The sequence below is a fragment of the Hevea brasiliensis genome, chromosome 2 (assembly GCF_030052815.1).
Source record: "Hevea brasiliensis isolate MT/VB/25A 57/8 chromosome 2, ASM3005281v1, whole genome shotgun sequence".
Lineage (NCBI taxonomy): Eukaryota > Viridiplantae > Streptophyta > Magnoliopsida > Malpighiales > Euphorbiaceae > Hevea > Hevea brasiliensis.
Window position 1 is genome coordinate 72,815,385 of NC_079494.1, and position 72,089 is coordinate 72,887,473.

Consider the following 72,089-nt stretch of genomic DNA (forward strand, 5'->3'; position numbering starts at 1 on the left):
AAACTTAAATTCTGAATATAACCTAATCAAATTGCTAACCAAATTTAGCCCATCAAAACTGCCAGAACCAAAAATTTGCGCAGAAATTCTAGACATGGACCAATCCAGCAAGTTTTGGTAAAAATACCATAACTTGAGCTAAAAAACTCCAAATGAAGTGATTCAAAAAGAGAATTAAAGTAGAGACATTAAGGAACAACTTTGATGAAGAAAGTTTAGCCAAATTCCCACTGTAAATTGGTCCAATGGAACAATAAACGTAGGTGACAAAAACTGAAATTTTGAAATTACTTCTAGGAAGAGTTGAGTTGTAATTGGCAACTAATGCCAGCAAGTTTATAACTCAAAATGTGGTATTATCATGAAATTAGAATTTGTATACCTATTAATTATGAAATAATCAAAATTTTGCATGAATAGTAATGTGAATAGTAAACACAATAACATTAAATGCAAAGAACTAAAACCTAACTTTGCTAATATGCTCTAGTATACTTAGTATGATTGGTTTGGACAGGTTTGCATGCCAATAGGGTTTTGACTGCAGTACTGCTTATGGCTTTGTGCCGTTTCGTGATTTATGACTCTTTTTGCCATTTTGTGATATTATGGCCTTTGGCCATTTTGCTATTCTTTAACATATACAGCTCTAAACCTGACTGATTTTATAGCTTGTTAGCCATTCTGTTGCACACCTAGCAGACACTATATGACCGATGGTGTGACAGCCCGAGGTACTTGGTACCTAGTGCTAGGCCATTTTTGCTATTCTTTAACATATACAGCTCTAAACCTGACTGATTTTATAGCTTGTTAGCCATTCTGTTGCACAGCTAGCAGACACTATGTGACCGATGGTGTGACAGCCCGAGGTACTTGGTACCTAGTGCTAGTTTACCCGTTTATCCAGTCCAGTCAACTGGTATAGGTTACTTAGGCAATTTAAAATAAGTCTTAAAAATTTACAGCTAAATAATAGACATAAAAACTACTAAATTATGGATATTATAAAAAGTTACTAAAAAATTAGTCTGTGTGAATCAATAGCATAATTTCTACATATTTAATTATTTAGTTTATTTTTATATTATATTGGCACCACTAAGCTTTATGCTTAGCGCATCGCTTTTTGCCATGCATAGGTATTGGAAATCAGGACAGAGAGCCCAATAAACCTTAGACTGGGAGATAGAGTTTTGATCTGCATTGGGTCTCGAGTGTCACCTCATCCAGCAATGTATATTTTGGGTAGACTCTACTAGTTTTGTATTTTATTTTTGGACTTTGTAATTAAATTTTGGACATGTAGTGTAAATTATATATTTGTACATTAATTTTGTACATGATGTAACTTAATAATATTTGAAAATTTTTCTTCTTGAATTGTTCATGAATGAATGTGAATGGATGATATTATTTGTTCGGAATGAGAATGGAGATGAAATAATTGATTGAAAATTTTGAGATCATGTTTAATTTATGAAAAATTTATATGTTTGGAATTATATTACTGAGACTTTTAACAGGTGGGAAAACATCAAAATATTAATAAATCAGGGGAAACTCCATCAGTTTCTCCAGTTGATAAATTGACCTTAAATCAATAAAATAAAATGTGGATACTGGGGAAAGATAGTAAGATAAGTTAAGGCGTTCTAGCACCAGTGTGATATGCCTTGCTTGGCTATACTGTAGATGGGTAAGGGGTGTCACACTTTCCTTGAATAAATATGTGTATAGTTCAGCTATGAGCAAGCCCCACCTTATAGCTCCACCATGTGAGATAGAATTCAAACTCTCTCTCCTTCCACATTTCCATTGTCTTCATGATACATTGAGTCTCTTTAGTATTTTATCCTGCCAAACTCTTAGGAGAATAAGGTTAAGATTGACAATGGTCAAAATACTTCTTCCACAAATATTACATTTTCATTGAAGTGCTTTTATTCCATGAATATTATGTTTATTCCATAAATATCACATCGTTGGTTGAAACATTTTATTTTATTTAAATATTATCTTTTTGTATTATATTGTGAGTATCTCATTGTCATTCTTTTGAAAGAGTTCAGAGACAATGTTTATGGCATGGCATTAGTTTATAGAGTTTTACAAAAATTAGCATTATTCGACGGAATTGTTGATTCGATATTCTAATATGTTTAGTGATTCTGGATATATTTGAGTAATAATAAATGGTCATGTTATTTTCTCCGAATGATAGTGTTATCATTCCTCTCATCTCTTAAAATGACCTTACGATAAAATAATATCTTAAAATAAAATCTTTTTATGGTATGGGGTTCGAGGGGAGAGTCTTTTCCTTAAAACCTCCCTAAATGTTTATTCACAAAATATGCGGCTTTCTTTTTTCACATCCTTAGGTCCAAGGGGAAGTTTTCCTTGGGTCTATGTTTAATGTTTTGCTAAATGTAATATTCTTTCATTTTTGCATCAAGGAAGAGTTCTTCCTTGGATTTTCTCTAATTTTATCTTTTTAAAATTAAGCAATCGTAGCATGTCCTTAGGTTAAGGGAAAGTCTTTCCTTGGACCTACACCAATTTTTACAATATTCCTCTATTTTTGGTTCATGGGAGAATCCTTCCTTGAAATTTTAAAATTTTTTTTCATACTTTTTATGCTTTTGGATTCAAATGAGAGTCCTCCTTAGAATCCTTAAAATCCTCTTTTATTTTAAACACTCTTTCATATGTACAAGGGAGAGTGCTTCCTTAAGTTGTCCCTAGTATTATATTTTTGCACTCTAATTAAAAGGGGAGTCCTTCCTTGAATTTGTTAACCTAAAGTATCCCTTTATTGTTTCGTTCATCTTTTTATAGTTAACTAAAATTTTTATATAAACATTTATTTCAACCTCAAATACAATATAAAATGTCTTTAATCAAATATATGAATAGAATAATAACCGGTTTAGTGGAACACAAAGTGCTTATAAGGAAGCTAGCTATAATCCTTTTACGTTAACAGGATGAAATATATAGCTTTGCAGGCTAGAACGGTACTTTATGTTTAACACCGTCACTGTAGTAATTCCGTATATTCTACTATTTCGATGACCGGTGTTGGTCCAGACAGCTAGAACATCTAGAAAAATATTAGACTATAGTAAGGAATCATAAATAACTCAAATAATAGTAAGAAAAATTAAGGAAAAATTTTAGAAATAAAATACAACTAAGTTAAATGAGCCGGTGCCCTAGCGATGGGTAACCCAGTAGGAAGTTGTGGTCCTCGCAGCTAGGATCCCTAAATCCTGGAGAAAATTCATAAAATAATTTTTAGGACTCCAGAGAAGAGTCATTGAGGTTTCGATGGCATTAGAATGCCAAGAAAATGCTTAGAAAAATTTTTAGATCGGTACAGACAATTTTAGTCTGTTAAGCAAAACGAAGGGCATTTTGGTCATTTCATCTTCAGAGATGATTTTTGGCCAACTTGTCCAATTAAATAAATAATTATTATGACATAAAATATGAATAAATATTGCTAAAAATTTAATTGAAAATGAGTAGAAAAGAAAAGGAAAGAAAATGAAGGAAATTGGGATTTATGACATCACATGATGTCATTAAAAATGCTCCCACCCAATCACATTGTGACACATGTCTTTAAACCACTTAAAATGAGTAAATGGACAGAAATGAAAGAAGAAAAATTCAGACTTCATCTTCCTTCTTTCGCGGTGAAACCCACTACACACTCTCCTTTCCACCATTAAAGCTCCAAATGAGCTTGATTTCCTAGCCAATCTTACCCCATAACCCTAGGACCCCTTCACTAAAAATATTCCCTACACCTTGAGGAAGCTTTGGGTAGCAATTTAAAGAGGAAAGAGTGAAGTTAGAGGTTAGAAAAAATTCTGCACTCAAGAGGTTAGTGCTACTTTTGTTTATTTTCCTCTTATATTCCTTGTTACAACATCAATTTAAGCTAGAAAATGTGAAATTAGAAGAAAAATAGGCATGTTAAAGTCCCTTTAAAATTTCGGTAGCCCTAAGGTTCTATAAGGTTTCCATGATCCAAGTGAATTATAATTGTGTATTGATGCCATAGAATATGGTTTGATGATTAGAACACTTGCATATAAATTGTTTGAACAAATTGAAGTTGTGGAGTTAGGGTTTGGGAAAAACCTAGGGTTTTGCTCATGTGTTAATGAATGGAAGTTTTAATGGTCAATTAGTGACCATTTGGCTAAGTATAATGAGGAATTGAAGTGAATTGTAGCTTTGGATTGGAGGTTGAGTGTGCTGCCTTGAGTGCCCTGTAGGTTTGGGTGTGAGTTCAGCAAGGTTGGACAACTTTAACTTGAGTTATGTAGGTTCAATTGGTGCAAGGCCAATTGGACATGAAATTAGACACATAATGGCACAACTTTGATGGAGGAAACTTGTCCAGAAAACAAACTTAGGATACCCTAAAAATTAACCAAATCCGAGTAGCATCAATTCTGCTTGGGCAAAATGACCAAATAAACAGTGTTTATTCATTTGGTCATAACTCAGTGTAAAAAGGTGCAATGGATTTGAAATTTATATCAATGGAAAGTTTAGACAATTTAGGACAACCTTCATGAAGGACACAACTCCAAAGTTTGACCAGAACTTAATAAAATTGCCCACCAAACTCAGGACACCAAAATTGCCAGAATGGATTCTACCCAGAAATTATGGGTATTGCCCTTTCCGGCCAGTTATGGTATTTAGGCCATAACTTGAGCTAAAAAACTCCAAATGGAGTGAGTCAAAAAGGGAATTAAAGAAGACACAATAAGGAACAACTTTGATGAAGAAACGTTAGCCCAGTTTCCACTGTAGAATTGTCCAATGGAACAGTAAACTTAGATAATCAAAACTGAAAATTTAAAAATGCATCTAGGGGACTTTAAATTGCAATTGGCAATTAATACTAACAAATGTAAAACTCAAAATGTGGGATCTTAGTGTAATTAGAATTAACATATCCATTAAGTATGAAAAAATCAATATTTTGGTTGACTAGTAAGGTGAATAATAATCAAAATGATTAGCAAATTAAGATGAAGATCTAGAACCAATTCTAAGCTTAAATGCTTAGAATTGTATGACAAATGTGGAATATGCATCTTAGTCAAAGTTGTTAAAGGAAAATTAAGGCCATAAATTTGAAATCCATGAAATGTTCATGGGTTGCTTGAAACATGAAAAGTAAGTCACCTAATTGATGTGAATAGGTAGTTAGGGCTTATATGCCCATCACAAATAGAATTCATAAAATATTAATAATTCAACTTGAAATATAAAATTTGTAATTACATAAGTATATTTTTGAATGTATAAATGAGAAAGGAAAAATGTTTTGAATATAATGGTACATGAGAATCGTTGTTTTGAATTATGATCATTATGGATAACATAATGAATATATAAATTACGATGAATGCATAAATTATGTAAATATTAAACTTAGATATTTATGTTTCTATTATGAAAAAGATTAAAATGCTAGAAATTATAATTAGAACCTATAATGAAATAATGAAACTTATGAACATTTAATGGTACTATGTGCCCATGTATTGCCTAGACACGTGTGTTAAATTGGATAGATTGGCATGCCAATAGGGTATTTTTTTAGTAGTACTACGAAAGGCTTTATGCTTGTATTCATGGCTTTATGCCCGCACTCATGGCTTGTAACACCCTCCCGGTAGCAACTCCGTACATTCTACTGCTTAGGTGACGATTCGATCGGACGATTAGAACGTCCGGAAAAATATTTAAACTAAAGTCAGGAACCATAATTAACTCAAATATTAATAACAAAAATTTACTAAAAATTTTAGAAATAAAATACAACTAAGTTAAACGAGCCGGTGCCCAAGCGATGGGTAACTCAGAGGGAAGTTGCGGTTCTCGTAACTAGGAGCCCTAGACAGGGGGAAAAATTCATAAAATAATTTTTGAGACTCCAGAGAAGGGTCATTGAGGTTCCTATGGCATTAAAATGCCAAGAAAATATTTAGAAAAATTTTTCAATCGGTACAGACAATTTTGACCCGTTAAGCCAAACGGAGGGCATTTTGGTCATTTCGCCTTCAGAGACGATTTTTGGCCGACTTGTCCAGTTGAGTAAATAATTATTATAACATAAAATATGAATTAAGGGTGATGAAAAATTAATGTAAAGCTAGTAGAAAAGAAAAATCAATAAAATGCCAAATATGACATCATTATGATGTCACTTAAAAGCTTCCACCAATTATAACTAAACAATCAATTAATTAACCAATAAAAGAGATAAAATTAGACCAAAGGAATTAAAAATGCCATCAGCCATCTTCCTCCCCAAACCAGCCGAACCTATGCCTTGCCCTAAACCTCCATTAACACCCCATTCAAGCTTAAAAATCTCTCACACCTCACCCTAAAACCCTAAGTCACCTTCACTAAAACTTATCCACACACCCTAAGGAAGCTCTAGGCAGCCACAAAGAGGAGAAATTCTAGAGTTTTCACAAGTTCAATAAGTTGAGCAAAGAGGTTAGTGCCTATTTATACACCTATCTTTCTTATTCCATGTTAATGACTCAAAATAAGTGTGAATTTGTGAACCAAATGAATAAAAGTTAAGTGTATGTAGCCAATGGATTTCGGCTGCCCCTAAGGAAGGAACAATATTGAGTGTTTTTGATGGACTTGGAGTGCACTAGAGATTATATTTAAAGTATGTAAATATAAGTATAATGGATTAGTTAGTTAATTAAAGTATGTTGTGAAAACTCATAATGGGAATTAGGGTTTTGGGAGTGAAAAATTGGACTTGGATTATGAAATGATTAATGGAGATTCTAATAGTCAATTAGTGACCATTTGAGGCAAGTTAATCATAATTTGAAGTGAACTAAAGTGTTACAAACCCAATTGGTAGGCTGCCTAGTGACAGCAGCAATGAGGCTGTGAGTCTAGCCTGTTTGGACTGCCATATCTTTGGCTGTGTAGGTCCAATTGGTGTTTGGCCAATTGGACATGAAACTAGACTTATAATGGCACAATTTTTCTGAAGAAACCATGTCCAAAAGACCAAAGTAAGTGGACTAAAAATTAGCCCCAATCCGGATACCCTGCAAACAGGTTCTGCAGAATGACCAAATGAACAGTAACTGTTTATTTGGCCATAACTCACTGTAGATATGGTCAATTGACCTGAAATTTTTACAGCAACAAGTTAAGACATAGAAAAAAAAACTTTCACGAAGAAACCTACCCCAAATTATGACCAGAACCTATCCAACAAGGCAGTGGCAGTCACTGTTCATTGTACTGTAGATTTGGTAAATTCTGCAGTTTTGCAATCCGGCCAACTGTGGTTTTTGGACCATATCTGGAGCTACAAAACTCCAAATGGAGTGATTCAAAAAAAGAAATTCAACTAGACAAAATAAGAAACAACTTTCATGTTTACCATTTCCTCAAATTTTCACTGTAACAGTCACCAATGGAACAGTAAAGTTGGGTTACAAAAACTGAAAATTCTGCTTCCTTTGGTTTAAACTTAGAAATGGTATTAATGCTTAATGCCAACAAGTTTTGAATGCAAAATGTGGTATGTTGGAAGTGTCAAAACCAATGTACCTATTTTCTATCAAAAAGTCAACATTTTTGTTGACCAATGAGGTGAATAGTGACACCAAAACTTGAAATTCAAAATTTGAAGAATTCAAAAGTATCAAATGCCCTAGTATACCTAACAAGATTGGTTTCGATAGTTTGGCATGCCAATAGGGTTCAGTTAGCAGTACTGCACATGGCATTATGCCATTCTGTGATTTTATGGCTTTTAGCCATTTTGATGTTGTGTTGAGACTTGGCCTCGTGCCTAATATTATTCTGACTTGTTAGTTACATTTACCTGCCGGGAGATACATATGTGACCGATGGTGTGACGGCCCGAGGTACTTGATACCCAGTGCCAGTTTACCCGTTTATCCAGTCCAGTCATTCAGTATAGGTTACTTGGGCAACCAAATGAATGAAAATGGACAAAGTTAAAGAAATAAAGGAATATAACAAATACAAAACGAATAAGACATATACATTAAATACATATTTATTTTCTATTTTCTTTTATTTTATTATTGCACCACTAAGCATCATTGCTTAGCGCGTTGCTTTTGCCACGCGTAGGTTCTGGAGATACTGATCGTGAGCCCAGTAGACCGCAAACTAGGTGAGTCCATCCTGCAGCTCTGCACAGTGTCCGTGTCACCTCACTTTCCACAGTGCATTGGTAGGACACTAGGCTTCATTTTGGTATTTTGTAGCCAACTTTTATTTTCCTTTGTGTAAATGAAACTTATGTAATGTATTTTGATGTTCATGTAAATAATAAAGATTTGTGGTTATGTATGGAAAAATTTGAGTATTTATTCATTGCTTATATATGAGTACCCTGAGAAATGATTGATTGAGAAATGTTGTTGAAAAATATTGAGTTTGTGATGACATTGGAGTTTGAGAATGATTGAATACGATTATTGGAAGTGTTTTTCACAGGTTCCGAAGAACTGTTTTCTCCATTTTTAGCCGGTACTCTGCCGGATTTTCTATAAAATTTTCGGAACCTCAAATAAATAATAATTTCGATAAATGGCTTAAATAAATTATATTTCATAAACTATATTCAAACTATGACAAAAATTGATTAAGGTAAAATAGAGTGTGCCGATACACCGTGTGACATTGCTTACTCGAATATTCTGTACACGGGTAAGGGGTGTCACATTTAGTGGTATCAGAGCACGGTTTAGGCGTTTCTGGGCCTAGATTGAGTCCATACCATGCATTGCATTTGTAAGAGTCGAGGTGACGCTAATGCAGATTTGTTTGTCTTTCTTATTTTGAATAGGATATGGACCCTACATCACAGAGAGCAGTTGAGGAGGAAGTGGAGAGTCATGCTCCACCTGCAGCAGCTGAGACTGGGGGTATGGGAGAACCTGCTCCGCCAGCTCAAGCAGAGCCTGCTCAGCCTCCACAGGCCATGTTTCAGCAAATGGCTGAATTCTTCAGACAAATGGCTGGGGTAATGCCACTACCACCACCACCTCCACAACCAAAATCACACCTGGAAAAATTGAGAAAGTTTGGAGCAGTGGACTTCTTTGGCAAGAGAAAAGATGATTCACATTGCGTAGAAAATTGGTTGAATGCAGTGCAGAGTTTTAAAACAACTCCACTGCACCCAGAGCAAAACTTGAAGTCGCCATATCTCTGTTACAAGATGATGCTTATGAATGGTGGGATCTGTGTCCATGAAGTACAAATGAAATAGTAACTTGGGACTTCTTCCTCTCCGAATTTAAGAAGAAATATGTGGGTACTGTATACCTAGAAGAGAGAAGAAGGGAATTCATTAACCTGAGGCAGAGACAGCTGTCAGTGGCCGAGTAAGAGAAGGAATTCGTCCGATTGAGCCACTATGGAAGGGAGATAGTCCCTAATGAGGCTAAAAGGTGTAAGAGATTTGAAGAGGGATTAAATGACAACATAAAGATCCAGATCACCGCCTTGGGAATCACTGACTTCACCAAGTTAGTGGAAGCTGCATTAAAAGTGGAGAAAGTAAGAATCAGTGAGCGACTAGAAGGGAAAGACAAAAGAGGGGCCCAGTCGGTCTAGTTCAGCTCCCGCATCCGGGAAGAGGTTCAAGGGTCCACCGCACGAGTTCAGTCAGCCACACTGGCCGTGGTCGTCTCGAGGCCTGCACCACAATTTACCCCTAGGAGAGGTCACCCACACCATCGGTGGCGCCTTTCAGGATGGGGTTCAGGGGACCAGCCCCAGCATCTTCTGCATGTCCACACTGTCTGAAGTGGCACAAGGGGGAGTGTTGGAGAGTAACTGGTGCCTGCTTAAGGTGTGGTCGACAGAGCATCAGTTGAAGAACTGTCCATGCAGAACTACTACAGCTGCTCCAACACAAGCAGACAGACCTACTCCTGCACCACAAAGGGGTAGGAAATCTGGCAAATCTGATGCAGTGGGACCATCACAGAGGCCTGCATCTGAGCCAGCAGAGAGGCCAGATAACAGACCACCTGCCAGAGCCTATGCCATTAGAGCTCAGGAGGAGCAAGATGCCCCGGACGTCATCAGGGGTACGTTCTCCCTCTACAATACATCTGTGCATGCATTGGTGGATCCAGGATCCACTCATTCATACATCTGCATCAACTTAACCGTAAAAAGGGGGATACTAGTAGGGGAGAGTGACCAAGACATTCTGGTCACTAATCCATTGGGCCACAGTGTAGTGGTGAACAAAGTATACAAGGGTTGCCCGTTAAGGATTCAGGGGTATGAATTCTTGGCAGACCTGATTGAGTTACCCTTCCACGAGTTTAACGTGATTTTGGGAATGGACTGGTTGTCACGTCATCAGGCAATAGTTGATTGCAAACTGAAGAGGATTCTTTGAAAACTTCTAAGGGTAATGAGATCACAGTTGTGGGGGAGAGGATAGATTTCTTGTCCAATGTCATCTCAGCCACAGTTGCAAGACGAATGATGAAAAAAGGCTGTGAAGCCTACCTAGCACATGTGGTGGATACTAGGCAGGCTAAGCCAAACCTGAGTGACATATCCACAGTAAAAGACTTCCCAGATGTGTTTCCTGAAGAATTACCTGGTTTGCCACCAGAAAGGGAAGTTGAATTTGCTATTGAGACACTGCCGGGTACAGCACCCATTTCCATTGCTCCTTATAAGATAGCACCCACGGAATTAAGGGAGTTGAAAACTCAGTTGCAAGAGTTGCTTGATAAGGGGTTCATACGCCCCAGTGTGTCACCTTGGGGAGCTCCAGTGCTGTTTGTGAAAAAGAAGGATGGGACTTTGAGGCTATGCATTGATTACCGGCAGTTGAATAAAGTGACTGTGAAGAACAAATATCCATTGCCTAGAATTGATGATCTGTTTGATCAGTTGAAGGGAGCAGTAGTATTTTCCAAAATTGATCTCAGATCAGGATATCATCAGTTGAGGGTGAAGGATGCAGATGTGCCAAAGACTGCATTCAGGACCCGATATGGGCATTATGAGTTTCTAGTGATGCCCTTTGGCTTAACAAATGCACCAGTGGCATTCATGGACCTTATGAACCGTATCTTCCATCCACACCTAGATCGGTTCGTAGTGGTCTTTATTGATGATATTTTGGTGTATTCCAAGACCAGGGAAGAACAGGATGAACATTTGAGGATTGTTCTACAAACCCTGAGAGAAAAGAAGCTGTATGCTAAGTTGTCCAAGTGTGATTTTTGGTTGAATGAGATTGCATTCCTTGGACACATAGTGTCAGCTGATGAGATTAGGGTGGATCCCAAGAAAATAAAAGCAGTGATGGAATGGAAGCCTCCCAGAAATACAACTGAAGTCAGAAGCTTCTTGGGGCTAGCTGGGTATTACAGGAGATTTGTGAAGGGATTTTCCTTAATAGCTGCTCCAATGACCAAGTTATTACACAAGAATGTCAGATTTGACTGGAATGACAAGTGTCAGACCAGTTTTGAGAAGTTGAAGGCTATGTTGACAGAGGCACCAGCAGCACACACCAAAGGTCGAGAAAGGACTTTGTGATCTACAGTGATGCCTCTCATAACGGGTTAGGGTGTGTACTAATGCAAGAGGGGAAGGTGGTCGCTTATGCTTCCAGGCAGCTAAGGCCACATGAACAGAATTACCCTACCCATGATCTAGAGCTTGCAGCAATTACTTTCGCACTGAAGATATGGAGGCATTACTTGTATGGTGAAAAGTGCTACATTTACACAGACCACAAAAGCCAAAAATACTTACCAACCCAGAAGGAGCTCAACCTTAGACAGAGACAATGGATTGAGTTCCTGAAGGACTATGATTGTGTAATTGATTACCATCCTAGGAAAGCAAATGTAGTTGCTGATGCTTTGAGCAGAAAGTCCATCACAGCTTTGACATTATTGAATGCTCGTCTAACTTTGATTCGAGATGGAGCTATTTTGGCTGAGTTGCAAGTGAGGCCAAACCTGCTACAGCAGATTTTAGATGGGCAAAAGGCAGATGAAAAGTTAATGGCCATTATGAGTAAAATCTCAGAGGGAAAAGCAACTGACTATGGGGTGAAAGCAGATGGGTGTCTGTATTACAAAGGAAGACTGTGTGTCCCAGATAATGGGGAATTGAAGGCCAGTATTCTGAAAGAGGCACACACCAGTGCATATGCTATGCACCCAGGAAGTACAAAGATGTATCATGATCTGAAGCTTCAGTATTGGTGGCCTGGTATGAAGAAGGACATAGCTGACTATGTGACTAAATGCTTGACATGTCAACAAGTCAAGGCAGAACATCAAGTTCCATCAGGATTGCTGCAGCCTATACGCATACCTGAATGGAAATGGGATCGGGTCACCATGGATTTTGTAAGTGGTCTACCTCTCACCCAGAAGAAATATGATGCAGTATGGATGATAGTGGATAGATTGACAAAGTCAGCACACTTTCTGCCAGTTAGGACTGACTACTCACTAGAGAAGTTAGCAGAATTATATATCAGTGAGATAGTTAGACTGCATGGAATTCCACTTTCCATCATATCTGATCGAGACCCAAGGTTTACATCGAGATTTTGGAAGAAGTTGCATGAGTCCTTGGGTACACAACTCCACTTCAGCACAGCATTCCATCCTTAGACGGATGGGCAATCCGAAAGAGTAATCCAGGTAAACAATTGAACCAATTGAATTAATACAACTATTGAATTAAAATGATAATGATAACATGAAATATATGTCAGGTCCTTGAGGATATGCTGAGGGGTTGTGTCATTGAGTTTGAGGGAAGTTGGGATAGATACCTCCCACTGGCAGAATTTGCATACAACAATAGCTACCAATCTAGTATCCAAATGGCCCCGTATGAAGCACTGTATGGGAGGAAATAGAACTCCAGTGTGCTGGACTGAATTGGGCGAAGACAAACTGGTGGGGCCAGACTTGGTGAAACAGACTGAGGAGAAAGTGAAACTAATCAAAGCCAACTTGAAGGTTGCCTCAGACAAACAGAAATCTTATGCCGACCTGAAGAGAAAAGAAATAGAATATGTGGTTAGCGACAAAGTGTTCCTCAAGGTGTCACCGTGAAAAAAGAAATTGAGGTTTGGAAGAAAAGGTAAGTTGAGCCCTAGGTTCATTGGCCCATATGAAGTCATTGAACGTGTGGGACCAGTGGCCTATAGGCTAGCTTTACCACCAGAGCTGGACAAGATCCACAATGTGTTCCACGTGTCCATGCTAAGAAGATACCGCTCAGATCCTTCACATGTCATCTCCAGGGAAGAAATAGAAATACAACCGGATTTGACATATGAAGAAGAACCTCTACGGATCCTAGCTCGGGAAGTAAAAGAATTAAGGAACAAGCAGATTCCACTGGTGAAAGTGCTTTGGAGGCACCACAACACCGAGGAGGCAACTTGGGAAAGTGAAGAGATGATGAGGCAACAGTTCCCTCAACTGTTTGCATCAGGTAAATTTCGAGGACAAAATTTAAATTAGAGGGGAAGAGTTGTAACACCCTCCAGGTAGCAACTCTGTACATTCTACTGTTCCGGTGACCAGTGTCTGTCCGGACAGTTAGAACGTCCGGAAAAATATTTAAACTAAAGTCATTAACCATAATTAACTCAAATATTAATAAGAAAAATTTACTAAAAATTTTAGAAATAAAATACAACTAAGTTAAATGAGCCGGTGCCCAAACGATGGGTAACCCAGAGGGAAGTTGCGGTTCTCGCAACTAGGAGCCCTAGACCCGGGGAAAAATTCATAAAATAATTTTTGGGACTCCGGAGAAGGGCCATTGAGGTTCCTATGGCATAAGAATGCCAAAAAAATATTTAGAAAAATTTTTCAATCGGTACAGACAATTTTGACCCGTTAAGCCAAACGGAGGGCATTTTGGTCATTTCGCCTTCATAGACGATTTTTGGCCGACTTGTCCAGTTGAGTAAATAATTATTATAACATAAAATATGAATTAAGGGTGATGAAAAATTAATGTAAAGCTAGTAGAAAAGAAAAATCAATAAAATACCAAATATGACATCATTATGATGTCACTTAAAAGCTTTCACCAATTATAACTAAACAACCAATTAATTAACCAATAAAAGAGATAAAATTAGACCAAAGGAATTAAAAATGCCATCAGCCATCTTCCTCCCCAAACCAGCCGAACCTATGCCTTGCCCTAAACCTCCATTAACACCCCATTCAAACTTAAAAATCTCTCACACCTCACCCTAAAACCCTAAGTCACCTTCACTAAAACTTATCCACACACCCTAAGGAAGCTCTAGGCAGCCACAAAGAGGAGAAATTCTAGAGTTTTCACAAGTTCAATAAGTTGAGCAAAGAGGTTAGTGCCTATTTATACACCTATCTTTCTTATTCCATGTTAATGACTCAAAATAAGTGTGAATTTGTGAACCAAATGAATAAAAGTTAAGTGTATGTAGCCCATGGATTTCGGCTAACCCTAAGGAAGGAACAAGATTGAGTGTTTTTGATGGACTTGGAGTGCACTAGAGATTATGTTTAAAGTATGTAAATATAAGTATAATGGATTAGTTAGTTAATTAAAGTATGTTGTGAAAACTCATAATGGGAATTAGGGTTTTGGGAGTGAAAATTTGGACTTAGCTTATGAAATGATTAATGGACATTCTAATGGTCAATTAGTGACCATTTGAGGCAAGTTAATCATAATTTGAAGTGAACTAAAGTGTTACAAACCCAATTGGTAGGTTTTAGTGACAAGAAAGAATGAGGCTGTGAGTCCAGCCTGTTTGGACTGCCATATCTTTGGCCGTGTAGGTCCAATTGGTGTTTGGCCAATTGAACATGAAACTAGACTTATAATGGCACAATTTTGCTGAAGAAACCATGTCCAAAAGACCAAAGTAAGTGGACCAAAAATTAGCCCCAATCTGGATACCCTGCAAACAGGTTCTACAGAATGACTAAATGAACAGTGTAACTGTTCATTTAGCCATAGCTCACTGTAGATATGGTCAATTGACCTGAAATTTTTACAACAACAAGTTAAGACGTAGACAAAAAACTTTTATGAAGAAACTACCCCAAATTATGACCAGAACCTATCCAACAAGGCAGTGGCGATCCTTGCTCATTGTATCAGATTTGGTAAATTCTGCAGTTTTGCAATCCGGCCAGCTGTGGTTTTTGGACCATATCTGGAGTTACAAAACTCCAAATGGAGTGATTCAAAAAAAGAAATTCAACTAGACAAAATAAGGAATAACTTTCATGTTTACCATTTCCTCAAATTTTCACTGTAACAGTCACCAATGGAACAGTAAAGTTGGGTTACAAAAACTGAAAATTCTGCTTCCCTTGGTTTAAACTTAGAAATAGTATTAATGCTTAATGCCAACAAGTTTTGAATGCAAAATGTGGTATGTTGGAAGTGTCAAAACCAATGTACCTATTTTCTATCAAAAAGTCAACATTTTTGTTGACCAATGAGGTGAATAGTGACACCAAAACTTGAAATTCAAAATTTGAAGTATTCAAAAGTATCAAATGCCCTAGTATACCTAACAAGATTGGTTTCGATAGTTTGGCATGCCAATAGGGTTCAGTTAGCAGTACTGCACATGGCATTATGCCATTCTGTGATTTTATGGCTTTTAGCCATTTTGATATATGACAGCCCAAGGCACCACGGTGTCCAGTGATAATGACCCGTTATCCAGTTTAGTCAGCCTGTCATAGGTTACATGGGCAGTGAAATTTGTTAAGAATAATGTGAATTAAATGAATGAATAAGAAAAAAATTAGAATTAGTTTTAAAATTTTATTTACTATGAAATGATCCAAACATCTAGGAAATGTTGAGTAAAAGGATAAAAAGATTAGCAAAATAGATATCATTTAAATAAATAATTACAACTACATCTTCCGAAATAACATGAATAGAAATGTAATATACTAATATATTTCGTATTTTGTATATCACTACAGTAAATTTAGGAAACAAGCGATTCCAAAGAACAATATAATATGACAAAAGATAATTAATATTAGGAATTCCATATGAAATGAAAATAATTCCTAATTATGCAAATTAGGTTTTATTTCCATCTGTATTTTGTATATATTATTTTCATGTTATATTATTGCACCACTAAGTAGCAATGCTTAGCGCGATGGATTTATTTCCTCACGCAATGGATTTATTTGCTCGCGCAGGTACTGAAGGTAAAGCCCAGCGAATACTAAACAGAGATTTTGGAGTTCTGATCTGCAGAGTGTTCGAGGTTGTCACCTCCTTAGCAATGCATGTAGATAGGGCCTATATAGATCATCTTTTATACTTTGTATAAAATGCTTAGTTATTGTATTGTAATGTAGCTTATGAAAATGTAATTAATACGAATGTGTGTAATTTATGAATTGCATGTTGAAACATAGAATATGGAATTGTAATTAATTTGTAGATCATGCAAATTATGAGTTTATATAATCAATTTTGAAGACAGAATTGAAATATATAGATGATGCATGAAATGATGAGATGATTATGAGAATTATTAATGAGATTTCTATTGTAAAATATTATTGAAAATTTCAAGAAGGTGAATAGTGAATCGCGTCAAAAGTAAATAAAATAGGGGAAACTCCGTTAGTTTCTCCATAGAATATGAATTATTTTAAAATATAACGAGTTCAAAATTTTTAAAGAAATAAAGTAAGATAAAATAGGGTGCTCCGGCACTGAGTGTGACATGTCTTGCTCGGCTACACTGTAGTCAGGTAAGGGGTGTTACATTCATTGGTATCAGAGCACGATTTAGGTGTTCCTAGGCATAGATAGATGAAAAGGAATAGTGTGCATAACATGCATTGCATTCATATGAGTCAAGGTGACACTAATGCAAATCCGTTTTCTCTGGTAAGGTGAAGAAATAAGGAAATAGCAGCTCCTCGACTATTTACACCGGGTAAATTTCGAGAATGAAATTTTTGTTAAAGGGGAAGAATTGTGACACTCTCACTGTAGCAATTACGTACATTCTACTATTTCGGTGACCAATGTCGGTCCGGACAGCTAGAACGTCTGGAAAAATATTTAGACTAGAGTGAGGAATCATAAATAACTCAAATAATAGTAATAAAAATTAAAGAAAAATTTTAGAAATAAAATGCAACAAAGTTAAATGAGCCAGTGCCCTAGCGATGGGTAACCCAGTGGGAAGTTGCGGTCCTTGCAGCTAGGAGCCCTAAACCCGGGAGAAAATGTTAGTAGTATGCCCTAGAGCATATCATTTAGTATGTATCTTGTACATATTTTTATTAATAAAAGGCATTTCCACTTTTCTGTTTACATAATATATCTATGCGTAATAGAAAAGGTCCATTGATATTTTGTTAGAAATATTATTCTTAAGTTGTTAAGAATATGAGTGACAATATTTCTAGCACAAAGTATCATAAATAGGTTCACAATCGAGGATACTTCATAATAAAGACATGACTTATCCAGAAAGATTGTATTCATATTTATTCCCAAGTTATTTATATGAGATATAAATAAGATGGAATGGTGAGTCTCATGACATATAACAAACATGATAGGCACTTATAAATGATAAGTAGGCCGAACCAGTGACACTTATGACAAGCACATGGAGTTTACTCTTGTCAATGTTTTTTCATAAATCATATCATTGCATATAATCTTTAGACCTGAGATAGCACAGTTATCTTGTATATAGGTGGTTTGAGTTTGATACTGCTTTCATACTTGTACTATGTATGGGTATATGGGCATGTGTTGGCTCCTACTAGTTATATATGGAGGTAGGTGTTGATCAAGATGGAATCTGTTCCTCTAAGTAAATAGAGATAAAATCCTATGTTCATTTAATTGTTCTTGATGTTTCAAGTTCCTGCCCAGGACAGATAGATTTATTCAGAAAAGAGTTTCTGATGAGAAAATCTTTTTAATCAAGAACTGGAATTAAAAGAGAACATAATATTCATAGCAAATGAAGTTTGACATAAACCATGACTCGGCTTGAGTTGGGATTCTCAGAATGAGAGATTCTAGTGCATGGTAACATATGATTATAGGTTCATTTAAGGTAAACCTTATTACTAATTGGGTGGCCATGGCATGCTATGCTAGGTGTTAACCATGGTCTATGAGGTTCATAAAATGATTTAGAGAAATCATTTATGGTAAGAAAGAGTTCTGATGATATTAAGAGTTGATATCATGTCTCATTGCCAATTAGTGATGAGCCTAGTAAGTCACACACATACACAAGTTATCACCTATTTAAATATGATTTAATTAATTAATTAAAGAGTTTAATTGATTAATTAAATAGGTTTGGTTTGCAATTAAATTGCAAAGTCCCTAGCATGACTTGAAACCAAATCTAGATTATTGGATGTATAGTATAAGTTAAATTTATCTTTAACGTGTTTAAATATGAATTTAATTAATGAGAAATTAATTAATAGAGATTAATTAATTAATTTATATTTGATATAAATTAGAAGAAGAAAAATAATTATTTTGGGTTAAGAACTCAAAATTAAGACACAGGGGCATTTTGGTCATTTCATAGTATGACACGTGGCACCATGAGATGGTGACACATGGGATTACACATAAGCTTGCCAAATATTTTTTAATCATGTAAGATGATTAAAATCAAGATTAAATATAGGTTTGACACTTGGCACAATGTGATTGGGTCACTTAAACCTAGAGCTAATCAAAGGGTGACATGTGGCAAGGGTTTAATGTGTTAACCTAGCTATATAAGTATTGTTATGAAAAAGAAAAACAACTAGCAGCCACTCCTCTCTTTTGTCACGCCATTTTCAGGCTCTCCATCTATTCTTCTTCATCTCTCATCAATTCAAAGATATTAGCCATCAATCTCTTGAATTAAGAGCACTAGAAATTGTTTCCAGTGTCCTGTTTACATCTCTAATCTCTTAAAAGGCAGAACTTGAATTTCTAATTAATAGAAAAAACTTTAGAAGCTGTTCAAGGGCTGCCATAGGTGTTCTTGGTGTGGACAAACTAGAGGGACAACATCTGGTGTCCTGAAGACAAATCTCAAAGGCGCAGACACGCTGCAGTGCATCAAGAGGTTAGTGTAATCGTTCTTGATTTAATCTAGGGTTCTAAAATTAATCTGATTAATTTTAAAATCTTAAATGGAAAATACAGATCCAAAAACATATTAAAAGAGTTTTAATATGTTATTTATCATTGAAATCAAATAGATAAAAATAAATCTTGCATGATGCATGTGACCCTAGGTGAAAATTTTTGAATTCAATGGTATAAACTTGTGTTTTTCACGCTTCCGTTCTTTCAATTGGTATCAGAGCCACTATATTTGCCATTTAGATTGATGTTTATATGATTTAATTGTGTGTTTGATCATGAGATCAAAAGTTCATTGCTGGTTGCAAAGCCAAGGTGGCTGCACAAATGATGAACACCATGGTGCGCATGGTTGATGCACCACAATGGTGTGCAAAGGTAAATGGATGGTGAATGTGCAATTCTTGTATGATCTAAGATCCATTTTATGTTTAATTAAATTGTTTAATTAGAATTTTTATCACAAAATTAAATTATGATTCAAATCAGAATTTTAAAAATTGTTTGAATGTGATTCAAATCTGAATTTTAAAAGTTGTTTGAATGTGATTCAAATCTGAATTTTTAAAGTTGTTTGAATCATATTTAAATCTGATTTTTTAAAATTGATTGAATAAAATTCAGATCTGATTTTTTAAAAAATGTTTGAATGTGATTCAAATCTGAATTTTTAAAGTTGTTTGAATGTGATTCAAATCTGAATTTTTAAATTTGTTTGAATGAGATTCAAATCTGAATTTTTAAATTTATTTGAATCATATTCAAATCTGGATTTTTAAGTTGAATATGAGATATTCAATTTAATTTAAGTATGTATGTTTTATTTAATTGTTAAATAGTGATATGCATGATCAATGATCATGGACTATAAAAGACCAATGTGATTGGATTTATTTCTTTTATGTCTCTTTGGGATTGTAAATTAATTAATTTATTTTAATTTATTTTGGGTATGTATTATTAAGTTTGTAATAATTTTTAGGTTGTAATTTCATTTATTTAAGTTCTTGTAAATTCGCCTTGGTATGCCAAGGATTACTATGTAATATTGGATTGCAAGAAGTTCAAGGAGGTCAAGAGCATTGGTGGGACCAATGGGAGGAATTCAAGATCAAGTGTTGATTATGTACTCCTTCAGCAACTCTTGTAAAATGAATGAATGAAATGTACCTAGGAATGCCCTGATTCAATTCTTGGTGGCTCAGAATTGAATCCCTTAGAAGGTCTATGATCATACCATATTTACTGCTTATCCATGAATGCATGAGATGTATGGGAATGTATGCTATTATATGATATATGCATGCTAATTGGATAATGTGCAAAGTGAGACCTTAATAGTAATTAGAATGACCATAAAATCTTCCAAACAAATGATTAAGTTGGAAATGCTATAATAAAAGTAATTATAACATAGGCCCTCCATTGGGGCAATTATTTTAAGAAATTTTAAATAGTTACATAAGATGCAATTAATTTAAGAGATTTTCTTAAGAATAATTGTTAAGCATGAGATGTTGTAAATATGTAAATAGTTTGGTGGCCAATATTGGATGTACCTGAGGACATTAAAATTATTTGGATAATTACTGGCTCAATGGGATCAACTTAACTAATGCAAGATAAGTCAATAATGGATGTACCTGAGATTTTGAGCATTAGGGGCTAGGTAAAGGATTGAACCTCACATAAGATGTGATGGGCAAGGAGTTGCTCACTTATAGTTTATTGTAATTCCAATAATGGATGTACCTGAGGATGATCAATAGAATTATAAGAATTCAATCACCCACTAGATATCCATCCAACTAGGATTTTCGTTTTCTACTTTGGAAGTGTAGGATTTGCTAAGTTAGTGGGAGGACCAATTTGATTAAAAAACCATAATCATTTTGGTTAATTACATGATACATTTACTAATTAATCCGGTTATTTTCTGCAGTTAATTTTCTGATAAAAATGAGCACAGAACAACCACCACCATCCAATATCCTTGCAAGCATACTTGATCGCAATAGGTTGACAGGACCTAATCTGTCTGATTGGCTAAGAAATTTGAAACTTGTCCTGAACCTTGAACATATAGGATATGTTCTAGATTCAAATGTTCCTGGTCCCTTACCTCCAGAGGCTGTACAAGAAGAACATGAAACTTTGGATAAGTGGAAGGAGCATGATATGAGAGCTAAGTGTTACATGCTTGCTTCCATGAGTAATGAGTTACAAAAGCAGCATGAGAACATGTTGAGTGCGAGTGAGATCCTCCTTCACCTACAAGAGTTGTATGGTGAGCACAGCAGGAATGCTAGGTATGAGATATCTAGACAGCTATTCCGTATGAGGATGTCTGATGGACAGAATGTTAGGGATCATGTCCACAAGATGATTCGGCTGATTGAGCAGTTGGAACATCTTGACTTCAACATGGATTTCCAACTACAGACGGATTTGATCCTTCAGTCTCTTCCTGAGTCTTTTGGGAATTTTGTGACAAATTTCCATATGACTAAACAGGAATGCACCTTAGCTGGTTTACTCAACATGTTGGTTATTGCCCAAAAGAATATGCTGGCCAATAAAGGAAAAGAAGTAGCTTTGATTGCATATTCTTCTGCTGGAAAGTCCAACAAGAAAAAGGGCAATAAGAAAAAGAAACCTCAGATTCCTGGTCCTTCCAAGAAAATAGCTAAACAGAAAAGTAAGACTAAAGCTGATGGAGGCAAAGGAAAGTGTTTCCACTGTCAAAATGATGGGCACTGGAAAAGGAACTGCCCAGAGTATCTTGCTTCTCTAAAGAACAAGAAGGATACACCTTCGAAAGGTATGTCCATATCTTGTTATTTAGATTCTGATGATACTCATAGTTCATCAACAGCTTGGGTTTTAGATACTGGTGCCAGTTCTCACATTTTTAATGATATGTAGGAACTAGCAAATAGTAGCAGTTCTCTAGATATTAGAGTCCGGATTGGCAATGGCTCAACTGTTGAAGCTTTAGCCATAGGATCTAAATCTTTTTACATGTTTGGACATGTTTTGTGTTTGGATAATATTTTATATGTACCTAATGCTTTTAAGAACATCATTTCTATATCTAGTTTGACTAGAAATGGCTATGAATTTCAGTTCACAGATGATGTTTGCAATATTTATTTTGGAAATAAATATATTGGTTCGGATTATATGAATGATGGTCTTTATTATTTGGATAATAATGACAAACACAAATTAAATGCAAGTGATCTAAAAGAATGCAATGCCATGGTGAAAACCAACTCAAGTTCAAAATATATTTGACACTCAAGGTTATGTCATGTTGCAGAAGTTAGGATTGCAAAACTGGAGAAAATGGGGATTTTATCCTCATTGGGCTCTAAGCCTACTCCAACTTGTGAATCTTGCCTTCAGGGCAAAATGACTAGATCACCCTTTGTTGGACAAGGGCTAAGAGCTAAAAATATTTTGGAGCTAATACATAGTGATGTAGGTGGTCCATTTAAGGAAATGGCTATAGGTGGTTTTCATTATTTTGTTACCTTTATTTATGATAAATCAAGGTTTGGGTATTTGTATTTGATGAAATATAAACATGAATCCTTTGAAAAGTTTAAAGAATTTAAATCTGAAGTAGAAAATCAAACAGGAAAGAGTATTAAAGCTCTTCGATCAGATCGTGGAGGTGAATATTTGAGTACTGAATTTGATGAATACTTGAGAGAGCATGGCATTGTTTCTTAGCTGACTCCTCCAGGAACGCCACAGCTGAATGGTGTATCTGAAAGGAGAAATCGTACCCTATTATATATGGTACGTAGTATGATGAGCTATACTGATATGCCAATCTTCTTTTGGGGATTTGCATTAGAATCAGCTTTGTATATTCTGAATAGGATTCCATCAAAATCAGTTTCTTCCACACCTTATGAGATATGGCATAGAAGAAAACCAAGTCTTAAGCATGTTAAGATTTGGGGTTGTCCAGCTTATATCAAAAAGCTGAACACTGATAAATTGGAGACCAGATCAGAAAAAGATCGATTTGTTGGATATCCAAAAGATAGTTTTGGATATTATTTTTATTTGCCTACTTCACAAAAGGTTGTGATAAGTAGAGATGCCACATTTCTTGTACAACAGTTTGTTCAAGAAGGAGGCAAAGGAAGGAAAATAGAGTTAGAATTGGAGAATTCTGACCAACCAACAAATCAGATGGATATAGATCCATCTAGTCAACCTATACCCGTTGATGAAACATCTACAGTTGTTCCTCGTAGAACAACCAGGGTATCTCACCCACCAGTGAAATATGATTTTCTTCATGAAGAAGAACAAGAATTGTCTACTCATGAAGAAGTAGATCATGGAGATGATCCACTTACCTATGAAGAAGCTATATCAGATATAGACTCTTCAAAATGGATTGATGCTATGAAATCCGAGATTGATTCCATGTATAAGAATCAAGTTTGGGATCTTGTTGACCCACCTGAAGGTATTGTACCTATAGGGAACAAATGGGTTTTCAAGAAGAAAATTGGTTCTGATGGAAAGGTAAAGACCTATAAGGCAAGGCTAGTAGCGAAAGGGTTTCGCCAAAGGCAAGGAGTCGACTATGAGGAGACTTTCTCGCCTGTTGCCATGCTTAAATCAATTAGGATTTTATTAGCAATAGCTATAAACTATGATTATGAGATTTGGTAGATGGATGTCAAAATAGCTTTTCTCAATAGATACATTGTAAAACATTTTCATGGAACAACCTAGGGGTTTTGAATCCCAAGATGGCTCCAAGGTATGCAAGCTAAAGTGATCCATTTATGGGTTGAAACAAGCTTCGAGGAGTTGGAACATCCGTTTTGATGAAGCCATTAAATCCTTTGGTTTTATCAAAAATGAGGATGAGCCATGTGTATATAAGAAGGTTAGTGACAGTGCTATTACTTTTCTTGTCTTATATGTAGATGACATACTGTTGATGGGTAATGATATAGGTATGTTGACAACTATATAGGTATAGTTGTCAAATACATTCTCCATGAAAGACTTAGGGGAGGCAACCTATATTCTTGGGATTCGCATCTATAAAGATAGAGCGAAAAGAATAATTAGTTTATCCTAAAGTCTATACTTGGAAAAGGTGTTAAAGAGGTTTAACATGCTTGATTCCAAGAGAGGATTGTTACCAGTGAGACATGGTATCCACCTTTCTAAAGAGATGTCTCCAAAGACACCTGAAGAAAGAGATAAGATGGCCAGGATTCCATATGCTTTGGCTATTGGAAGTTTAATGTATGCAATGTTGTGTACTAGGCCGGATATCGCATATGCTGTTAGTTTGACTAGTAGGTATCAATCCAATCCAGGTTTGGAACACTGGATAGCTGTCAAGAATATCCTTAAGTACTTGAGAAGAACTAAGGATTTATTCTTGATTTATGGAGGTAGAGACTTGCAATTGGATGGTTATACTGATTCTGATTTCCAATCAGATATCGATGATAGAAAGTCCACCTCTGGATATGTGTTCATTTGTAATGGAGGTGCAGTCAGTTGGAAGAGTTCCAAACAGAGCACGACTGCAGATTCCACTACAGAGGATGAGTATATTCGCATCGAATCTTTGCAAAGGAAGCTGTTTGGATAAAGAAGTTCGTGACAGAACTTACAGCAATTCCTTCCATTGAGTCAACAGTTCCACTATACTGTGACAACAATGGAGCAGTCATACAGGCTAAGGAACCAAGGTCTCACCAGAAATCGAAACACATAGAAAGGCGCTACCACATTATCAGAGAAATAGTTGAGCGAAGCGATGTAGCCATGCAGAAAATAGCATCAGCTGAAAATCCAGTTGATCCATTCACTAAGCCTATGTCACAAACTCAGTTAGACCGACATCTTGAGAAGATAGGCCTAAGATATTGTAATGAATAGCTCTAGTACTAGTGAGAGATTGTTAGTAGTATGCCTTAGAGCATATCATTTAGTATGTATCTTGTACATATTTTTATTAATAAAAGGCATTTCCACTTTTCCGTTTACATAATATATTTATGTGTAATAGAAAAGGTCCATTGATATTTTGTTAGAAATATTATTCTTAAGTTGTTAAGAATATGAGTGACAATATTTCTAGCACAAAGTATCATAAATAGGTTCACAATCGAGGATACTTCATAATAAGCACATGACTTATCCAGAAAGATTGTGTTCATATTTGTTCCCAAGTTATTTATATGAGATATAAATAAGATGGAATGGTGAGTCTCATGCCATATAACAAACATGATAGGCACTTATAAATGATAAGTAGGCCGAACCAGTGACACTTATGACAAGCACATGAAGTTTACTCCTGTCAATGTTTTGTCATAAATCATATCAGTGCATATAATTTTTAGACCTGAGATAGCACAGTTATCTTGTATATAGGTGGTTTGAGTTTGATACTGCTTTCATACTTGTACTATGTATGGGTATATGGGCATCTGTTGGCTCCTACTAGTTATATATGGAGGTAGGTGTTGATCAAGATGGAATCTGTTCCTCTAAGTAAATAGAGATAAAATCCTATGTTCATTTAATTGTTCTTGATGTTTCAAGTTCCTGCCCAGGATAGATAGATTTATTCAGAAAAGAGTTTCTGATGAGAAAATCTTTTTAATCAAGAACTGGAATTAAAAGAGAACATAATATTCATAGCAAATGGAGTTTGACATAAACCATGACTCCAACTTGAGTTGGGATTTTGTAACAGAGAGATTCTAGTGCATGGTAACATATGATTATAGGTTCATTTAAGGTAAACCTTATTACTAATTGGGTGGCCATGGCATGCTATGCTAGGTGTTAACCATGGTCTATGAGGTTCATAAAATGATTTAGAGAAATCATTTATGGTAAGAAAGAGTTCTGATGATATTAAGAGTTGATATCATGTCTCATTGCCAATTAGTGATGAGCCTAGTAAGTCACACACATACACAAGTTATCACCTATTTAAATATGATTTAATTAATTAATTAAAGAGTTTAATTGATTAATTAAATAGGTTTGGTTTGCAATTAAATTGCAAAGTCCCTAGCATGACTTGAAACCAAATCTAGATTATTGGATGTATAGTATAAGTTAAATTTATATTTAAAGTGTTTAAATATGAATTTAATTAATGAGAAATTAATTAATAGAGATTAATTAATTAATTTATATTTGATATAAATTAGAAGAAGAAAAATAATTATTTTGGGTTAAGAACTCAAAATTAAGACACAGGGGCATTTTGGTCATTTCACAGTGTGACACGTGGCACCATGAGATGGTGACACATGGGATTACACATAAGCTTGCCAAATGTTTTTTAATCATGTAAGATGATTAAAATCAAGATTAAATATAGGTTTGACACTTGGCACAATGTGATTGGGTCACTTAAACCTAGAGCTAATCAAAGGATGACATGTGGCAAGGGTTTAATGTGTTAACCTAGCTATATAAGTGTTGTTATGAAAAAGAAAAACAACTAGCAGCCACTCCTCTCCTTTGTCACGCCATTTTCAGGCTCTCCATCTATTCTTTTCATCTCTCATCAATTCAAAGAGATTAGCCATCAATCTCTTGAATTAAGAACACTAGAAATTGTTTCCAGTGTCCTGTTTACATCTCTAATATCTTAAAAGGCAGAAATTGAATTTCTAATTAATAGAAAAAGCTTTAGAACTGTTCAAGGACTGCCATAGGTGTTCTTGGTGTGGACAAACTAGAGGGACAACATCTGGTGTCCTGAAGACAAATCTCAAAGGCGCAGACACGCTGCAGTGCATCAAGAGGTTAGTATAATCGTTCTTGATTTAATCTAGGGTTCTAAAATTAATCTGATTAATTTTAAAATCTTAAATGGCAAATACAGATCCAAAAACATATTAAAAGAGTTTTAATATGTTGTTTATCATTGAAATCAAATAGATAAAAATAAATCTTGCATGATGCATGTGACCCTAGGTGAAAATTTTTGAATTCAATGGTATAAACTTGTGTTTTTCACACTTCCGTTCTTTCAGAAAATTCATGAAATAATTTTTGGGACTCCAGAAAAGAGTCATTGAGGTTCAATGGCATTAGAATGCCAAGAAAATGCTTAGAAAAATTTTTAGATCTGTACAGATAAATTTTAGTCTGTTAAGCAAAACGAAGGGCATTTTGGTCATTTCGTCTTCAGAGATGATTTTTTGGAAACTTGTTCAGTTAAATAAATAATTATTATGACATAAAATATGAATAAATATTGCTAAAAATTTAATTGAAAATGAGTAGAAAATAAAAGGAAAGAAAATGAAGGAAATTGGGAATTATGACATCACATGATGTCATTAAAAATGCTCCCACCCAATCACATTGTGACACATGTCTTTAAACCACTTAAAATGAGTAAATGGGCATAAATGAAAAAAGAAAAATCAGACTTCATCTTCCTTCTTTCACGGTGAAACCCACTTCACACTCTCATTTCCACCATTAAAGCTCTAAATGAGCTTGATTTTCTAGTCAATCTTACCCCATAATCCTAGGACCCCTTCAATAAAAATATTCCCTACACCTTGAGGAAGCTTTGGGCAGCAATTTGAAGAGGAAAGAGTGAGGTTAGAGCTTAGAAAAAAATCCTACACTCAAGAGGTTAGTGCTACTTTTGTTTATTTTACCTCTTATATTCCTTGTTACAATATCAATTTAAGCTAGAAAATGTGAAATTGGAAGAAAAATAGGCATGTTAAAGTCCCTTTAAAATTTCGCCAATCCTAAGGTTCTATAAGGTTTCCATGATCCAAGTGAATTATAATTGTGTATTGATGCCATAGAATATGGTTTGATGATTAGAACACTTGCATGTAAATTGTTTGAACAAATTGAAGTTGTGGAGTTAGGGTTTGGGAAAAACCTAGGGTTTTGCTCATGTGTTGGTGAATGGAAGTTTTAATGGTCAATTAGTGACCATTTGGCTAAGTATAATGAGGAATTGAAGCGAATTGTAGCTTTGGATTGGAGGTTGAGTGTGCTGCCTTGAGTGCCCTGCAAGTCTGGGTGTGAGTCCAGCAAGGTTGGATAGCTTTAACTTGAGTTGTGTAGGTTCAATTGGTGCAAGGCCAATTGGACATGAAATTAGACACATAATGGCACAACTTTGATAAAGGAAACCTGTCCAGAAAACAAACTTAGGATGTCCTAAAAATTAACCAAATCTGGGTAGCATCAATTCTGCCTGGGCAAAATGACTAAATGAACAGTGTTCATTCATTTGGTCATAACTCAATGTAGAAATGTCCAATGGACCTGAAATTTATATCAATGGAAAGGTTAGACAATTTAGGACAACCTTCATGAAGGACACAACTCCAAAGTTTGACCAGAACTTAATGAAATTACCCACCAAACTCAGGACACAAAAACTGCCAGAATGGATTCTGTCCAGAAATTTTGGGTACTGCCCTATCCGGCCAGTTATGGTATTTAGGCCATAACTTGAGCTACAAAACTCCAAATGGAGTGAGTCAAAAAGAGAATTAAAGAAGACACAATAAGGAACAACTTTGATGCAGAAACATTAGCCCAGTTTCCACTGTAGAATTATCCAATGGAACAGTAAAATTAGGTAATCAAAACTGAAAATTTAGAAATGCATCTAAGGGACTTTAAATTGCAATCGGCAATTAATACTAACAAATGTAAAACTCAAAATGTGGGATCTTGGTGTAATTAGAATTAACATATCCATTAAGTATGAAAAAGTCAATATTTTGATTGACTAATAAGGTGAATAGTAATCAAAATGATTAGAAAATTAAGATGAAGACCTAGAACCAATTCTAAGCTTAAATGTTTAGAATTGTATGACAAATGTGGATTATGCATCTTAGTCAAAGTTGTTAAAGAGAAATTAAGGCCATAAATTTGAAATCCATGAAATATTCATGGGTTGCTTGAAACATGAAAAGTAAGTCACCTAATTGATATGAATAAGTAGTTAGGGCTTATATGCCCATCACAAATAGAATTCATAAAATATTAATAATTCAACTTGAAATATAAAATTTGTAATTACATAAGTAGATTGTCGAATGTATAAATGAGAAAGGAAAAATGTTTTGAATATAATGGTACATGAGAACCATTGTTTTGAATTGTGATCATTATGGATAACATAATGAATATATAAATTACGATGAATGCATAAATTATGTAAATATTAAACTTAGATATTTATGTTTCTATTATGAAAAAGATTAAAATGCTAGAAATTATAATTAGAACCTATAATGAAATAATGAAACTTATGAACATTTAATGGTACTATGTGCCCATGTATTGCCTAGACACGTGTGTCAGATTGGATTGATTGACATGCCAATAGGATATTGTTTTAGTAGTACTACGAAAGGCTTTATGCTTGTATTCATGGCTTTATGCCCGCACTCATGGCTTTATGCCCGCACTCATGACTTTTATGTCTGATTATGTGTTATCATGGCTTTTTAGCCATTCTAACTGCATACATGATTGACGTTCAGCGTCCCATGGTATGACGGCCCGAGGCACTGCGGTGTCCAATGCCACCGACTCATTATCTAGTTTAGTCAGTCTGTCATAGATTACTTGGGCAGTGAAATTTTTTAAGAATAATGTGAATTAAATGAATGAATAAGAAAGAAACTAGAATTAGTTTTAAAATTTTATTTACTATGAAATGATCCAAACATCTAGGAAATGTTGAGTGGAAGGATAAAAAGATTAGCAAAAAAATATCATTTAAATAAATAATTACAACTGCATCTTCTGAAATAACATGAATAGAAATGTAATATACTAATATATTTCGTATTTTGTATATCACTACAGTAAATTTAGGAAACAAGTGATTCCAAAGAATAATATAATATGACAAAAGATAATTAATATTAGAAATTTCATATGAAATGAAAATAATTCCTGATTACGCAAATTAGGTTTTATTTTCATCTGTATTTTGTATATATTATTTTCTTGTTATATTATTGCACCACTAAGAAGCAATAGTTAGCGTGATAGATTTATTTCCTCGCGCAGGTACTGAAGGTAAAACCAAGCGAATACTAAACAGAGATTTTGGAGTTCTAATCTGCAGAGTGTTCAAGGTTGTCACCTCCTCAGTAATGCATGTAGATAGGGCCCATATAGATCATCTTTTATATTTTATATAAAATGCTTAGTTATTGTATTGTAATGTAGATTATGAAAATGTAATTGATAAGAATGTGACGTAATTTATGAATTGCATGTTAAAACATAGATTATGGAATTATAATTAATTTGTAGATCATGTAAATTATGAGTTTATATAATCAGTTTTGAACATAGAATTGAAATATATAGATGATGCATGAAATGATGAGATGATTATGAGAATTATTAATGAGATTTCTATTGTAAAATATTATTGAAAATTTCAAGCAGGTGAATAGTGAATCACATCAAAAGTAAATAAAATAGGGGAAACTCTGTTAGTTTCTCCATAGAATATGAATTATTTTAAAATATAATGAGTTCAAAATTTTTAAAAGAATAAAGTAAGATAAAATAGGATGCTCCGACACCGAGTGTGACATGTCTTGCTCGGCTACACTGTAGTCTAGTAAGGGGTGTTACATTATGCAAGTTGTTTCGAAGATGACCTTCTTTAAATCGGTAAGTTATAAATGCCTTAATAATTTAAATTGAATCAATATGGGTAAGAAATAACAATCGATTATGCCAGAGATGGAACTTTAATTCATTAATTGAGAGTCCTCATTAATGAATAAAATTCTTTTTGCTTTAATTGATACATTCACTTTTGAATTGAAGTCTCAATCAAAATGAATGAAAATCAAAACCCATCTTAATTCAATTTTATCAAATTTTTTAGTATCATGTCTTATAAAATATTCACTTCACACATAATGTAATACCCCTATTTGCATAGCCTGGTATATTTCGCTATTCCGATGACCGGTGTCGGTCCGGATAATTAAGGGGATTAGAACCACACTTAAGACAACTAGATAAGCTATAAACACAAATAATTAGTAATTGCCAATTAGTTAAGTATAAATCAGAAAAATAGAACATAAGAAGTTAAACGAGCCGAGAGTCACAGCGATGGGTGACCTTCTCGGGAAGGATTGCGAAGTCGATTTAAACTCAAATTTTGAACCGTAAAATGTGACGCTCCGGTCCTTAGGACTATTACGAACACAGTGGAAAAGAGAAAATCACGAAAAAGAATTGTTAAGCCAGTCAAATAATTAAGTCAGGGAACTAGAAGAAATATTGAATTATTTGCAAATCAGGTTGAACCGGCAAGTGACAATTTAGTCAATTGACCCCGAGAGCGGACTCCTAACCTAACTGTTAAATAAAATCGGAGAAAAGAAAATTTCGAAATCGAGAATTAAATTAAAGAACTAATGAAAAAAATAAATAGAAAAATAAAAAGAAAATTGAAAATGTGAAAAGAGATGACATCATGCATGATATCATGCATGATGCCATAAATACTATAATTAAAATTTATTTAATTTGATTTATGGTCTTCCATAAGACTAAATTCATAAAAGAAAAAGAAAAGAAAAGAAAAAAAAAGACTTCATCTTCTTAAAAAAAACGTGAACCACTCTCCCTCTCAACTCTTCCTCTCCAAATCACCATTAAAGCTCATTTTGAGCTTGAAGAAACCAAACCTTAGCCATAAAAATTGCAAATCCCTTAATTAAACTTAGTCTTTTAGTCTTGAAAAGAAGTTTGAGCAAGAAAGAAAGAAGAAAGGAAGGAGTTGAAGAGGAAAAAAAATTCGCAATTCAAGGTTAGTGAGTTCACTTTAAGTTTTTAGTTTAATTTAAGTATTTATAGCACGAAGAATTTGGAAATATGCTTAAATTGAAAAGAAATTAATTGTTGGAGGACTAGATGGAAATTCTGGCAACTAGGGTTTGTGATGGAAATGCATGTGTTTTGATTGAATTAAATATGTTAGGAAGCTTAATTGAGTTGGTGAATGATGTTGGTATGCTTTGAATCAAGTAAATGTAACAAAAATATGAATTAGGGTTTGGACCTAGGGTTTTGGAAGCCAAAAATTGAAAAAATAGTCAAATGATGTGTTTGACCTTGTTTGAGGTGAGAAATGGTCATTTGTGACCAATTGAGATGTGTTGGAAGTGTTGGAAGTGAGAGTGAATTCGGATTGAAAATGGCCATGCTGCAGGCAGCAGGACCAAGGTCCTTTTGAGGGACCAAAACTGAAAATTTATAAGTCCAATTGGTATGAGACCAATTGGGGATAAAAATAGACAAAAAATGGAACATTTTTCATTCAGGAATCATGCCCAAAAAGTGACCAAAACCTAGTGAACAAATTGACCAAATCCGAATTTTTGCAGTCTGACCAGCACAAAAATGACTAAATAAATAGTGTTTGTTCATTTGGCCATAACTTGGGCTAGGCAGGTCTAAATGACCTGAAATTTTACCAGTGGACAGTTGAGATATAGACCAACAACTTTCATGAAGAACACCAATCCAAATTATGTCCTTAATCAAGTCATTTAGCCACCCAAATTTGGTGACCTAAAACTACCAGAACCAGAATTTACCCAGAAATCTGGGTTAAGTCCAATCCGGCAGTCATGATCCAAATGGCTATAACTTGAGCTACAAAACTCCAATTGGAGTGATTCAAAAAGAAGAATAAAGTTAAGATAATAGGAAACATTTTCTATGAAGAAAATTTTGCTAAATTCTAATAGCAAAATGACCAATGGAATAGTGCAACCTAAGACATCAAAACTGAAAATTTACAATTTTGCCTAAAAGACTTAAGTTTTGAGAAAACAACCAAAACCAACAAAATTGGTAACCAAAATGTGGTATGTGGTTGAAGTTGGAGTTCTCATACCTATTAAGCCTTAGAAAGTCAACAAATTGACTTGAATAGTACCATGAATAGTAATCTCAACATAAAATTTGTAAAAATGTAAGTTTAAACATATTGGAATTGTTATGAAGTAAAGATACTGAGACACTATAAATTTTGTGTTTCAACTGAAAAAGACTTGGAAGGTTTAAGAGACTGAGTCAAGGTCTAGAGGCGACTCACGTCAGGTTTGTGCATAATAAACCCTATTTAAGCATTTTATCATTGAAAAATGGATTTAGTATGCATTATGAGTTTAAGAACTTTTGTGTTGCCACTTTGTGAATGAAAATGTAACTTTGGAAATTGATTTGATTTTTGTATGTAATATTTGAATAAATTGTTTTAATTTGATTTCGGATTCACACTTAGCATGACAGTACCATATTATTCCCCCATTTATGGGGTTGAGATCGATTATTTTCCTCCCTCTCTGGTTTACTAGTTGAGGTTGTAGGTCGGATGAGTACTCATTAGCTAGCTAGCCACCTCCCTCATTGATTTCGATTAATGGGGTTGTAGATTGCTTTGTCGTGGTGTACAACACGGCATTGATCGGAAATTTTGTGTCATGGCTTAAGTTGTGTATGAATTGATAACATTGTATTTATTAAATTATTTGACCCAAAAATTTTGCTATAATGAGTTTTGATAATTTGTGAAATATAATTGTGCAACATTTAAATTATGTTTTGTCAACGAATGATTTATGTACTGCATTTCAATTTTTATTGTGCACCACTGAGTATTTTTATACTCAGCGATAGCTTATTTTGCTGTCGCAGATAAGAGCAAGGAGAAAGCAGCAGAGTGAGCTGCTACTGATATTGAGGACTTCACTGATCCTTTTTTTTGTACGGGTATTGTTTTATACCCTTGTAGTTATTTTGATGTAAATATTGTAATGTCATATGTATTAATATAAAGTTGAGCAGTTGTATAATAAATTGTAATAATATTATTTTTTATATTTAATATCTATAAATTAAACTTGTGAATGTAAACTAGCTTTATTGAATGAAATGATGAAATGTTTTGAGATGAAAAACTTGGGTTAAATTGTGGAATTATTTTGAAATGGAATTGACTTAAGTTATGCTGAATTAAGATTATTTGGAGTTTGGGAGTTGTGGAAAAATTTATTGGAAGTGTTTTTACAGGTTTTTGAAGAACTATTTTCTCCAAATACAGACGGCACTCTACCAAAATTTTTATAAAATTTGTGGAAGAATAAAATGGACAAAAATTTTTACTAATTTTGAGACTACAATTAAATGTTTTTAATTCCTACCAAAATGCTCACCACTTCCAAAATGTAAGAAAATGGTTTTAAAATCCCTTATAGTGTACTTAATGAATTATCGGTAGGTGAAGTTCGATAGTTCATTAGGTATTCTACGGGATCATGTTATGCCTTACAGAGGGGTAAGGTGTGACATACAACGCGCTTTATTATTTGGGCACCGATAACGAGATTAATGATGAGTAAGCTGAGAATCCTTATTACTCGTTATAAATCTCTAGGAGCCAAATGATACTACTTCAAAATTAGAGTCCTAATTTTGCACAGAGAGAAATTTAATAAAAATAATTGGAGTTAAAATTCACTTTAGGGTCATCCCATTTACCTCTTTTTTTAGGCCTACTCTAGATGGTGAGACATTGAGTGTTCCTTCTTATGTTTATGCATTCCATTTTTATATAGCAAATACAAGAACCAATATTATAATTTAAACTCTAATAAAATCATCGGTATTAAATTATAAAGAGCACAACCTTAAATCTACTTACCCTCATCGAGGGACAATTTAAGGTGCCTAACACCTTCCCCACATATATGCGGACCCTAAACCCTGAATCTCTAAAATTAAAAGTGGTAAACACTCTTGTCAAATTCTCTTAAAATAATAAATGGTTTTCTTTAATTTTTTTCTCAAAATTAAAATGGCGACTCCTCACTTTTCACTTCAGTGAGAGTTGCATGGCAACCACAAAACCCCTTGCAACAATATGCATAATTTTTTTTTTAATAGGAAAAGAGAATAGCTAAAGCTCAATATCAAAACCACAAAATGCACAGCCCGAGGTAAGAAACCCCATACAAACCATGATTCAACCAAGAAATAATAGCCGGCGGTAGGGCTGTGCATGATTCTCAGAGTCTCAAACCGAACTAAAAAATCATATCGAACTAAAGTTATTTTAATACTTTGGTTCGATCCTGATTCTTCACTAAGAACCGAATTAAAACTGTATCAAAATCGAACCAGAACCATACCGAACCAAAAATTGAATTTATACATGTATTTTTCTATATTTTTTTATATGTATTACATACTTTCAATATATATATATATATATATATATAAAATTTATTATTAACTAAATACAACTTAATATTATATTTTATTTTTATATATTTTCTTTATAATTTTAATTATGAATACATCAAATTACCTTATAATTCTTAATTATAAATGTACTATTATACTATATATATGCTAATTCATAATTATCTTATAGTTAAATATTACATAATTAATAAATAGTTAAAATATATATTATATAACGTACTTATGCTATTATGTTATATAATATACTAAATCATAAATTATATATACACTTTATAGTTAAGAATTATATATTTAGAAATAGTTAAAAAATATATTATATATTAATAACCCTATTCAAAACCTAAATGCTAATTTAAATATGACTTTTTTAAAGAAATAATTATATAAAATTGTTTCAAGAACCGAAACCGAACCGAAATCATATCCAATCAAACTGAAATCGAAGACCGAGAACCGTACTGAATCTAAACCAAAACAACAAAGAACCAAACTGAAACCTTACCAAAAATTCATATCGATTCCTGGACAAATTTCGAACTGAATCCAAACCACGCACTCCTAACCGACGCGGGAGATTGAAAGTAATGAACACAAACATGATAAGAAACAGCAAGCGCAGCTAATATGTCTACGCAAAAGTTTCCTTCTCTAAAAACATGTTGCACCTTGATTGTCCACTCCCCATGGAGAAGCTTGCGAACCATGAGAACCAGAGCACGAAGATGACAAGGGAGCACTTTATTATCCAAAATCAGAGCAACTGCGGTTGAGCTATCGCTCCCTACCACAACTTTTTTAAACCCAGCAGATTTAGCTAACATAAGACCTTTAATATAGACAGGGACAGAGCAAGAGCCCCAATTAGCAACGAAACCAGAAATCCAGCGGTTCGAAGAATCCCTTAGCAAACCCCCTCCCAAAACCAAATTACCCCTTCCTCTAACAGTCATCCGTCTTAACTTTAACCCATTCATCAGGCAGGGGGCCCCAAGAAACGACAACTTCCATCGTTGACTTCCAGGGGTTTAATGTCCAACAAAGAAGGCATAGCTTTATAAGCAAACTTTGCTGCTGCAACTACTTGATGATTCCTCCCAGCCACAATTTCAGCATACAAAACCAGAAAAGTCATAAGACTAGAAGATTTATTAACCTCCTTCATACGCTAATGGATAATAAATATTTAAAATTTATTAACCTCCATTTACATTTTAATATAACTCATAAATAAGATTAAACGATTAATCTCCACTCACACCCCATCCTTTTAACTCCCCTCAACCAACTCAACGTAAGAGGAAAAAATGGGATTGTGCTTTGGGTATCGCTATTAGAGACGTTTGAAACACAATCGGCACATGGCACTTCCGAAACGCCATCAGAATTTTATCCTCAAATGAATGGGATCGCATGATTCACTGAAATTATAATTTTCTTTTTCCAAGCAATTTCGATTTGTAAATAGGTTGTTCACTCTCCAGAGTAAAAACAAAGAACTGAAGGTTCTCATTGCGTAGCTTAATCTTTATGATCAGTTTGGACGAAGAACCCAACATCAGATATTTAAAATCCAACATTAATGCTATGTTTGGATACAAAATAAGAGAGAAAAGAAAATAATTAAAAAATATTTTTTTTTTATTTTTCTTTTTTTATTTAAAAATAAAAAAAAATAATAAAAAAATAAAATTTATTTTCCTTTATTAAAAAAAATAAAAGAGAAGAAATAAAAGAGAAAAAAAATAATAATACTATTTTTTTAATTTTATTATTTTACTCTCAATTTTATAAATTATTAAAAAAATTAAAATAAAAAAATAAAAATATGTAAGTAATTTTTTTTAATCAAATATATTTTTTCCTTTTAGTTTATTTTCTCTTTAAATTAAAAAGAAAATAACAAATATAAAATAAATATTATTTTCTTTCCTTTCAATATTTTCCTTTCATTTCCATACAGAAAAAAATACAATAACACTTTATTTTTCATCGTTTATTTTCTTTCCCTTTCCCTCATGTATCCAATCAAAGGCCAAGTCCCAACAATGAATGTCAGTCGTACAAAGCCTAGGATTTGCTGGCAAGGCCTTGATTTAAGCAAACACCAAGGAGGAACTCAAACAAACATTCGATGGATAAAAATAAACATAAAACAACCTGAGCCAATGGCTCGAGATTTACTCTGTTTTACTAGTTGAATGATTAGCATGACGTAGAACACGAGTTTGGTTGTAACTCATATCATTTGAGCACAATCCATCACATATTTCATCTTCTATATATTAAATTCAACTATCACCCACAACTTTATTAACATATTAGGCGACACCCACATAGTTTTCTTCTACTAGAGAGAGAGAGAGAGAGCTGTGAATCTAACTTGCTATCATGCCTTGCTATCTATGGCCATTGGCATAGGGTCCTGCTTAGCTGATGCATTCTGCAATTCCATATATCAAAATAGGACAGACAAAAGGGAAATTGTTAGTGATAATGAACATCTAGGGAGAGTTCCACAACAAAAAGCTCAAGGTTTTCCAAAATTAGGGAAGATTTTGCTTGCTCTACCTTGTTCATCTTTGCAAATATGTTGCTATAAAATTGCGCATCCTTCTTGTTGTATTCTCTCACTTTTTCCTTCAAAACTTTGTATTCCAACTTCACATCCCTGATAAAAATGAGAACACGGAGGAGAAAAATAGGTCAATTTCCAGCTGATGCAGTGATCAACAAAAATGAAACCAAATGATTCGCTCTCTTACCCACAGCAAGATCATTTACAGGAGTACTATTTTCCCAATTAAGAAAAGAACCAACTCACCGATTGTCAGGATCAATTTCAAGCGCTTTCTTGATGTCCATCTCCGCCAAGTCCAAATCAACAAGTTGTATATATGCCTGTGCCCTCCTATACAAGGCTTTCACATTCCTACTGTCAAGTTCCAACACCTGTATAATCATGTCCCATGTTATCATATAAGCCTGCAAAACAAATAACTTCATTTTGGAAGTGCTCATAGAGCATGAACCTTGGTGCACAGCTTCTCGGCCTGCTTGTAATCTTTGAGCTTTAGCTTGCACGCTACATTGTTAAGTTTGCAAGTAATTTTAAGTGCTCTAGTCTGCTGCTTCTCTTCTTCACTGAAAGAGGAGTCATACTCAATAAAGTTCACAGCCTGTCACACAATGAATAATATGTCAAATTAACTATCTTACGCGCAACATTAAGGGCAACCCTATTGTACAGGATTATACCTTCTCGTATCTCCTTGAGGCTCTTTCATACTTGCCAGCTTTGAATAGTACGTTCCCCTCTTCCTTCTTCTTCCCTGCTGCTTCAATCTTTTCTTGTGTGTTCATCTCCCATGATTCTTTTTCCTGTAACCAAATGTAATAGAGATTATTCTCTATTGGCTGGAGCATATTAACAAAATACATATTCTGTGTAGCAAGTATAGTATATCCACCTTGGTGAAAGATATCATCTCAACTTCATAGTATACAGTTGAATTAGCAGGAATAGTAGCCAATTCTTGCTGTGATTCAAATGAACCAAATGCATATTCTGGCTGAATTGTTATTAATGCAACTTCCCCTTTCTTCATGTTTGTAGAAAGAGATGATTCTCATTGATTTCAATTAATCTGTACATGGGTATATATATACAATTGATTCATATAATTGTGTTCTACTAATTAGGAAGAAATCCTAAATAAGAAATCCTAAATAGGAATACAGAATACAGAATATACAGAGAAATAATATAGTGATTGACTTTCCATAACACTCCCCCTCAAGTTGGAGCATAGATGTTAATCATGCCCAACTTGTTACAAATGTAGTCAATCCTAGCTCCATTTAGAGCTTTTGTGAAAATATCTCCTAACTGCTCTCCAGTTTTGATGTGTCCTGTTGAGATGATCTGTTGTTGAATCTTTTCACGAATAAAATGACAATCAATCTCAATATGTTTGGTCCGCTCATGAAACACCGGATTAGAAGCAATATGAAGAGCAGCTTGATTATCACACCACAATTTCGCAGGCAGGGAGGTCTTAAAACCTGTCTCATCTAGTAATTGAAGTATCCATATTACCTCACATACTGATTGTGCCATGGCTCTGTATTCGGATTCAGCACTAGATCGAGAAACTACACTCTGCTTCTTGCTTCTCCAAGACACTAAATTCCCTCCAATAAAAACGCAATATCCGAGAGTTGACCTTCCACAACCTTAGATCCAGCCCAGTCGGCATCTGAAAAACATTCAATATTCAAATGCCCATGATTACCATATAGCAAACCTCTTCCTGGAGCGCCCTTTAAATAACATAAGATTTGTTCCAAGGCTTCCCAATGAGCAACAGTTGGGGAAGACATAAACTGACTTACCACACTAACGGCATAAGCAATGTCAGGACGAGTGACTGTAAGGTAGTTCAATTTTCCTACCAATCTCCTATATCTCTCTGGATCTTCAAACAACTCACTATCCCCTGCTAACAGTTGTAAAGTTGGAGTCATTGGTGCGCTACAAGGCTTAGCACCTAATTTTCCTGTCTCTGTCAATAGATCGAGGACATATTTTCTTTGAGATAAAAAAATACCCTTCTTACTTCTCATAACTTCGATACCCAAGAAATACTTTAACAATCCCAAGTCTTTGGTCTGAAACTGAGTTTGGAGGAAGGTTTTAAGAGATGAAATACCTGCAGAGTCACTCCCAGTGATGACAATGTCATCCACATAGACTACCAAGAGAATTAGACCAGCCTCAGATTGCCTATAAAATACTGAGTGATCACACTTACTCTTTTCCATACCAAATTCTTGTACTGCTTCTCTGAATCTCCCAAACCATGCCCTAGAACTTTGTTTCAAGCCATAAAGAGACTTCCGAAGCCTACAAACTTTACCCAACTCCCCATGAGCAACAAACCCAGGTGGTTGCTCCATATACACCTCATCCTGAAGATCACCATGAAGGAAAGCATTCTTGATATCCAATTGATGCAGTGGCCAATCATATGTAGCTGCTAAAGAGATAAATAAGCGAATAGAAGTAAGTTTAGCTACAGGAGAAAAAGTATCAGAGTAATCAACCCCATATGTCTGAGCATATCCTTTTGCTACAAGGCGTGCTTTTAACCTAGCCACAGAACCATCAGGATTTACCTTTACTGTAAATACCCATTTGCAACTAATAGCTTTCTTACCAGTGGGCAAAGACAATAGTTCCCATGTACCATTAGCATCTAAAGCCTCTATTTCCTCTTTCATAGCATCACACCGGCAGATGAGACAAAGGCCTCACCAACAGTATTAGGGATAGGAACAGAGTCTAAAGAAGTAACAAAACACCGAGAACAAGAAGACAATTGATTATAAGAAACAAAAGAAGAGATAGGATAAGTACATGAACGTTTACCTTTACGAAGAGCAATGGGTAAGTCTAGATCAGAATCATGATCAGTATGAGGTACAGGATCTCCCAACGAAGTAGCTGGTGGAGGATCTGAGTCAGAAATCTCCAATCTCCTGGAATAAACATGAACGGGAGGTCGAGTAGGTCTAGAAACAGAAGGAACAGGCTGTGGAAGAGGACTAGACATTGGTTGGACAGTATATATTAAGAGATCATCCTCCTCCCCCTGACTCTCATTCACAGATGATGGAGGAAAAAATGGAGTGGACTCAAAAAATGTGACATCTGCAGAAACTAGATAACGATTAAGAGTAGGAGAGAAACAACGGTACCCTTTTTGGAGCCGGGAGTACCCAAGGAAGACACATTTGAGAGATTTTGGATCCAATTTAGTAACCTGTGGACGAACATCACGCACAAAACATGTACAACAAAAAATACGGGGTTCAATAGGGAACAAAGATTTTGTAGGAAATAAAGCAGTATAAGGAATATCCCCATTAAGGACAGAAGACGGCATGCGATTGATCAAAAAACATGCCGTAGAAACTGCATCCGCCCAAAAGTATTTAGGTACTTTCATATGAAAAAGAAGAGCACGAGTTACCTCAAGAAGATGCCGATTTTTTCTTTCGGCCACACCATTTTGGGATGGGGTATCCACACAGGAAGACTGATGAAGAATGCCATTTTGTGTCATATAAGACTGAAATTGTGCTGAAAAGTATTCTTTGGCATTGTCACTTCTTAATATGCGCACATAAATATTAAATTGAGTTTTGATTTCATTACAAAAGGCACAAAAGATAGAAAACAACTCAGAACGATTCTTCATTAAATATAACCAGGTAACACGAGAGTAATCATCAACAAAAGTAACAAAATAACGAAATCCAGTTTTAGAAGTATGAACAAGGACCCCAAACATCGAATGAACTAACTCAAAAGGGGATGAAGCCCGTTTATTGACTCTAGACACGAAGGCAAACGATGATGTTTTGCAAACCGACACGACTCACATTCTAGTCTTCGATAAAGATCGAAATTGAGGACACTTCTTCATGGTAGACAAAGAAGGATGACCCAATCTACAATGAGCTTCAAGAGGTGTTAAGGTACTGGAGCAAACAAGCGACCGCGGTACATGATTTTCCAAAATGTAGAGACCACCTGACTCGCGTCCTCTACCAATAATCTGCTTCATCGTAAGATCCTGAAACAAACACTGGTCAGGAAAAAAGGAAACAGAACAATTTAAGGTACGAGTAAGTTTACTAACAGAAAGTAGATTAAAAAAGAATTTTGGTAGACACAAAATGTAAGACAAAGAAATTGGACGGGTTCGCAGTTCCAGAACCCATGACACAAGAAGTAGAACCATCAGCTAAAATAACAGTGTTGGAAGTGAGATTAGACTGAAAAGCAGATAGAAGACTAGAATTACCTGTCATGTGATCTGTCGCACCAGAATCAATAACCCATTTGGATGAGGAAGACACAAGGCATGTAGTGGATTTACTCGACTCAAGAATCGCGATGTGAGAACCGTAGGCTTTAGAGATGCCTGATACTGAGAAAATTGTGCAAAATCATCTGCAGATACCAAAATAGTTTTCTCAGAGGAAGATACTGTAGAATTCTCTGCTGCCGTATTTGCCATCTGTGATCGTTGATTTTTCTTTCGAAGTTGCGGACAATTATATTTTGTATGGCCAGGCTCGTGGCAATAATAACAAATGACACCTCTTGAGTCCTGATTAGAACTAGCCTCTCCATTACGCCGACATTACTGTAATTCCTCCTATACTTCCTCTTCTATTACCCTTTTGTCAATTTGGATTACGGCTAATAAGAGCACTCTTGTGCGTGTGAAGATTGAGTACTCTATCTGAAGGACTCGTGTGAACGTTTCATGCAAAGAGGAAATCTCGAATCGAGAGAATCGAGATTTAGCATCTCATACTCAAGGAAGGCCTGCAAGAAAACTCATAATGACCAGTTGCTCCCGTTGGGCTCTGAACTTTCACATCGTGACTAAAAGGCAACAATACATTAAGTTCCTCATATACCCGCTTAAAATCCATAAAATAAGCCGTGAGAGACTTATCCTCTTTCTCAAGACGGTAGAATGCCTTACAAACATCATAAATACGGAGATATTCCCTTTACGAATCTGAGAAAATCTAAGTAATCAATCAATTCCTTAACAAATTCACAGTGATTAATTAAACTAATTACCTCACTATAAATCGAGTTCCGAAGCTGCAAAAACAACCGAGCATCCTCCCTTAGCCAAGTTTGTCGTGTATCATCAGCGGGTGAATCTTTAGTAAGGTGATCATCCTTATCAATGCTACGCAAATAGACCCTAATAGTCTTACTCCACTCCAGGTAATTCGAACCATTAAGTTTGTGTTCCGTGATCTTAATCATCACCGGAATCACATTAGAAATAACATTCTTATTGTCTGCCATTTGTTGAGACAAAGAAAACTAACCGAAACGCTAATCCAAAGTGCTTATAGTAGTAAAATAATCCAAAATCACAAATCAAGCAAATACCGAAATAGGATCTGAGAGCCAAACCTCAGAAGTCCTTTAATGGTGTCTTTGGATCGTGCAACAAAGACACGCTGGTGGAATGAGGGGTTGAGACGATGCCGCGATGTTGATCGGGTTGAAACGACCGATCGACCGCCAAGGTCTCTCTCCGAAATGGTAGTGAGAACAAATAGTCACCCTAGATTGATGACCTGCTCTGATACCATGTAGAAAGAGATGATTCTCATTGATTTCAATTAATCTGTACATGGGTATATATATACAATTGATTCCTATAATTGTGTTCTACTAATTAGGAAGAAATCCTAAATAAGAAATCCTAAATAGGAATACAGAATACAGAATATACAGAGAAATAATATAGTGATTGACTTTCCATAACAATGTTCTTCACAGCTTTATCAAGTCCATCAATAACTTGTTCTGCATATAGTGCCATTTAACAGTTAGTTTCAGAGACATAGACAATGCCTGCTAATGAATAGATACACACACATGAGATGCATCCAAATAATGACCAAAATATTAATACCTTCATCTATCTTGAACTCAAATGGTTGCTCCTCATCATGACCTTTCTTCACAAAAACGGTCCCATCATGTAGCTTCCCAATCAGTTTGACTGACAAAACAAAGACAATTGTCAACCATTGCGTTCCACGGGCATGCCAAGGCAAACGTATTCAATTACTTATAAAACAAAATTTCTGAATTATAACCACCTTGAACAACTGTTCCATCATTTGGTCGTTCATATCCTTCCCCTTCCTTCAGGGTCTTCCTCAAAACCTTCTTGTCCTTGGTAACATCAGTGACAGTCTTCCAAGAAACTAACTCAAGCATGATCTCAAGAGTTGCATTTGGAGGAACAACACCTTCATCACTAAGTGCCTGCCTGCCATTCTCTCCAAATCCATCTATAAAAAAACCAAACAACAGTTAACAAAGTATCATATTATATTAGAGAAAAAATGAAGGGTTTAGAAGGAACTGAAATAACATTGTGGCTTCACTGTCAATAGGACTTTCTCTCCCTTTTTCATTGTTTTCACAGCTTTTGCCAAGGCAGGACAGAAATAGCCTGCAAAAGCAGCAAGTCTTTAACTTTCTTGAACAATGCATCTGGAAAATAAATCACACATTGGGAAGAAACAAACCATCTCCTACAATGAACTCAACACCATCAGACTTTGAGATAACCGTTCCGTCTTCAAGCCGAGCTTCATACTTAACTGCATTAAAAAATCATTAAAAACTGTTAGATACAGGCTAGGGAATCCACCAAGTTTTAACTGCTGCAGCATAATTAATGCTCAGCAAATAACATACCGAGTACTTCATCAAGGTCTTTGGGATTGTCCCATTTCTCGCCTTCCACAAGTACTTTCTTGACAATTCCCCCGTCTTTACAGATGTCTTTAACGCTCGTCCAAGACAGCAACTCCACATCGAATTGAAGAGTTGCTCTGGGAGGAATAGTTGGAGGAGATCCAGCCTCACCATATGCCAATTCTGGAGGTATTGTGAAAATGGCATTCTCACCCTTCTTCATAGTCTTGATGCCCTCATCCCACCCCTTGATTACTTGACCTGAAATAATACCACATTTAGACAACCCAAAAATAAGCACAAACTATCTACATTGGCACAATAGACCACTTACCTTAATTGTTACAAGAAACAAATAACTAATGAACAAAAGAGAGATTTAAAACCTTCAAGGCTAAGGATGATATTTCACCCTCGACACTAAGATAGCAGTGAGAAACATATAACATTACTACAATAACACTATAGAATAGTACCTAAAAAAAATTCATCCCTAAAGGCTGAGGATGTAGCTCAAGACCTCATCTACCCACATTGTGTGGTGAAGCAGAGGCTTTAATCAACTAACTTCTGTGGATTACAAGAGAAAAAATTGCAATGATGAAGAAAAAAAAAAGGGGGAAAAAAAAAAAAGAAAAAGACGGACTACACAGATTTATTAAATGTATAGTTTTTATTATTAAAATGTTTGAACAGGTTGCAGGGTATAAAATGGTTTAATAATTTCCTTTGCAATAAAATAAATATAAAATTACTAAAACACCCTTTAATAGGGAGGAAAGGATGCAGAAGGGATTATAAAGATAACAAAATAGGATAAAATTGATATTATAAATTGTAGAAAAATAAAATGAGAACATAAAATCTTTAAGACATCTCAACTACCAAATTAGGAGCTGCTGTAGTAAAATAGTAACACCCAAAACTAAAATTAAGTATTCAGTTCAAACCGAATTAAACTAAATCATTAAAACTGAATTAATCAAATTATCATATTTAAAAATCAAATCGAATGAATAAAAAATCAATTCGAACTAATCCATTTTGAGTTTTGCTAAATTTTTTTTAATTTAGATTTTATTTTTAAATTATTTGATATGATTTTAACTTTAATTTGATCCTATAAACATTAATCCATAAATATATACATATAAAATTACAAATAACTCATATATTTTATATAAAAATAAATAAATTTAAAAATTAATAAAACAATTCGATTCAATTCAATCCACCCATTTTTTTCTCCAAAATCAAATAAAACCAAATGATCAAAATTTTTTAAAATATAAAATCAAATTAAATCAAATCAAATTATCTTAAAAATCAAATTAAATTATTAACTTGAGACGATTCAATCCAATTTATTTAATTTACTCCAAATAGTGCTCATCCCTATCCAAAACCAACATTTTCAATAACAATCAGAAACCATACCATACATTATGCCCATAGCAAGCCATTATCCAAACAGGTAAGGTGCATCCATGCAAAAGAAGCACAGACAATTCTTAATTTCAAATCTCAGGTTGGGAATGAACGTCTAAAATCTTAAAAATCCATGTTTCTTTCTAATACAACTAGATTAAAAATTTTGATATTAATTAAAATTATTCTTAAGTGTAATAATTTCTACATAAATTTATGCTGTTCAAATATTACAGTTGCTATTTGGACACAGGACATAAATTCAATTCATTCAAAGATTATAATATATTAAAAAAAAAAAATTAAATTCCATGAGGGGAAAAAAATGGAAAATGGTATATACCTCGACCAAGTTTGAACTTGAATGGTGTCCCTCTTTCACGACTTGAATCGAACTGGGTTCCGTCAAGCAAAGTCCCAGTGTAGTGCACTATGGATCGGGGCAAAAGAAAATGAATGTGAGAAAGAAATCAATTCCATAGCCTCATTACCACACATAACCAAACCAACAAACCGATATAACCAAGGATCACGAGTAAATTAATCAGGAACAGAAACAAAAATGACAATGTCTAATGATGACTATCATATCTACCTTCAACTTCATCACCAGAACTGGGAGTCTCCCATCCTTCACCCTCTTTGACGAGCTTCTTCTTAAGTCCATTCTTGCCAATCTTTTTCTCTTCACCAACCTTGATAATGTCCATGTTATCAACCTCCTCATTCGCAGCAGTTGGGAACTCAAAATCGCCATCCATTTCTCAAATTCAGGTGAATCAAAAAAACAAGCGTTCGCGGATTTTGGGGTTTCTGAGATTGATGGTGAAAAAAGCTAATGTAGAAGACTGATTTCTGGTTATCCAGAGGGCGTACAGATGGGTTTATATAGTAATGGCGGAAGGACAGGGATTTGGAGCTAGAAATCCAGAGATTTCTAAAATCTGACTCACTCCGGACGGTTCCAGAAATAACTACTAATTTCCTGAGGGATTTCAGGATCTAATGCGCGCTCGCGTTCCCGCGTGGCAAAAGTTTTTAGTTAAAATAATAAAATATATTTTTATACTTTATTATGCCATTTAAACATTTTTTTAAAATAATTTTTTACATTTTATTACGACATTAATATGTATTTTATTTTCTATAATTTGATTAGAAATTATATTTTATGAACGTATGGTGTATTTTTTTAATGCTTTCATTATATATTATAAATTGCTTTAGGAAAAATGTGTGGAAAATAGAAGTAGCAAGCAACTCCATCTTAAGTATATAAAATTGGAGTATTTTAAATTAAGGGTAATTTGATTTGCTCAGGTAGGTTGATTTTAAACTGTGGATTTATTTAAGAAATTTGTTGTATTATGATATAAGAAAGAAATTATATTACATTTAAATTAATTTATAAATTGTATATTTTATAAAAATTTGTAATAAATTTCTTTAACATTTATTTAACTTTTTTAATTGTTTTATTTTAATTATTATATTTTAATTTATTTTAATAAAAATACTTTTATATTTTTTTACTAGTAGTCACATAATAGAATCTGGTAGTATCTTCAATGAAGCTCTTATATAGCATCTTTCAGTAACTTTAAATTATAAAAAATTATCCTTATTACGATAAATTAAAAAATTAAAAAAATAAATTTTATCTACATACTCTTATTATATTTATTAATCCTTATTTTAAGATAAAAAAAATAAAAAAAATTCAATTAGCTGTGATAAATGTAATTTTTTTTAATGATTTAAAGTAAAGGTAAACACATCACATAGGAGGAGTTTTGTTAGAGATTTTATTAGATTCTTGTACAAGTGACAACCATAAAAAAAAAAAAAAAGTAATTTTATTGAAACAAACTAAAGTATAATGAAATAATTAGTAAAGTTGAATGACTACGATTAAAATTTATTTAAAAATTTAAATTAATTAAATTAAATAGATTAAACTCAGTTTTAATTATTTGGAATATTAAACTCACTCTTAATTTTATAAGGGATTTAATTTTAAATAATTTCAAATTTTATGTAAATTCAACTAAAAATGTAGGCCATTTTAGATTAAGTGAAATCAAACTGAATTAAAGATTTAAATCAAAATTTGTGATGTATAATAAAAAAAGGGAAATGAAAAAAAAAACATAGATAGATAAAATATTAGGAAAGGAAATTGCTCATCAAATAAAAACAAAGGTTTCTGTAACACCCCTGATTTTATATATTATTATTGGGCTTCGTGTAGGTATCCTCAATTCGCGAAAATTTGACAGTTGTCCGGATCTGTGAATTTCCGGCCAGACAGACTAGCTATCGGAAAAGTCTCCGAATTGGATCGAGGTTTTGGCTACCCCACCATTGTCAGGCATCCCGAGCGCGTTCCCGAAGTCGGAATCGGCAAAGGTAAACCCGAACCTTGTTTTTACGTAATTTTCTAGTGCTTAAATAGGATTAAAAATCCGTAAAATATTCATGGTAGCTTAGAAAATTATGATTCTTTTTGCAATAGCTTAGTAATATTGCTAAGGACCGCGGGGCAAAGTTTTAGAATTTTTAGAGCTTATTTGGGCAGTTTTTGCAAAAATGGTCAATTATAAGGACTAAATTGAAATATTACATACTGTGATGGATGATTGATTTGATGGGCCCAGGAGGGGTTGTGTGATATGATTGAGCTGTGGATATATGGATTGTAAATATAGAAGTGTGTTTTGAGACATTTTGCAGGTTGGTTATGTCCTATGTATAGGGGAGACTCTTCAGGATTTTCTACACGAATTATGACGTATTGGTCTTTTCTTTGTTTGTATTGAGTCAAATTTATTAAATGATTGTAATAAAATTGTCGTGAGCCGATGACCTTCTTCCTCCGCCACCTCGGTGACCATCGTCAAGTCTGTGAGTAAAATATTAATTTTAATTATAATTTCGATATTATTATATGTTCAAAGATGCCCATGCATCACTTATATGCATATATTTATGTAGTTAAACTCTAGGCACGATTTATGATGCATGATAAGCGTTAAAGTGCCATGATGTTGTTGTGGTAATTTGGAGCGGTGTGCGTGCGTTGGCGTGCGTGTGATGTGGTGTGGACTATGGATAGGACGGGTAGTCACGGCTTGAGTAATTCGGGACCCGATCCTTCGAGGGGTAGTCACGGCTTGAGTAATTCATCGACCCTCGATTTGGTTATTAAGTGGAAGTCCGAGCTTGAGTAATTCGGCACCAAAGTTGGATTTAAGAGAGTCAGATAGGGATCACTCCCATATGTTATGATTGATACTACAGGGTGTGTGAGTGCTCCAAATTACCTTTTGATGTTATGATGTGAAAATGTTGTTCTTTGTTGCATTTCACTCCACAAAGTTGCATTAGTACTAGATAGTTATAGAGATTATGGTTAAAATTGATATTTTACTCTCTGAGTCGACGCTCACTCTGTTCAAAAATTTTTACAAAGCAGGAGGATATTTATTCAGGTTAACTCGCTTATACTTCGCAGTTGTTTATCGATATTTGTGTAATTTTATTTACTCCTAGAATTTCCGCATGTGTTAGCAGAATTATTTGAATTTGGTCCGTAATATTATATTCATGTTGGACCCTGTAAACTTAATATTTTAAGTCTGCTTTGATGGATTGGATGAGGAGCCGAGCTCCCATTTATTATTATGTTGATGAGTATGTGGAGGGTGAGCCGAGCTCCCAATGGATGGTTTATTGTGTTTACAGTCGGGTGAGTCGAAACTCCCGTTGGAAAGTCCATTTTATGGCGGACTCTGTCCGCTTGTTTTCTTGAATTTGGGCCCAATGGGCCTTAGAGTTGGGTTAATGAACAGTTAGGCTTACTACGGGCCTCGGGGCTTTAGGTGGCCTGTGTCCTAGTGCCGGTCCGCCCATAGGTTGGGTCGTGGAGATGTGGTATCGAGCTTAGGCTCCATTCATAGGGAAAAATTATCTAAGTGTTGGGAAGAGTCTACTAGGAGTCACATGCGGAGTATAGGATTCTTTCATCTTTTCCTGTAATTCTTTGTTTCTAGATTCTACATTATATCTCGAAATATAAGATTACCTCGCTTAGTGTCTTGATTTTCGTGGAGTACATGAAATGTGAAATAGAGTTAGTAGACATGTGAGGTCTATCATGAGGATACGTACTCCAAGAAATGTTATATTTTTGTCAGTATGGGTTGAAATGGTGTGCCCATTTCCTGTAAGACACGAGTACATAAAAGTGAGTCTTAAAAGTACAGTTGCCCTAGATAAGGATGAGGATACAACTACTGTCAGTCATCAGTAGATGACCAATGTAATAAGTTTGTGATAATAGAAGATTCGGAGAGATAAGAAATTAGGAGACCTAGTCTGTCAGGACGTATCGTAGTAACTATAGAATATTCTCGATGTCTGCTCTGTAAGCTGCAGATTACAGTACCGACATGAGATTATTGTGTAGAGCTGCGTGCATTCCCGTGGTGCTCCATAATGAGGGTGTTTGAGATGGCTTCGCTTTGGTACGCTTATGCGAGCGTAGTTCTATATTTGCAGAGGAGTTGGGAACTCCGGCTATGAGTTTAGAGTTAGAATATTGAAAGGTCACGGTTGGGTGATAACTAGAGTCGGTGACTCGATTACTCCCAAAGATGAGCTAGAGTTTCATCAAGAGTTGCCATCGCACTGCAGGTTTCTGACTAGTTGCAAAGTAAAGGTGACACTTATAGAGTGAGAATAGTATACCTTGTATGTATCAGTATGGAATAAAGTACAACTCTACTACCTAGAGAAGGTCGAAACTATGAATTGATGATTTATAGAGCTATGATATGATAAAAGAGTCATTAACTTGACATGGTTCTGGCAAGGTGGTAGATGTAGTACCTTTGTTGCGACAAGTTAGGATATAGTCCTATCTTTTCGTAATGGATCAAGGTTATTCGATAATGATGACTTATGGAATAGTGTCCCAGATGGGACTGTAGAGTGTGGTAGAGAGTAGTTGGCTCGGGTATCCTGGAGAGGATACAAGTTCCATTATAGGAATCATATATAATCAGATCACGATGGATGTAAATCCTTTGAATTGGATGACGGGTTTGGGTGCCCGAAATCTTAAGTTTTGGAATTGAGTAAACATGGAAAATAATAATAATAATAATAATAATAATAATAATAATAATAATAAATAAAATTACTGCAGAATCAGTTCTCGAGGTAGTAAGGGTATTATGTAAGTTAAAGGATAAGAATAGAGATCATACAATAAAAGTATGATGTAATTTCTTTGATTTCCTTTCTAATTTCAAATTATTCAAAACAATAGTATAATCTAATTATAATAGTGTTAAGAGTAATAAATTAGCGAAGATAAATCACAGAAGGCCAATGGATAAAGAAAGTGCAGAATGAAAGTTTGGGCAATTGATTGCAGATGCAATATAATCTAAATGCTAGTGGAAGTACTAGCTAGAGTGGTCAAAGGACCAAATCTGAGTAGCACAGACATATGATAACGCGATAGAGACTCTGAAAGATATAGTTAGCAAGTACAATATTATGTTAGGAAGAAGAATGGAACCAGGATAGAATAGTCAAGTTCTATTTTGGGTAAGACAAAGGAAATAAATGAAAGGACAACCTAAAGAGCGCATAATAAAAGGAACAAAGTTAAGATATAGGATAGGCTAAGTGTTATTCTTGGCAAGGAGAATGACAAGGATGGAAAACCCAAAATGGGATCACATTAGTGAGAAAAGTGATGGAGGTATGGAATACAATAATAATGAGTAAATGTTAGAAGGTGTGCGATGGTATTGCGGATTACCTAAATAGGTAGAGAAAGAGAAGTTAGTAAGCAGTAAGTTGAATAAAAGTCAGTCTAAGGGATCAAATTAATGACCCTAGATAAGGGTGGAATTAGTGTTGGAAGAATTTATTAGTGAGAGAAATCTTTCAGGAATCAACAAAAGTTAAGGGCACAATATAAACGATGATAGATATGAATCATAGGTCGAGTATAAGTAAAGTTAATAAATTAAAAAAATATATATTATGGCAGGAAGGACGATGGTACAGTAAAGGGTTCATGCAGATGATACCTTATAGGTAGAGCACAATTGTGCTAGGAGATGATGAAATTTGAAGAGAAAGACTAAGAAACATAGGTTAAACATTATTATATGGACAATCGGGCGTAGTTGAATATAAGAGGATATTTTCTTTCTTTTCAAGTTTAGCTTGTGCTTTTGGTTCTAGAAGGTTATATAAGGAACAGAAACTGAGACAAGGAGACCTAGTTATTGAGAGTTTGGTAGGCACAAATTCATACATAATTTCCTGATATGAGAATGATAGTAAGTGCATACCTAGTGTTAAGTATGAAAGGACGATCAGAGTAATGACAGGAGTTAAATTGAGTTAGCTACTAAGGCTTGCGACTGTTTTAAACTATGAGCTAGATGAAGTACTATTTATGGATGAGTTTCAATAGATGAAATAGTTGATGGGTAATTTGAGGTTGAAGTTTAGAAAGCTATGGGCAGTATATATGATTATATTAAGGAGAATGAACACGTGAAGTATCTTGTTTGGAATTAAGGCATGACACATATTTCCTACAGCCGTGTTAGTTCAGATGGAACTTATAGTTTATGGGTCTCATATTCATCCAGGATAAGCAATTTCCTACTAAGGCTGGTAGGGAATGATAATGTTCTGATAGTTAAGTTGGAAAAAAGGTGATACAAGAAAAATTTTCTATGGGTAATTATAAGTGTTACATAAGGTGAAGAATGTGCTGGTAGGAGTAAATCATAGGGTTAGAATTCTTGAAGTAATGAAACTAGTAATCAAGATAAGATTAAGAAATAAAAAGAAAGTTAAAGTTGATGATGGGATAGACATCTTTGAAGGAAAAGGTGTAATGATGAGATAGGACTAAAATTAAGGAATAAGTACAGCAGGTTGAAAAGATACCAACAATACCAAAAATAGGAAAAGGGAAGTGGATAAGATGCAAAGGACAGGAAGAGAGCTCGATAGAGTCAGTTATAATGATGAGGATAAGGAGTGTCTAACCACTGCCCCTGTGTTGGCACTACCTGTGAGTGGTGAAGGATACACCGTGTATTGTGATGCCTCTAGAGTTGGCCTAGGGTGTGTTTTGATGCGGAATGGAAAAGTAGTGGCTTATGCTTCAAGGCAGCTGAAGAGGCATGAGCAGAACTATCCCACCCATGATTTGGAAATGGCGGCTGTAGTCTTTGCACTAAAAATCTGGAGACACTACCTGTATGGTGAAGTGTGCGAGATATACACCGATCATAAGAGTTTGAAGTACATCTTCCAACAGAGGGATTTAAACTTGAGACAGAGGAGATGGATGGAGCTTCTGGAAGACTATGATTGCCCCATCCAGTACCACCCTGGGAAGGCCAATGTAGTAGCAGATGCTTTAAGCAGAAAATCTTCTGGCAGTTTGGCGCACATTTCAGCAGAGAAGAGACTGTTGATTCAGGAGGTACATGAGTTGATGGATCAAGGTTTAATCCTAGATCTTTCAGATGAGGGGGTATTGTTGGCTCACTTTTCAGTGAGGCCAGACTTGAGGGACAGAGTTAGAGTTTCCAGCTCAGAGACCAACAATTGATGAAGATTATAGAAAGAGTACAAAGAAGGTGAAGGTGGTGAGTTCGGATTTGCCAATGATGGCGCCCTAGTGCAAGGTTCTAGGATATGTGTGCCCGATGTGGACAACCTCAGGAATGAAATCATGCGAGAGGCACACTACACACTGTACAGTGTCCACCCAGGTTTCACCAAGATGTACCATGATGTGAAAGATAGCTATTGGTGGAATGGCATGAAGAGAGACATAGCAGACTTTGTGTCCAAGTGCTTGACTTGTCAGAAGGTGAAGTTTGAACACTAGAGACCGTCAGTGAAGTTGCAAGAGCTCCCTATCCCAGAATGGTTGTGGGAAATGATCACTATGGATTTTGTGGATCAAGGTTGCCTCGTACCACGCGAGGATATGATTCGATATGGGTAATTGTAGACCGCTTGACCAAATCAGCTCACTTCTTACTCAGAAGACTACATACTCTGTGGCACAGTATGTCCGGCTCTACATTCGAGAAATAGTCAGATTGCATGGAGTTCCGGCTTCCATAATATCTGACAGAGGGCCCCAGTTCACTTCTTGGTTTTGGAGAAAGTTGCAGGAGGCACTTGGCACACAGTTGAACTTTAGTACGGCTTTCCACCCTCAGACAGATGACGGTCAGAAGGACAATATAAACATCGAAGACATGCTTCGCATGAGTGTTTTGGATTTTGGAGGTCAATGGGATGATCACTAGCTTTGGTGGAGTTTGCCTACAACAACGCTTATCACTCCGAGATAGGAATGGCGCCTATGAGGCACTATATGGAAGAAAGTGTAGGTCTCCTCTGTGTTGGACAGAAATGGGGGAAGCGAAGGTGCATGATGTAAACCTAGTGCAGTACACTTCAGAGATAGTTCCTTTAATCGAGAACGATCAAAACAAACTTTCAAGAGGCGTAAGAGTTATGCAGACCCAGACGGAGGGATGTGGAGTTTGCGATGGCGACTATGTATTCCTGAAGGTTTCTCCAATGAAGGGAGTCATGAGATTTGGAAAGAAGGGCAAGTTGGCACCTCGGTATATTGGACCTTTTGAGGTTACTGATAGAGTTGGAGCAGTTGCCTATCGGTTGGAGCTACCACCCAACCTTTCTCACGTTCATCCCGTGTTTCACATCTCCATGCTCAGGAAATACATTCCCGATCCTTCTCATGTACTACAGCCGGATGTGATAGAGCTAAAAGAGAACTTGACATTTGAGGAGCAACCTGTAGCCATAGTGGACTACCAAGTGAGACAGCTAAGATCAAAACAGATCCCTATGGTTAAGGTTTTGTGGAGGAGCCAGTCAGTGGAAGAGTGCACCTGGGAGTCAGAACGGGACATGCGTAGCAAGTACCCTTATCTGTTCAATGTGCAATCATGTACTTTATTCTGCCTTGTGTAAAATTCGAGAACGAATTTTCTGTAAGGGGGGGAGAATGTAACACCCCTGATTTTATATATTATTATTGGGCTTCGTGTAGGTATCCTCAATTCGCGAAAATTTGACAGTTGTCCGGATCTGTGAATTTCCGGCCAGACAGACTAGCTACCGGAAAAGTCTCCGAATTGGATCGAGGTTTTGGCTACCCCACCATTGTCAGGCATCCCGAGCGCGTTCCCGAAGTCGGAATCGGCAAAGGTAAACCCGAACCTTGTTTTTACGTAATTTTCTAGTGCTTAAATAGGATTAAAAATCCGTAAAATATTCGTGGTAGCTTAGAAAATTATGATTCTTTTTGCAATAGCTTAGTAATATTGCTAAGGACCGCGGCAAAGTTTTAGAATTTTTAGAGCTTATTTGGGCAGTTTTTGCAAAAATGGTCAATTATAAGGACTAAATTGAAATATTACATACTGTGATGGATGATTGATTTGATGGGCCCAGAGGGGCTGTGTGATATGATTGAGCTGTGGATATATGGATTGTAAATATAGAAGTGTGTTTTGAGCCATTTTGCAGGTTGGGTAGGTCCTAGGTATAGGGGAGACTCTGCCGGATTTTCGGCACGACTTAGGACGTATTGGTCTTTTTCTTTGTTTGTATTGAGTCAAATTTATTAAATGATTGTAATAAAATTGTCAGGTGAGCCGGGACAGCCTTCTTCCTCCGCCCAGCCGCCTCAGTGACCATCGTCAAGTCTGTGAGTAAAATATTAATTTTAATTGTAATTTCGATATTATTATATGTTCAGCATGCCCATGCATCACTTATATGCATATATTTATGTAGTTAAACTCTAGGCACGATTTATGATGCATGATAACTGTTAAAGTGCCATGATGTTATTGTGGTAATTTGGAGCAGTGTGCGTGCGTTGGCGTGCGTGTGATGTGGTGTGGACTATGGATAGGACGGGGTAGTCACGGCTTGAGTAATTCACTGGGACCCGATCCTTCGAGGGGTAGTCACGGCTTGAGTAATTCGCTGGGACCCTCGATTTTTTTTTTTAGTGGATGTCCGAGCTTGAGTAATTCGGCACCAAAGTTGGATTTAAGAGAGTCAGATAGGGATCGGCTCCCATATGTTATGATTGATACTACAGGTGTGTGAGTGCTCCAAATTACCTTTTGATGTTATGATGTGAAAATGTTGTTCTTTGTTGCATTTCACTCCACAGTTGCATTAGTACTAGATAGTTATAGAGATTATGGTTAAAATTGATATTTTACTCTCGAGTCGAACGCTCCTCCTGTTCAAAAATTTTTTACAGCCACGGAGGATATTTATTTCAGGTTAACTGCTTTTATACTTCGCAGGTTGTTTATCGATATTTGTGTAATTTTATTTACTCCTAGAATTTCCGCATGTGTTAGCAGTAATTATTTGAATTTGGTCTGTAATATTATATTCATGTTGGACCTGTAAACTTAATATTTTAAGTCTGTTTTGATGGATTGGATGAGGGAGCTGAGCTCCCATTTATTATTATGTTGATGAGTATGTGGAGGGTGAGCTGAGCTCCCCAATGGATGGTTTATTGTGTTTACAGGTCGGGTGAGTCGAAAACTCCCCGTTGGAAAGTCCATTTTATGGCCGGACTCTGTCCATTTGTTTTCTTGAATTTGGGCCCAATGGGCCTTAGAGTTGGGTTAATGAACAGTTAGGCTTACTACGGGCATCGGGGGCTTTAGGCTGGCCCAGGTCCTAGTGCCGGTCCGGCCCATAGGTTGGGTCGTGACAGTTTCCTTTGGAAAAACTCATTTATCAGAAAAAAAAAAATAAATTTTTACATAATTATATTATTTTCATTTAAATTTTTATTTTTTTAAATAAATTTTTATTTTTAATTTAAAAAATTATATTTTTTTTCACCTATTAAATTTTTAAATATGAAAATTAATAAAAAATTAATTAAATTGAATATTTATAAAATTCTAATATATATATATATATATATATATATATATTAGAATTTTATATATATAAAGTAGAGTAGTGTTCCCCTGGTGCTGTCACATAAGATTCTAAAACTATTATATTTATGCCACGTGGTAATATTTAAAATAGTTAAATTTTCTCCTATGCTAAGTAGCAATATTAAATTGAATTTATTGCTAGCAATATTTTCTCCTTCCCACATATGTCAATTATATTAAATTGGATTTATTGCTAGCAATTTTTTCCCTTACTTTATTTGTCAATTTTATTGATACCAATTTTTTTTTCCTTATTTAATTTTTAAGTTATAATCTAAATTTAAGTTTTTACTACTTAAATACACATAAAAAAGATTTTCAATATGCCTAAATACACATATTTTCTTTTTCATCAATATCAAAATTCAATTTCTTGAGTACAAGAAATTAAGAGAATAATATTATATTCTCTGTTATCTAAATTCTATTATTTGTGAATTGTAGTGATTTTTCAGACTTAAAGTAAGACAAAAAAATCACTGCAGGCCATATGTCTTCATTTAGAGGTTGTACCATAAATATATTATTAGATTAGCACTATAATATCAAATTTACAAATCAAACACTAGAAAGATCCATCATAATATTTACCTCAATAAATAAAACATGCCTTCTATAATATTAAAAATAAATAAATGTAGTTTTTGTTTAAGTAGTATTAAAATATGATGATCATGTTCTTACAAAAGAATAAGCTCAAAAAAACAATTTTCTTAGTAAGGAAGGTTTCCCATATTTTTTGAAAATAAAGTTGAAATATTTTTCTTTTTAGAGAAATTAAATAGAAAATTAACAATCCCAACAAGAAATAGAGCACAGAACCGAGTGTAACCAAGTCAAATGAAAAAAAAAAAAAAACATAGCAAAATTACTATAAAGAGGGGCGGAAGAAGTGGGAATCCAGAAAAAATCACGAGGGGGATTGTCATTTTAAAGTAAAACACTAATAAAATGAAGAAGAAGAACAAGAAAAGAATGGTAACTACAAAAAAAAACTCTGCCTTTGAGACATAATATTTTCAGTATTTTTCTAAAGAGTTGAAATATATAATTATTATATAACTTCTAAATTTAAATTTCTTTATTTTTTTTTAAATAAAAGATCAACATTAAATTTTATTTATATTTCCTAAATAGTTTTAATTAAATTTAATTTTCTTTAAAATATTGGTTGTAAATTAGAACCAAGAATTAAGGATATTTGAATATTTGTGAGAAATTAATAATTAAATTTTTTTAAAAGATGTCTAATTATTAAAGGTTATTTAAAAAAAATATCAAAATTAAATTTTATCTATATTTCCTAAATAGTTATAATATATAATTATTATATAATTTAATTTTCTAAATAAAATTCTTAATTAATACGATCTTCCAAATTTAAATAATGAAAAATTATTAATTACTATAATTAGGTTTAATTTCTTTTAAAATATCTGTTTAAAATTAGAACTATGAATCAAGAGATATTTGAATTTTTTTTAGAAATTAATGATAAAAAATTTTATTATGTGTAATTTTCTTTAAAATATATGCTTTAAATTAGAATCAGGAATCATGAGATATTTGAATTCTTGTGAGAAATTAATGATTGAAATTTTAAAAGTAATTAATCTTCAATTTAACAAAAAAGGTCAACATTAAATTTTATTTACATTTTCTAAATAGTTTTAGTTAAATTTAATTTTCTTTAAAATATCTACTCTAAATTAAGACCAAAATTATATATATATATATATATACTAAAAAGAATTCAAATATCTCCTGATTCTTAGTTCTAATTTTAAATATATATTTTAAAGAAAATTAAACCTAATTATGGGGTATATATATATATATATATATATTTCTAAAAAATATTCAAATATCTCCTGATTCTTAATTCTAATTTTAAATATATATTTTAAAGAAAATTAAACCTAATTATGGGGTGTGTATATATATATACATATCCCATAATTAGGTTTAATTTTCTTTAAAATATATATTTAAAATTAGAACTAAGAATCAGGAGATGTTTGAATTTTTTTAGAAATAAATGATAAAAATTTCCATTAAATTAATTTCCTTTAAATATATGCTCTAAATTAAAATAAGGAATCAGATGATATATTTTTAATTATATATATATAATGAATTATGGAAAAAAGAAATGAAATAAAAATTTATTTTCATAGTTATGGCAAATAGAAAATTTATACCAATATTCAATTTTCATTTTTTTTATAGTTTTTATAGTATATTAATAAATAATTAATATTATTACTTTGGTTAATATTAATTATGTTATATTGTTTTATTATCATTTAGAAAAATTAATTAATAATACAATTTTTTTAAATTATGATTAAGTTATCAATTCCCTAATTATGTGTATACAAGTTACAAATTATTTACTTAGTTATTACTTTAATATTATAATAAGTAGTTATTATTATTATTATTATTATTATTATTATTATTATTATTATTATTATTATGTAGAAACCTCAATTTAATTAGGTATAAGAAAAACTCTTTATTTTAGATATATATAAAGAGGTTATATTTAATAATTATATTAATTAATGTAATTAATTATTATCATTATTATTACCATTAATTATTTTTACTATTATCATTATTATTACACTTTTTATGGTTAATTAATTTAAAATATTAGACATATTTTAATAATTTTATAAATTTTTCCTTTAATGATTCTTAAATTTTTAATTATTTTATTTAATTATAAAAATTTAAGAATTATATATATATTAAAATTAATAAAATAATTTAAAATTATGCTGTGAAAGTAGTCACATAGAGTTAAATACTTTGCTTTCTTTTTCTCTCTTTTATATATTTAATAATTTTTAACTTACTTTAATATTATTTTATTTTTATTTATCTTATTTTAGTATTTATTTAATAAAGACATATTTTTAATTGTATATTAAATGCTATATAAAATGAATTGTGAAAAAATAAAATAAAATAAAAATTTATTTTCATAGTTATAATAAACAATAAATTTACATTAATATTCAATTTTCATTATTTTTTTGATATTTTTTATAGTATATTAATAAATAATTAATATTATTAATTTAGTTAATATTAATCATATTATGTTATATTATTTTATTATTATTTACAAAATTAATTAATGATACAGTTTCTATAAATTATGATTAAGTTATTAATTCCCTAATTACGTATATGTAAGTTATAAATTATATAATTATTATATTTTAATATTATAATAAGTAGCTATTAATATTATTATTGTTGTTGTTGTTATTATTATTATTATTATTATAAATGTCTAGAAAAGTTTAATTTAATTAGATATAGGAAAAACTATGAGTTAATCATATTAATTTATTAATTATACTCAATGAATACACATATGTTAATTTATGTATATTCCATGTTTGCTTTTCTGGTGAAGAGATTGTTTAGATTTTATAAAACGAGTTCAAAAAGAGATAGGATTTTAAATTTGTCACATTTATAGTAAGTAGCAATTTTTAATTAAATTTATTGATAATAATTTTTCTATATTTCTTAAACAGTTGTAATATATAATTATTATATAATTTTATTTTTAAATATGATTCTTAATTATTTTGATCTTCTAAATTTAAATAATAGAAAAAGTATTCGTTACTAAATATAATTGTCATTCATTACAAGTTTCTTACATTTTAATTTAAAAAATCAATAGCAGTTATTTAAAGGAAAGTTAAATACTTTTGAACACATTTACTGTAATTAAATTTAATATTTAATTATCAATAATTTGTCAACTCAAGACATTTAATTTTAAAATTCAACTGATATTGTAATGATTATCCAATTATTACTACAACTAAAAGTTTAATTTCCTTTAAAATATCTGCTCTAAATTAGAATAAAGTATTTTTGAATTTTTATGAAAAATTAATAATTAATTTTTTTTAAAAATGTCGAATTATTAAAGGTAATGCCTATTCATTAATTTTTAATTTTTTAAAAGAGAAAAATCAACATTAAATATTTTCTGTATTTTTTAAATAAATATAATATAATTACTAAATATAATTATTACATGTTATTATATTCATAATTTTTAATTTAAAAAGTCAATTGCAGTAAAATCAATACTCATATTTACTTTGAAGAAAAATTAATATTTAAAAGTTTTTTCTCTCCTTTTATGCATTTAATAAATTTTAATTTACTTTAATTTTATTTTATTTTTATTATTTCTACATATTTTATTATTATTATATATGAAGAATAATTTATGGCCATTAAAAAAAAAAACTTGTAACTTTTAAGTTCATTGATTTGATAGCAATTGTTAACTTATTTGATTAAAATTTATCGCTAATATTTTATCATTTTAATATTTTAATATATATATATATATTATTTTTTAATTGAAAAGATTTTACTATTACTATTTAAAATATTAAAATGATAAAATATTAGCGATAAATTTTAATCAAATAAGTTAACAATTGCTCTCAAATCAATGAACTTAATAGTTATAAGTTTATATATATATATATATATATATATTACCGTGCATAACACGGATATTCCGCTAGTTTTCAAATAAACTAAAATAACAGTTTGAAAAATAAAAACACATAATCAACTAACTTATTAAGGTTAATTTTTCCAGCCATCCCTCAACTTTGGAATTTATCATACTTCCATCCATCATCTTTATTTTGTTATCATAAAAGTCCCTCAACTAAAAAAACATTACGTGAAAGTTTTTAATGCCAAAATTTCATCATATCTCCAACGAATTTGATACATGGCAGTGTCATGCTATAAAAAAAAAAAAATTAAAGAAACTAAGGTGTCCATATGAAATTCATATTAATTTATCTCTTGCAACTTCTACCTCAAATCTATTAATCATACTTAAAAGTCTAAAAGTTATATTTTTTGCTCAATTAAGGATTATGTCATCATATCACTTAAAACACCTACAACAATTGAAACTTTATAATTTTATATCCAAACACATAAATAAGGTATATTTAGTATGAGAAATTATTCCAACCAAAAAAATTATAGCATTAAAATTAGAAAACTCATCTAACATGCTTACCCCATTGTTTTTGCACCCAAAAAAAAGTCTTCAAACCTATTTGGCATTTAGTTTCAGAGGCCAAAAAGCACTTTTTAAAAAAGTATTATTTTAAATGCTATTAGAAAATTAGTTTGAAAAAAAACTATTTTGTTATTTTAGTATTCTTATGCTAAAATATATCAAATTTATTTTTAAATCTAATTTTAATACTATATAGGTAATATATTTAAGAAAATATTTTTCCAGCAATACCAAATAAATCTGACCTTTTCATTTTATAGTGTGACATGCTACATATTAAATTGACCAGAGATATAATGAAATTCTGGTACGAGAGACTTTTATATATTTTTAAGTTATGGAACTTTTATGTAACCTTTTTCGAGTTTAAAGATTTTATGATAACAAAATAAAAATAAAGAATGAAAGTGTATTAAGAGATAATTGATAAAAATTAACTGGCCTACTATTGATGTAATTTCCATGTAAAACCTTTTAATTTTGGAACTTCAATCTTATCTGTATTTTACCACTTGAGCAAATCTTATTGAGTTCTCATTTTGTTTGGAAAGATGAAAATTAGGAAGATTAATTGTTATTTATCTTAATATTTGGTTAGATTAGTCCATATAAATCAAATGATTATCTACTTTTGATTTCATTAATGGAAAACATTTATTTTATTATATTAATCATTATTTAATTTAAATGTTAATATTATTTTTTTTCCTAATTAATCTACATTAAAACTTAAATTTGAAATCTTACAATATTAAAAAAAACCTCAATGCTACTAAATAAAAGTTTATTAATAATTTGGTCTTTTACTTTTTGAATTTTTAAATTCTCTCTCTATTTATTTGTAAAGTCAACGGATTAGACAAAAGCAAATCTCAGATAAAATGACAGGAAACCCAAGACATTGAAGGAGTTAAAACGTGCAATAGAGGACAAATTTGTAAATGAAGTAGTTTCAATTTAATTTCAATTATATTGTTGGTCAAGAACTGACTTTTATTATATTTATATATAATATTGCCTCCGAACTTTTATTAATATTTTACATTTAGCACATGAATTTTTATTATTTGTAATTTCTGTAAAAATTTTGACAGAGTACCATCTGTATTTTGAATAAAATAGTTCTTCAAAAATCTGTAAAAAATACTTCAAATATATAATTCCTCAATCCCAAACTCTAATAATTTGTTCAACATAATAAATTTCTCAACATTATCAACTCAGTTCAACAATCAGTTTTTCAGTGTTTTCAAAAAAAAAAACTGAGATAAGATAAATTTATCACAATACTTTTACAGGCCAAAATAGTTTACAATTTTAGTTTACAACTGCTCAAGACCAAGTACAATATATACATACAGTGCACATATATTACAACAAAAACTATACAATATGGTATACTTGATATACCCGGCGAAATCTCAAAATGTGGTACAAGCAGCCTACTCTGCTACTCTGTCCGTCTATCTACCTGCGACAGTAATGAAAAAGCTATCGCTGAGTAAAATTTACTCAGTGGTGCACAATAACAATTTAAAATACTGTATATAAAACTTTTATTGACAATTTACAATTCAAACAATTCACAATTTTTCAAAGCTCATAAAACAAAAATTTGATCAAACAATTGAATAACACAGTGTTGCCAATCAATAATACAATATAGGTCATGACACAAAATTTTTCGAACATGCTATGTGTACATCACGATATGGCACACTCACCCCCACTAATCGAAATCAATGAGGGAGGTAGCTAGCTAGATAATGAGTACTCATCCACACTCACATCAGACTGGCAAGTCAAAGAGGGAGGAATATAATTACACTCACCCCCACTAATCGAAATCAATGAGGGAGGTAGCTAGCTAGATAATGAGTACTCATCCACACTCACATCAGACTGGCAAGTCAAAGAGGGAGGAATATAATTACACTCACCCCATCAATGGAGGAGGAACATAGTAACATTGTCATGCCAAGTGTGAATTAAAATAATTCCAAATCACAATATTTCATACAAACTATAAATCACATTTTATCTCAAAATTTCTACTTGCAAAGTAGGCAACACAATAATTTCCAAATAATATTCCCAAAGCCAAAACAATAAAAAACTATTTATAACTCATTTCTCCAAATAAATTTTCTGGTAAAAGCAGTGAATATAAAAAGTATTGTGCACAGACCTCTGATAAATGCCTCTTGGCCCTGACTCAGTGTTCCTTGTGCTTCTCAATATCCTTTTCAACTGAAACACACAATTTAAAGTGTTTCAGTACTCAATGAATTTATTTCTAACAATAAAATTCAATATTTAAATTTTCTTGGTACTGTTCCCTTCAATTCATTTTATTTGTCAACCTATAATATTGACTCTTGATGCACTCTAAGTGAGTCAATTCTAATGTTACCAATATGTCATATTTTATAGCCCTTTAGTGTTGGTATATGTTACCAAATTCATTTTCAATTATATTTCATTTTATTGCAATTAACCAGATTTCGGTATACTATTTTGACCTAGCCGGATGACCTAGTTTCCTCGATTTTTGGGTTTCGGTCCAAACTAAAAACTTGTAGGTTTATATCTTATTGCATGCGAGGCAAAATTTCAGGTCATTTTGAGTTATGCAGACCAAGATATGGTCAATTTACCAATGCTGGACAGAATGCACTAAAATGGTAGGCTTAGGTCATTTTTAGGTCACTTTTGGTTCAGCCAGTTTTGGTACCTGAACTTGTGCAAGCTATTTGGCTTGGTTCTGGCCATTTTTGGGCTTTAGTTTTTTCATAAGAATTGTAGATCTATGTCTAAGCTATTCATGGTAAAAATTTCAGGTCATTTGGACCTGTTTTGAGTGATTTATGGCCAAAACACTAACTGCTGCCTAAATGGTCAATTTTCAGGCTTTCAAGTCACTAATCCGGATTTGGTCATTTTTCAAGTTACTTTCTGGACAGAATTTAGGTAGGCTTTCTTCATGAAAGTTGGCACATTTTGTGCTTAGTTTCACCTCTAATTGACCTCATACCAATTGGAGTCACACATTTAGGGTTATAGGTCCATTTGCACACTACCTTCTATATGCTTTCCAAACACCAAACCAACACACATTCACCAACTACCTCCTCACTTCTCCATACCATTCTGCATTTGGAACTAACCAAAACCATTCAATTCTCTACATTATAGGTCAACTTGGACAGAATATAACCACTTCCAAAATACACCAAATGCAGTCACAATTCACAAGTTCAATCCCAATAATATATACACATAAATACTTCTAATTATCACACAAACTTTCATCATCAAATTACATACCTATCACTACTATTCCACACACATATATGCTATCATTCTTTTGTACAATATTTGAACAATATTTCATGAATTTTAACCTTACCAATTTCCATTTTGAGGCTGCCTAAAAATTACACATACACATCAACTTCCATTTTTACTTTTCAAGCTTACAAATCAAACTTTATACATGAAAACCAACTCCAGTACATTTAAACACTTAATTTAACATCTCAACAACTATTTACATGCAAAGACAAGATGTACATAATGAAGTTCCATGGCTGCCAAAATGCTCCATCACCAACAATTCATCAAACCTAAAAAATTCTTCCATAATTCAACTACCCACAACCTTAGTTATACTTTTAATGAAACAAGAATTGAAAATAACCACTTACCTCTTTTGGACTTCTTCAAAACTCTACCAAAACTCATCTTTCTTGCTCCCTTGTTGCTGCCCAAGGTTTATAGGCAAAGATTAATGAAGGAAGTTCAAGAATTTAGCTTGAAATGAAGGTGATCTCAAGCTTGCATGGGTGGTTTCCATGGAGGAAAGTTGGGACACCATTTTCGGCCATGGGAGAGCTTGGTGAGGATGATGAAGTGAGTGGAAGTTTCTGCCCTCATTTTAAGTATTAATGTATCCACTTAGTGCTCCACTAAACCTAGATTAATGATATTATAATCTAAGGTTTCAAAAATTACAATTTTAACCTTAATTTCTCTTAATTTACATTTTATCTTTAATTCCATTTTTCATTTGATTTTCCCAAATGTAATACCATTTATTTTTCATTGACATTTAGGTAAAAAGCCAACTCTAGGTGTCAAATGTCCACAATGCCTCTATTCGGGTTGTATTCCCGATTTTTTGGTAACACCGAGTTTTGTCATTTTCTCGATTTCTCGTTTTTCTTTGTACTAATTAATTAATTTTTCTTTGATATTTCTAATGATATTTATACTTCAATAAGTCTTTAATTATGTCTAAAAACTAAATTTTGAGGGTTCCCTACAGTCCTGGGGTCAGCTATTGTACTGTAGTAACTTCCTGTATGGTCACCCATCATTTGCGATCTTTGGCTCGTTTAACTTAGTTTCATTTCATTGCTATTATTTTTCCTTTGTTTTTCTTGTATTTTCTTTTCTTGTATTTCACTACCTTATATCTCCACACTAATATTTAAATATAATTCCAAGCATCCTAGCTATCTGGACAGACACTGGTCACCGGAACAGTAGAACACACTACCGAACATAGGGGTGTTACACCAACCCCTTGAAGATGGGGTTTTATGCTTTAGTGAGGGTGTATAGGTGTATAGGATACTAGAAACCTTTTTTAGCAATTTTAATTCAAAGGAAACAAGTACTTTATCTATGAATCAAGTGAGAAATGAAGAAAGGAGAGGAGGCTCCAAGGCTGCCGTCCAAATGAGAAGAAGAAGAAGAATTGAATTTCTATTTCCTTTTATACTAAAGTCAAACCTCACTTACTCCTTGCCACATGTCACCACAAGATCCCATCTTGCTTTTGTTTGACTTAATCTTATGAAGCCAAGTGTCAAGCTCCATTTAAATCATAAAAAGTGGTATTCCATCATGGGAAGAAAAGTGGCAAGCTTGTATGGTGTCATGTGTCACCATCTCATGGTGCCATATGTCACAATGTAAAAAGACCAATTTACTCTTACTTTTTAATTTGAGTTCTCAACCCAAAATTATAATTTCTCCTCTTCAAATTAATTTATATCAAATATAAATTAATTGATTAATTAATCTTCATTAATTAATTTCTCACAATTAAATTCATATTTAAACAATTTAAGTATAAATTTAATTTATGATATGCATCCAATAACCTAGATTTGGTTTCAAGTCATGCTAGGGACTTTACAATCTTATTTCAAACCAAACATAATTAATTAATTAATTAAACTCTTCAATTAATCAATTAAATCACATTTTACTTGGTGATTAACTTGTGTAGAAGTGTGACTTACTAAGCTCATTACTAATTGACAATGAGAAATGATATTATCTCTTAATATCATTAGAACTCCTTCTTACCGTAAATAATTTCTCTAAATCATTTCAGGCATCTCATAGACCATGGATGACACCTAGCATAGCATGTCATGGCCACCCAATCAATAATAAGGAATACCTTAAATGAACCTTTAATCATATGTTACCATGCACTAGAATCTCTTCGTTACAAAATCTCAATTTCAGCTGGAGTCATGGTTAATGTCAAAATCCATTCGCTATGGACATTATGTTCTCTTTTAATTCCAATTATTGATTAATTAGATTTTCTTGTCAGAAACTCTTTTCTGACTAAATCTATCTGTCCTGACTAGAAACTTAAATCATCAAGAACAATTAAATGAACATAGAATTTTTTCCCTCTTTACTTAGGGTAATGGATTCCATCTTGATCAGCACCTATCTCCATATATAACTACTAGGAGCCAGTATATGCCCATATACCTATACACAGTACGAGTATGAAAGCAGTATCAAACTCAAATCACCTATATACAAGATAACTGTGTTATCTCAGGTCTAAAGATTATATGCACTGATATGAGATATGACAATGCATTGACAAGAGTAAACTCCATGTGCTTATCATAAGTGTCACTAGTTCGACCTACTTATCATGTACAAGTGCCTATAATGTTTGTTATGTGATATGAGACTCACCACTCCAACTTATTTATGTCTCATATTAATACTTTGGGAACAAATATGATTACAATCTTTTATGGATAAGTCATGTCCTTTGTGAAGTATCCTAGATTGTGAACCAATTTATGATACTTTGTACTAGAAATACTGTCACTCGTTCTTAACAACTTAAGAATAGAATTTCTAATAAAATATCAATGGACCCTTTCTATTACACATAAATATATTATATAAACAGAAAAGTAAAATTGTCTTTTTATTAATAAAATATGTACAAGATATATACAAAATGATATGCTCTAAGGCATACTACTAACATGGAGTTTACTCTTGTCAATGCATTGTCATATATCATATTGGTGCATATAATCTTTAGACCTGAGATAACACAGTTATCTTATATATAGGTGGTTTGAGTTTGATACTGCTTTCATACTTGTACTGTGTATGGGTATATGGGCATGTGTTGTCTCCTATTAGTTATATATGGAGATAGGTGTTGATCAAGATGGAATCCGTTACCCTAGTAAATAGGGATAAAATCCTATGTTCATTTAATTGTTCTTGATGTTTTAAGTTCCTGGCTAGGATAGACAGATTTAGTTAGAAAAGAGAAATAAGAAAATCTAATTAATCAAGAACTGGAATTAAAAGAGAACATAATGTTCATAGCAAATGGGGTTTAACATTAACCATGACTCCAGCTCAAATTGGGATTTTATAATGGAGAGATTCTAGTGTATGGTAACATATGATTAAAGGTTCATTTAAGGTATTCCTTATTACTGATTGGGTGGCCATGGCATACTATGCTAGGTGTCAACCATGGTATATGAGATACCTGAAATGATTTAGAGAAATCATTTACGGTAAAAAAGAGTTCTAATGATATTAAGAGTTAATATCATTTCTCATTGCCAATAAGTAATGAGCCTAGTAAGTCACACATCTACATAAGCTAATCACCATTTAAAATGTGATTTAATTGATTAATTAAAGAGTTTAATTAATTAATTAAAGAGGTTTGGTTTGCAATAAGATTGCAAAGTCCCTAGCATGGCTTGAAACCAAATCTAGGTTATTGGATGTATAGTATAAATTAAATTTATATTTAATTTGATTAAATATGAATTTAATTGTGAGAAATTAATTAATAAAGATTAATTAATTAATTAATTTATATTTAATATAAATTAATTTGAAGAGGAGAAACCATAATTTTGGGTTGAGAACTCAAATTAAAAGTAAGGGTAAATTGGTCATTTCACATGGTGACATGTGGCACCATGAGATGGTGATATGTGGCACCATGAGATGGTGACACATGGCGCCATATGAGCTTGCCATTTGTCTTCCAATCATGCAAGATGATAAAAATCAAGATTCAATCTACCTTTAATACTTGGCTTGATGAGATTAAGTCAACAAAAGTAAGATTAAATCTAGTAGTGACATGTGATAAGGGAGTTAGTGATATTTTGACCTAAGTATAAAAGGAAAAGAAAGAAGAAACAAAATTAATTTTCTTCCTCTCTTTAAAGTGGACAGCAACTTGGTGTGTCCATCTCCTCTCTTCTTTTCTCACTTGATTCAAAGAAAAATCCCTTGTTTTCTTTGAGTTAGAATTGCTAGAAAAGGTTTATAGTGTCCTAAATACTCATTAACCTTCACTAAAGCACTAAACCCCATCTTCAAGTGGTTGGCAAAGCTTGAGAGGCAAAATTTGGGACTGCCATAGTTGCTTCTTGGTGTGCTTGTAGTGGACAAGCTAGAGGAATAACATTTGGGGTCCTAAGAATATCCTAAGAGGCTTCAATTATGCATCAAGAGGTTAGTACCTAAAAATCCCTCTTTTAGTTAAGGTTTAATTGAATTAAATGTTAATTCACAATCTTTAATGGCAAATGAAATTTTAATGCATGCTAAAATGTGTTTTGGTATGCAATTGGGCATTGGAAATTGATTAGGATTATAAGACACTTGGTATGGTGCATGTAACCTTAGAAATAATTTTTGAAATTCAAGTTTTTAATGCCCTTTATTCATGCTTCCACTCCTTCAATTAGTATCAGAGCCACTATATTTGCCATTAATATTGTTTATGAGGTTTAATTGTGTGATTGGATCAAATTGGGATTGATTTAAAGCTGGTTGGGTGCTCAAGAGGGGCGGTATGAGTGAGAAACATGCCTCAAGGGTGTGTTTGAATTTTTGGCTTAGTTTTTGGGCTCATTATGTAATTGTTGTGTATTTTAAGGCCCATAATTAAGCCCATACCTAATTAAATTATTTAATTAGGAATTTTAATCACACAATTAATTTATGAAAATTGTTTTCATAGAATTAAATTTGGAAAAAGGGTTTCTAAATTTAAATTATTTGAATAAGATTCAAATCTGAATTTTTGGTTGAATATGTGATATTCAATTTAATTTTTAGTATGTATATTTCATTTAATTGTTAAATTTTAATATGCATGATGAATGATCATGGACAATGAAAAGACCAATGTGATTAGATTTATTTCTTTTATTTTTCTTTCGAATATAAAATAATTAATTTTATTTTAGTGGCATGTATTATAAATGTTGTAATAATTTAGGTTGTAATTTCATTTATTTAAGGACTTTAACGTCTGTATTCTTGTAAACTCGTCTTGGTATGCCAAGGATTACAATGTAATTGGATTACAAGAAGATCAAGGAGGTCAAGAGCATTGGTGGGACCAGTGAGAGGAAATCAAGATCAAGTGTTGATTATGTACTCTTTCCGTAACCCTTGTAAAATGAATGAATGAAATACACCTAGAAATGCCCTAATTCAATTCTTGGTGGCTCAGAATTGAATCCTTTAGAAAGTCCATGATCATACCATATTGTTTGTTTATCCATGTATACATGAGATGTATGTGAATGTATGCAAGTATATCATACCATAAGATGATTCGGCTTATTGAGCAGCTGAAACATCTTGATTTTCACATGGATTTCCAACTGCAAACGGATCTGATCCTTCAGTCTCTGCCTGAGTCATTTGGGAATTTTGTGATAAATTTCCAAATGACAAAGCAACAATGTACTTTGGCTAGGTTGCTTAACATGCTGGTTATTACCCAAAAGAATATGCCGGGCAATAAAGGAAAAGAGGTGGCTTTGGTTGCATCTTCTTCTTCTGCTGGAAAGTCCAAAAGAAAGAAGGGCAATAAGAATAAGAAACCTCAAATTCCTAGACCTTCCAAGAAGATAGCCAAACAGAAGGGCAAGATCGAAGCTGACAAAGGCAAGGGAAAGTGTTTCCACTGCCAGAAGGATGGGCACTGGAAAAGGAACTGCCCAAAGTATCTTGCTTCTCTGAAGGACAAGAAGGATAGACCTTCAGAAGGTATGCCTGTATCTTGTTATTTAGATTCTGATGATACTCATATTTCATCTACAGCTTGAGTTTTAGATACTGGTGCTAGTTCTCACATTACTTATAATATACAGGAACTAGCAAATAGTAGCAGCTTGCAGTCACGAGATTTTAGACTCCGGGTTGGCAATGGCTCAACTGTTGAAGCTTTAGCCATAGGATCTAAATC

The 72,089-nt window shown here is 33.4% G+C and overlaps 1 protein-coding gene across 1 annotated transcript; it reads right to left on the reverse strand.

The window, feature by feature from the left end:
* Positions 1-37,731: 37,731 nt before the first annotated feature.
* LOC110656623 (peptidyl-prolyl cis-trans isomerase FKBP62) lies at positions 37,732-47,278 on the reverse strand. Its single transcript, XM_021813493.2, has 14 exons — positions 46,929-47,278; positions 46,677-46,763; positions 44,906-45,166; positions 44,734-44,808; positions 44,577-44,657; positions 44,299-44,493; positions 44,109-44,198; positions 43,960-43,999; positions 39,057-39,192; positions 38,845-38,967; positions 38,619-38,765; positions 38,411-38,538; positions 38,158-38,257; positions 37,732-38,029 (listed from the first exon to the last, which is right to left on the reverse strand). Exons 1-14 carry the CDS (start codon positions 47,092-47,094, stop codon positions 37,976-37,978), a joined length of 1,683 nt encoding a protein of 560 aa, XP_021669185.2. The 5' UTR covers positions 47,095-47,278; the 3' UTR covers positions 37,732-37,975.
* Between the last annotated feature and the right edge of the window lie 24,811 nt (positions 47,279-72,089).

Bases quoted from the DNA above. Each gene is read 5' to 3' on its own strand.
- LOC110656623 (XM_021813493.2), bottom strand. From the start codon at position 47,094: ATGGATGGCGATTTTGAGTTCCCAACTGCTGCGAATGAGGAGGTTGAT. The intron at 44,494-44,576 runs GTTATTTCAGTT...GTTTTTTTATAG, and splicing joins ATTGACAGTGAAGCCACAAT to ATGGATTTGGAGAGAATGGC. The intron at 44,000-44,108 runs GTATTAATATTT...CACTATATGCAG, and splicing joins TGAGTTCAAGATAGATGAAG to AACAAGTTATTGATGGACTT.